Source organism: Aegilops tauschii, chromosome 3 (assembly GCF_002575655.3).
Source record: "Aegilops tauschii subsp. strangulata cultivar AL8/78 chromosome 3, Aet v6.0, whole genome shotgun sequence".
Lineage (NCBI taxonomy): Eukaryota > Viridiplantae > Streptophyta > Magnoliopsida > Poales > Poaceae > Aegilops > Aegilops tauschii.
Genome location: NC_053037.3, coordinates 33,695,859 through 33,767,947, shown reverse-complemented (window position 1 = coordinate 33,767,947; position 72,089 = coordinate 33,695,859). Strand labels below are relative to the sequence as shown.

The following is a 72,089-nucleotide window of genomic DNA, read 5'->3' as shown; positions in this document are numbered from 1 at the left end:
ACATGGGGAGCTGGGGAGTAGTCGCATAGAAGAAAACCCGCACTCAGCGACCTGGGGAGCTGGACCAGTACAAGAAGTTATACCTCAGGTGGGCGAGATGTCGTTTAGGTGGGCGGGCAGGATCTGCCCACACGACGGTAGCGAACAAGGGCGCGGAGGACCTTCGTCCGCGCCAGCGCCGGCTCCGAGAGGATGGTGCGCATCGGCTTCCTCCATCGCAGACAGCGACAAAGTCAGTGCTGCACCTCCCGCAGCGGACGGGATTCGGCCGGATCTGTGACCACCGGTGAGGAGAGAGATAGAGTGGACACTGTCATCTTGTTTTGATATGGAGAGGGTGAGAGAGCGAGACGCGAGAAACTCTATCAAACAAGAGGCTATAATGGAGTAAAAAAATCTCTCCATAGCAGTGGTTTTAAATAGAATACGCGCGTTCCCGGAAAAAAGAAACGAAAACTGGCGGACAATTTCTTAACGTACCAAAAAAAACTTGATCAAAAACACGCCCCCGCTTCTAGGTCGCGAGAGTCGTCGCGCACACACACATAGACATAGACATGTATATCCGTGTTTACGTAAAATTCCATTTCCATCTCCATCTCCAATCATATTTGTCCAACTGGCACATTATTTACGTTGTTAATTATATATGCAGCAATATTAACGTACAACATCTCTTGTTTGCGGGCGTCTGGACCGCTGCCACGGCCGCTCCTGACCAACCCGAACCCTCTTCATCACCCGCGCGTGCTTCCCACCCGAAACGGTCAGTGCCGCATTCATGCCCGGCCAGAGCGGACGCAACCGCTCACTGGCGCCGGCATTGAATCGGCGCGTCGGCCGAGAGAGCGTCGCCCGCGCCGCTTCCTGGTGCACGCGACTGCTCCGCGTTCAAAGGTCGCAATAGTCGGCCACAACATGCATGTAAAAAGTTCTTGGGAGTCCGTGCTATAGCTAGCTGTCCTCCCCCAACTCGTCAATCTCTTCCAGTAGTGCTAGTACTCCATGGCGCGATCCATTGACAAGCAGGCGGGAAAGTTATCGTATACTCGGTTTGCGGTGAGTGGCATGCCAAGCGACCGTGTGGGGTCGAGCCATGGAGGAGGGTGAGACACGAACACGACAGACGTGATTTAAACGTTGGTTTTGCTTGATGGCGCAATCCAACGAAACGAAACGTTGGTTTGTCTCCGTTTCCATTTTTTCTCCGGAAAAACGGAAACTTTCCACTCCACTTTCATTCCTATTCCAAGGTTGCCCCGTTACAACATTCCATCAAATACAAAGGAAAACTAACACGCATGCTGATGCATCTCAATGATTCACAGATCATAGCCAATATTTACTTCACAACTAAAGACAAAAGTTGTGAGAGCGTGTACGAAAGAAAAACTACTGATGGGGTCACTACGACTTAAACCCTAAACCCTAAACAGGATTTAATTTCCTGGCCAGGTAGAACCTGTCGAAGGAAAGACGGCTGGCACCCTCGGATCATACGATGCTTTTGTGTAGTTCCACTAAAATCGAGCTGAGCATCCCTGATGGCAAAGATATTGAAGAAGTGTGATTAGAATAATAGTACTGGCACTAGTTCATGAGACATAAACTCATCACAAGTAGAAGCCGGTAGAAGTAGAGAAAGATCGACATGGAGATGGAGCTACGTGGGGAGCTGCGGCAGTGGAGCAAGCCGGCTCCAAAAGGAAGATGGACTACCTGTGACGTCGGGCTGTAGCTAGAAGGGCGGTTGGGACGCGGCATCGGCCCATACCGCGGTGACCCCCGATTGGACGCACCGACTGTGGGTTTTCTCCCTCGCCGATGTCGATCGCGTCTACGCAGAACATTGTTCCCTTCCCCCACCTGCGGGATCAGGCCGGATATGTGACCAGCGGTGTGGCCACCGTCGTTCTATGCTTGTGAAGAGAGCAACCCAAGCAAGCAGGCATGTAGCTTAGGCTCCTGCTAGTGTATATATAGTGGTTTTCTTTTTCTCTCCATATCAACCATTTTATATTGCGTACGTGTCATTGAAGAGTGAAATGATGGTTGCTTCTTCCGACTAACTTACTTTATGATTTGACTGCTCCTTAGTGGCCCCTACACGTCCTCCCCCTACGTGTATGCAATAGTCACACGTACACATGGATGCAAAAACGCGCGAGACGCCCTGATGCATGCATGCCCGAGCACACGACGGAACACACACGGTCACGCTCAAGTGCTCAACCTACATGTGCATGCACACACATACTCAGCCAGGGTGAGCTAGTGACCGTATAAACACCGGAAAATGTATATATTGAGCGCAATGAGCGTATTATGAAGTCCACTGACCGTATTTTTACAACTATACAGTGACAGACAGTGTATTTATCTCGTTTGAAATTAAACCATATTAACCGGAGAGGAGGCAGTATGGACTAGCATTACTTTGTTGTGTCCCGTCAACTTGCCGAATGAGGAGAAGCTTGCAGAACGGGAGAAGCTTGCGCGCGGTGGCTCGCAGGACAAGGAGAAACTTTTGACTAATGCAAACTCTCCCTCGCTTAGGCGGTGGATGTGCAACAGTTAATTCGGTCTCAGATTGCCAGAAGCATACACTATATTAGTACTATTATTGTTCGACTTCCCGAAGAGGCGAACAGCCAAGGGCAAAGTTTACAAGTACTAGTACTACTACTATAGTCTATAGAGGTATGTACTATACTAGTACTAGGAACCGGATGGAGGAGCATCTGCACTCTTATTATATTTTTAAAATGTGATAAAGCAATCTTCAACACATTTGGTTCTCTTCGAGGGTTCTCGCATGTGATAATGGAAGTTGATTGCATGGAACACTCGCCACAATTCTCGCTTAATTCTGGCTCATATCCTGTTACAAATAGGAGTGCTTGGTAATATTTCCTCTTTTTTTGTTATTCAGCGTGTAAACAGGTCAGCAAACCTTGCGGCGCATCTTTGTGCGAACCGTGCTTGCTGCACTTTGAATGTGGCCGAGAGCTGGCTTGATGAAACACCTTGCTTCCTACTTTTTTTTGCGGGGTACCTCGCTTCCTAGTGACCAGTGTCTTGGATGATTGTCCTAAGAATGCTTATATATGAATAAAGCTCTCTCATTTACCCGAAAAAAGATTAAGCCATATTAACCGGAAAGGAGGGAGTATGTACTAGAACTACTTTTTGGTGTGTCCCGTCAACTCGCAGAACAAGGAGAACCTTGCAGGACAAGGTGAAGCTCGCTTACGCCTTTTGACTAATGCAACCTACCCTCGCCCAGGCGGTGGACATGCATCAGTCCATTCGGTGTCAGATTGTCAGAGGCATACACTGTAGTACCCAACATGCGGAGTACCATCATTGTTCGACTTCACGAAGAGGCGAAGAGCCAAGCGCAAGGTTTAGTAGTACGAGTAGTACTACTACTAGAACCGCATGGTGGAGCGTCTGTACTCTTATTTTTTTAATCTCTGATAAAGTAAACGTTTATTCTGGAGAAGGGCGAAAAAGGCAGCCCCACATGTAATGATGATATCGATCAACCATGCTCGAATATATCTTGGCCTCCGTGCGAGCCCGTCTATGTGTTCTCGCTCCTCGTCCCTCTCAAGGAACGGCGGGTTGGCTATTTTGCCGTCAATTGAGATCGGTTTGCTCACAGTCCGGTCCCGCATGTCAGTGATATGCCAAGAGGAGGTGCGTTGACCGACTGGCCATACGCGTACTTGGTTTTGCACCTTCATACTACTCCTCCCTCCGTCACAGTTTACAGGGCGCGCTTCATTATGATGCATTTCCACCACCAGCGAGACTTTAGATGTGTTTGGTTTAATGCTCAATTAATTAGGGCGTGGTAACCGCAATCAAGTCCACAATTTTCTCTCAATGTACTACTACGGAGTGGAGTAAGTGCATGCATGTGTGTACCCGGGGTGGAAGCACTGCATGCATGTGTGTACGCATTATTTCCTCTAGTAATAGACGCCGTGCTATAACTACCAATGTTATTTTTCAGGCCGATCGCTAGTCGCCTTGGTCCCACAGATTTTTTTCTTTTTTCTGAAGCGCGCTCTATAAACAGTGACGGATGGAGTAGTATGAGCGGATTCAAAGAAGAGCGTATTGATGGTTGCTTCTTCCGAGCAACTTACAGTGGGAAAGGTGAGGCTTATGATTTGACTGCTCATTACTCACTATTAATGCGGTGCAACGACCGGGCTGAGTCTCCCATGCGGTTGTGCACTGCCCCCTCGGTTCTTAAATATACTCCGGAGTATTTGTCTTTCTGGAGATTTCAACGAGTGACTACTCAAACATTTGTCTTTTAGAGATTCAAATGGACTACTACATATATAGACATATTTTAGAGTGTAGATTCACTCATTTTTCTCTGTATGTAGTCACTTGTTGAAATCTCTAGAAAGACAAATATTTAGGAACGGAGGGAGTACACATACGAAGCAAAATGAGTGAATCTACACTCTAAAATATGTCCATTTGAAATTTGTAAAAAGACAAACATTTAGGAACGAAGGAGTATAATTTTGTGCATGGCACATGGACCCGGATGCTGAAGAGGCTTCTGGCAATGCTATCAAGCTTCCAGCATTTGTTTACATAATTGACATACTATACAAATAATTTTCCAGTGACATGAAATTGTACAATGGTGTGAGCTTTCAGCTTTTGTTTCGTGTGTCTTGCCATCGATGATCTTTCAGAAACAATAAAAAACTAACTTCCTTGCTAATGCATCTCAATTATTAGCAGATCAGAGCTAATATTTACATCACAACTGAAGACAAAGTTGTGAGAAGGTGTTAAATTAAAACTGATTCATGCTTTCATTAGCAGCAACGTCCCCCCAGCTCTGTCTAAATCAACAAGGCATGTTGGGAAAAAAAGTAGTTGTCTGGAGCATGCAACATTCTGATCATTTTGTGCAGTTCCACTAAAATAGAGCTGAGCGTCCCTGTTCCAAAGATATTAAGTGTGATTACGATAATAGAGGACTGCTGATGAAACAATAAACACACAAATAGAAGTCGATCACCTTTGCAGTCTCTCTTAAGACTAGCTAGTTGGAGAAGATTAGGCTCGGAGTTGGATGAGGAGGATAGAGCAAAACCAATCTCCCTTTGTGCGGTCGCACTGAAATGTAGAGACGTCGCCCGTGTGACATTTTAGTACAACTGCACAAAACACTCTTAAGAGAAAAGTGATTTGTGCAGTGCACCAAAAGGTCGCAATAGCAACGAGGTGAAATGGATAGCCCTGTTTGCAAAAAAGAGGTAGAAAGTAAACAATTACTGTCCAATAACAGTTGATGACACATGCGACGACAAAAAAGAAGCATATTCCTTGTCCTAAGGGAAGATAACAACACGATTGTGTTTGTCTAAAACGGTGTGAGGACGAGATTGCAATATGGAAAGTACGCCGGACGAGCTACGTTTTGGGCAAAGAACTATGGAAGATCCACATGCAGCGACGTGGGAAGACGGGCAGTGGAGCAAGGCCGGAGGGGATACCTGGAGGTCGTCGGGATGTAACTAGGTGAGCGGCGGCGGGCGGAATCTGCCCATACTGCGGCAGTGAGCAGGTGGCGTAGGCCCTACCGCGCCGGAGCTTGGTCAGAGAGAACGGCGTGTACCGCAGATCGGGACGTGCTGCCTCGGCGCCGTCGAACGGGGAAACGATGCACTTCCTCCCTTTCCGCCGATGGACGAGATGCGGCCGGATTAGTGACCAACGGTGAGAGAGAGAGAGAGAGAGAGAGAGAGAGGCCACCGCAGCCTTGTTTGAGATACTCTGAAGAGAGACAAACCAGGCAGGCAGGCTCCATTGTATATAGTGGAGCGGATTACCTTTTTCTCCATAAAAATCATTTTATATTCTATGTACGTGCCATTGAGCGATATAACTTTATTTAAAAATAACGCGCCAACGCATCAAGTCGAACTTTGTTTCGTGCACGCGTGGTACACGACCTCCGTAGGTAAACAACCGCTACACACGTTCAAATTAGCACGTGGGCTGCCATTTCGTATAGAAATGAGCTCCACCGTGTACCCGCGCGGGTGTGGCTGGGCACGAAGCGTGAGTACGTGCACGGTGCACCTATTCTCTTCTTTTATACGTACACCACCTACGTGGGGTTGTGTGAGAGAGATACAAACATAGAGAGATATAGTGTGTGGGTTCATGAGAGTTTTTTTTGGGGGGGTCAATCAAAAAATGTAACATATGCAATGTGTGTGAAATAGAGTACTGGATATATCATATACATAGAGGGGGCGATCCACGAGAAGAGAGTGGAGGTATCAACGGCTTGAGGTGTCCATAGAATCGAAGAGAGGCATGATGTGTGTGTGTGCGCGCGCGCGATCGATAAAGAGTGCCATCGAATTTGTGTGTGCCCACGTCAAAGATATAGAGTGGCTAGCCTACTGGAACGTGAGAGGGGACATGTGCAGTTTGTCTCTGTAGCATGGATACCTACGTACAGCGCTCGACTATCGGTGTGTGGTGGGGGGAGGGAGGCCTAATTAACTGTAGAGGTACAATGGCTGCTATATGTGTGGAGGAGGAGAGAGGCCTACCTCATGTATTAAGGGAGATCGATCTACCTCATGTATTAGGGGAGATCGATCGGCGTCCATGCATATGTGTAGGAGAGGAATAAGGTTGGGAGAGAGACAGAGGTAGAGTGTTGGAGGGGGTGGTAGTGGAGTTGCTTCTAACAAATGGTGGGATAGGCTTGCTAGACAAACGAAGGGCACGCCTGCAATATCAATAAGAGAGGAGATGGCTGCTTGTCTGTGCACGTGCATGTGAGAGACGGGTCAGGAGGCATGCACGAATGATGAGGGGGGACGATATGGATGTGGTAAGCAGACATAACTACATAGGAAGATCAATCGTCCTTTGTTAGAGAAAGGAGAGACATAACTTATGAGGTACGTCGATCGATGGGGGGATAGTTAAAGTCGACCTAGGTATATGTTGGGAGATCAATCGGTATACACGCATGTGTGTGTTAGAAGCAAATGAGGAACGGGGAGAAGGATAGAGAGAGAGGGATGCATCTAGGAGGTGGTACGAGAGGCATACTATATCGAGGGGGAAGGAGTGTGCGAGTACGAGATCGATGAAAAGAGTGGTGGGAGTGAGGCATGGACGGTGATAAGAGAAGAGGGGAAGCTTGTGTTTGTGCTAGGCACACCTGGCTAGAGAGGCATACCGATCGATGTGTGCCATAAAGAAGGAGATGGGGGGCCTACACACACCGTGGGTGAATGACCTACAGTGAAAAGACGAATTTGCGCGATGGAGCTAGAGAATGCTGAGGGAGGGTGAGAGGGATGCGGGCGTGTGCATGCACGAGAGAAAGTTAGCGCTAGCTACAAAGATAAGAGGATTGTGTGGGTGTAAAAGACGAATAGAGATCATACTTCATTATAAAAAGCGAATTCGGATATTTGAAGAATTTATCATAGTGTTTTAAATCGACGCATGTGTGAATATATATAACGGTGATACACATGGTGTGGTTATGAACATGTTATACTACATGTAATATATTTTATCTCTACTCTTATAAAAAAACGGAGTTGTTGATGATGGTGTGCCTGCCATCCTGCAATATAGGCCGTCCGATTTATATCTGGCGGATAGGAAGGAAACTATGGCAATTTTGAAAAAAGATACCCACACCCCTCTCCATATTTGCAAATTAGGCCTCCCCTTGATCATGTTGATGTTTTGTGGAACGCATGGGCATCTTGCTAGTACTACGTATAATACATAGAACATTGATTATAATTTGGGCTAATGTGTGGCTTTTGCATCTCAGGTCTAAATACTTGTCATAATGTAGGGGGCGGGGCACTATACTTTATGTGATAAACACGGTGTACGTATGGAAGATGGTTTAGATTATGAATATATAGTTAGTACATCAAATGTACTATTATTTGGAATCAACATCAAGTGTATTCAAAAAATAGAATTCGAGTTCATGTACTACACATAGTTCATATCTATCAATCATATGGTGTGTTATTAAGCTAATACACGAATGATGGTTGAAGTTGGCAACAATCATGATTGTAGATTCTTATTGAAATAGAGAAACGAATTCAAATTCAGTTCGAATTGCAGCGGTGGTATAGACATTTGGAATGCACTAAAATGTTGGTATGAGTAGGTTACATGCATTATACAGCAAGCGAAAAAATTTAATTGGACATAGCATGGATTCATACTCCCTCCTTCCATCTATATAGGGCGTAATGGCTTTAAAATATATATATAGGGTGTAATGAGTTTTTTAAGACCGCCTTTGACTATTGACAAGATTAATAGTACATGACATGCACAATATGAAAATTATATCATTGAAAGAACCTTTCACAGACGAATTTAACGGTGTGTCTTTGTGTAAGTTGCATGTCATATATTATTGCTCTAATATTTGGTCAAAGTTAGCATCGAAAAACGCATTAGGCCCTATATAGATGGAAGGAGGGAGTAGCTTTGAATAGCATTTGTATAGTAAAACGGGGCAAGACTCTCTCTTTGTGTGGTGTGAATAGTTTTATTTTTTTCTTTTCTTTTTCGTTGAGGGAAGTGCGAATTGATTTGGTACGTACAAGTACAATATTACTACACGTTAGGCTTATCCCTAAAATTCAACCCGCGCCTTGTTATATCCCGAAAATTCAGATATCGTGCTCCCAAAACCGGCGCCTTCACAACCCGCGCCTTGCTATCCCGAAATTACAACGCGCGCGAAAACTCCCTTTAGCTGCCAAATCCCGACACGTGAAATCCCCCTTCTAACCCTGAGCTGAAAGGGCCGCTAGTTCAAATCAGTGGGGGGTACTTTTGTAACACACCCTACATTTTGGACAAGCGCGTCCCTAAGTCATGGTTCACCCCCTCCCATCGCCCCCTTTTCACCATTCGAAATCCCAGGCCGCCATAACCTCTCCGCTCCAGCCGCAAAACCCCACACTCCTCCGTCCGCCACCTCACCGCTGCTCAGCCGGAGCCTCTTCCCCGACGATGTCGTCCACCGCAACAGCTCGACGTCCCTCGTCCACCTCCCCGGATGAGGATCCGTCGTCCATCTCGTCGTCCCGCCGGTTCAGCCGCCCCGTCCTCCACCTCCAAGGAGCTGCTCCAATGATCGCCTCGTCTATCGCGGCTACTCCATCCCCACAGCGCCGCCTTAACCTGCTCCACTGGAACCGCAGCATCCTCACCGACTCCTTGGACGAAGCTGAGGCCTACTCGGCGCCACCAAAGAGGTTGTACACTCATCGCGTCGCACCTTCTCCTTAACTCGACCTCCCGGCGCCGACGGTGCTCCATCCAGCACCCCCATGGAGCGGCTACCTTGAAGCCGGCGCCGCGGGCGACATCTCCATGGCGGCTCTCCCCCAGTGCGAAGCCCCTTCGGCGGCGGTGTCCATACCAGCCTGATCTGCTACTGCTGCTCCGGCTCTCGCTCGCTCGCTCGTGCTGCTGTTGCTGCTCTCCCCCTCGCTCGTGCTGCTGCTCTGCTTCGATTTAGCTACACTTCAGTCGACTGAATTGACTTTTGGGTCAGTCGATTTTCAGGAGGTGGGGGGGCTCGCCGGAGTTAAGGAAGAACCACCCGCAGCGGGGACGTGGGCTCGCCGGAGAGGTACCCCACTATCTATCTTAGGGTTCAGGATGGGGGGCGGGGGGCCTAGAGGGCTGGCCGGGGCAGCGGCGGACCGGCGGCGGGGAGTTGTTTCGGGGCGGCGAGGCGGCGCTGGGGCCGGCGGTTCAGCCGGTGGTAGCTGGCAGCTCAGGGGGGTGCAGGTTGAAGATGAACTGCAGGCCCTCCCTAAACTACATGTCAAGTGCCTCTCTGCTACCATTGCGTTCAGTTTCGACAGTAACATTCAGATTCCACAGTAAATTTCAGTTTCGACAGTTAAGTTCAGAGTCAACAGTTTTTACCTCATCTATTGTAGTTAGGTGGTTTTTGGTGATGTAAATTTTACATCTATTTTACATCATCTATTGGAGATGCTATTAGAATCCCTCTTGAGATTGACGATGTCTGTCTTGTGCTGCTTCAGCCTTGACGTCTTACGGCTCACCGGAGCTGCTCCAACGACAGAACGATCCATCACAACAGAGCAGTGCCCTGCACGCCATCTACAGATTCCTCAGATCTTCCTCCACACCTCCGACAGCCACCTCTGCCTCAACTGCTTCAGCGACCAACCCAATGATGCTGAGGTCGACACGGCTACGGCAAAGAGGTTGTACACTTGTTGCATCACTTATTACTATACATTCATGTCAATCCATTAGGGCTATTTTGGCTCAACGGAAAAACATAGCAATAGGGAATTTTCCAATGGCACTCTACTATTCAATTATTCGTGCATTTTGTTGAAAGGAATGAAGCAAAACATCCACCTGGACTTACTTTTCAAAATCCTATGCATGAAAACAAGACCAAGTGCATTAGTGGCAGAATAACATTCTAACTGTACACGCTTTCATATGGTTTCACTTTATTTTGGCCATGTTTCTTTGCATTCATCTGCTCTTCCAATTCCAGTAAACCAAACACCCAAGTTGACAGAAATCCTCTGTTTACAAATGCTCTGTTTACCATGTGCATTCCTGTCCTATTCCGGTGTTTTTCCTATCCCTGCGTTTTTAGAATCATGCAAGCCAAATGAGCCCTTACAGAATTACTTCAGTTACAGGTAGGTGTCGAAGGGAACTTTGTGTGGTTTGTCCGGCTCCTGCCGCGACGTCGTCCACCTCACCTGAGCTGCTTCATCGACAGACATCACGACTCCTGACCGTCTTTCGCCGCCTCAGATCTCCTTCCCTACCGCCGGCACCCACCGCAACGGCATCACCATCATCGACTCAGCAGATGAACCTGAGGAGTACATGGGTCCACAAGAGAGGTCGCACTCTTTTGTTTCTGCTTATGTTATGCATTGCTTAAAATTACCTGCTACTTTATCGTCCTGTTCACCTCTTGGACTCCAAGTCAGGTCCAAATTAATGATCAAACTTGAGTTCTAAATTAGTTGTGGGGCACATATCGAGGAAGCAATGAATAGTATCTCTGTCTAATATCTGGTTCACCTAGGGTATGCCTATGTTGTTCATCTTGGGTGGGAAACAAATAGTAAAGCAATCAGCATCTGTCTTTTTATTAAATTAAAGCAATCATCAGCCTGCTATCATTTTTTTGGATCCATCCACTTGTTGTTACCATCACGCTAAATTTCTGCATGCTCTCCTTACATAATCTCACCATATTTTTTTCGTATGCATGTCAGATATTGTACACAGTCATGCTGAACATGTAGAGAAAAAGAGAAGAGTTTTGCACGGCAATACAATGTCAGTCGCTCGATGGTGGGTTCAATGGCAAACCCTCCCCAACCCTCTCCAGATTGTAATCCAGAGGAAGATATCTGTTCTGAGGCGGATTCAGACGCCACTGACCACTCCTATTTACCCCTCAAGGTGTTTGCTCTACCTTGGCATGATGATGTTAGTCATATCATGCATATGTTGCCTTGCAGTGCCTACTTTTGACATCATATATGTCATCTGCTTAGTTTAGACATGTTCTGTAATGCCACATGTTTAGTTTCTATATCATATATGGGAATTATGCTGTCTCATGTCTTTTAGCCAGCCATAATATATGTGAAATGTGCAATGCCATCCTGTTTAACCAGGCATCATATATTTGAATGATATCTTGCCCATCCTTTTCTTCATTGCATTTCCATTTGTCGACAATGTTTGTACATTAAACTACTCTTCCTATGAATCAGCCATTTGGGTGGGAGATGGAAAAATCTGGAGTGAAAATAAGGCCTCCAGAGCAGACAGTGCTACCTGTCGAAGCAGATCTCTTGTTGGGTCCCGATAGCTCCTCAGAGATGGATTTAGAGACAGATGACCACTCCTATTCCCCCACCGAGGTGTATGCTCTAACTTGGCACAGTTATACTGCTCATATCATGCATATGGTGTCTTGCATTGCATAGTTTAGACATCATATACACAATATTCAACACCATGTTCTCAGTTCAGACATCATATCGAATGCCCTCCGTTTAGCATATAAATCACATATGTGAATTAAATGATGTGATCTTGATTACTTAGATAACATGTAGGTGAATTATGTCATGCGATCCTGTTTACTTATTCATCATATCTTTGAATTATGTTATGCTATGCTATCAAGTTTAGATAGACATTACATGAAATTATGTCATGTTATCCGTTTTAGTTAAACAATATACATGTCAACTATTTCATGCCCTCTTTTTTCACACTATCTATTGCATCTGTCTCTCATACAATGTCTGTACATTCAACTATGTTTCCTGTTTATCAGCCATTTGAATTGGAGCGGGTGATGCCAGTATCTAGCGGACTAAAAACACGGTCTTCAAATAAAACAGTGCTACCTCTTGGTGGAGATAGCACCCCGGTTGTACATGCACGAGAACCAGCCCTACCACACATGACCCAAACTCTCGCAGATTGTACCCCTACTGCCATGGACAGAGAACCAGCTTCACCCAATCTAACCCCAACCCCAGCAGATAGTAACCCAGTTCCTGTTGACACAGCACCATCTCCATCACAGAGCTCCCAAACAAGAGCAGTTAGTAAGGCAGCTCCAATGCCCAAAGGGCCAGTACTACAACGGCGAACCCCAACTCCACCAGTTAGTACGCCTATTCCTGTGGAGGAAGCACAACCAGCTAGTCGTAGTTTAACATCTATCGCATTTGATGTTGTTAAATCGTATGTGCGTATCTTCCCATCTTGGAAATATTATACTGAAGATGAAGGAAAATGCCAGTTGCAGGTGTTTGTCCAGGAGTTATGTGTAAGTAATGTTATTCATGGCAATTATTTTGCTTTGTCCCATACATCCTACCTCCATGATGGTTATAATACAGCAAATTTTCCCATTTTTCTCTATAGAGAAGGACCGATTTGGAAACTCAGGATGAGGTAACCAGTGCTAATACCTCTGCTATCTTCAAGAATGCTTGGTGGCAGTATCGGAATTACCTGAAGAAAACGTACTTCACCGGCAAAGAAACTCATCAAATTCCCTTACGTTCTCCTGAGACACATTTACTGGACGATGACTGGGAACGCCTTGTTCTGTACTTGTCCCGAACAAAGAATGTGGTAAGGTCTATGAGCTCATTTTCTATTTTTAAGTACTATATTCTTGCGTCTTACTGTACTCTGTTCATGTAGAACAAGTGCCTAAACCTGAAGAGCAACTATTCTAATTTAAGATTCCATTGCTATCATAGTTCAAAAAAGCGCTAGGCGTTAATTGTGCGTTTTGCCACCGCCTTGCGCTTTACTGACCAAAGTGCATGCTTATGCACAGTTATGCACAGATTAAGCATAGTTATGCGCAACGCGTTTTGCCAATGCCTAGAGCCTATGCGCGCTTAAGCGCTCGCTTAGGCGCGCCTTTTTTAACTATGATTGGTATCGTGCATACTTCTTTGCTCTTGTATCACTGTATTTACTCATACAAACTTATTTTTAAATTGAAGGATCCAATCAAAACTCCAATGACACAGCAGGTATGTTCATGCATGTTTCTTTAACAGGTTTGCTCTTATCAATAGCTCTGTTGATTTCAATTTCAATTGTGTATACAGTTGACTTCTCATATCATGCACATTACTAGCATCACAACAGAGCCAATAGTGTTGTTGTACATGTAGACCCATGGTACCCATCTGAAATCTTGTTGTGCCGCACGCTTTGTATTCTTTCACTGCTGCTTTGTCTTGAACTGATATGATTTGAACCGCGTCTCTATTTTGATTTGGCAAGACAATGTTGTGACCATAGGACATAGATATATGTTTGTTTGATGCTTTTATTATGTACCAGTACTTGGCAATAGAATACTTGGTAGTTTAATCTTGTCCACCTTACTAACGAACTGGTTCACCGAAATGAGTTTCATATACTAGTACATGCTAAACCTGTTATGTGTCTGCTTGTTTCTTCTTTTAGAATGCTGACAGAATATTGGGGAAGAGTGCCTTATTAAGCAATGATAAAGGAAGTAATGCAGATAAGGTTCAGGATAGTGACACATCCTTGTTGGTCTCCAACAAAGCTGATAAAACAGCTAAGGAAGACTATCTTGAAGACAGTGAGACAACCCCAAAGTCCTGTCTTGGTTTAGTGTTCGAGTTACTAGCCACTACGGCTTGCAGAAGCTATTCAAACTCACCGTCTGAATCAGTTCGGTTTCTTGAGTCTCAACTACAAGTTGGAAGACATCGATCAGCTGTGCTGCGATAAGAAGCGGAAGGACTGCGGAAGTCCTGGAGCATTCAGATGCATACTTTCTGGTGCAACAGCAAGCGTTGGAGGATTTTAGCACCAAATAGGACAAAGCTAATAAGCTTGCTAAGCTTATTGCCAGCATGGTGGATACCCAAGATAACGTTTCTTGAGCTCTTCTGAAGTTGTTTCAGTTATGCTCTTGTTTTGCTGCCGCGTTTATTTGCACTGGTGGCCAATTTTGACGGCCAGTGTATGTAATATGCTGCTTTGTTCCCTATATTTGCACTGGTGGCGAACTTTGATGCCCGGTGGATGTAATATGTGTAATAGCGGTAATAGGCTAGCGTTAATTGCTTGCTTATTTATTTCCTTATTGTCTTGTTTAGTTGTTTGCTTGTAGTCACTGCAGTTCTTTTTCTGTGTTTTTCTAGTGGCCACAATAACCTATTTTTGGTAACTAGGCCAAACTAATCATGGCAACACACGGACTGTTGTAACCATGGGCCTCCTGCGGGCCGTATCATCCATGGGCCTTCTACGGGCCGTAGGATCCATTGGCCTTCTATACGGGCTGTAGGATCCATGGGCCTTCTACGGGCTGTAGGATCCATGGGCCTTCTACGGGTCATACGATCCATGGGCCTTCTACCGGCCGTACGATCCATGGGCCTTCTACCGGGCGTATCATCATTTCGCCAATCATGGGTCGTACTATTCGTGGACCATAACGGGCCGTTAATAGGCCGTATTTGATAACTTATGAAAACAGCCCAACGAGTTTTTTTTGACATGAAAATGGCCCAACGTATTGACGGGCCACAAATGGGCCGACTGTAACGACGGGCTGAATTTGGCCCACAAGCAGAAAATGACAGTAACGGGCCGTAAGTAACCAAATGCTGGAAATGAGCCCAAAAATAAATGGGCCCTGAGAAGGCCGAAAGATAACTTGGGCTAGAAACGGCCCAATGGAATAATGGGTCGTTAATGGGTATAAAGTGATACACTGTTCATTACGGGCCAGTTTCACGACGGGTCGTTAATGGGCCAAGAGTTACAAAGGGCCTCATATGGGCCGAAAGACGTCATGGGCCATACATGGGCCGGAAGTTAAAATGGGCTGGAATCATATTGGACGGCCCAGATGAAGCTACTGGGCCTAATTCGGAGAGGTCGTAACAGGCCCTGGGTTAGCGGGCTGTAAATGGGCTATATGCGAACATGCCGTTAACATGATTTCCGTGGGCCGGCCCGCCACCTTTTGACCAAGTCAAACGGGCCGGCCTTTTCACAGGAATGGGCCTCTGTTGGGCCGTGCCACGTGTCGACGTATCATAGGCGCCTTGGGTCCAATGAGTGGATGACATCTGTCCCAACGGTGAGCCGACACGTGTTTCCTCCAGCCAATGATGATTTTACACGTGGAAAATCCCCATTGGTCGGGACTGTTAACGGGTTATCGGATCCAAAACCGGACCCGATAGCTTAACGGCGTTCCGTTAGGGTGGATGCCACGTGTCGGTCACCCTTGACGAAAGCACTTCTGTGACGCGTGATTTATCGTCATGGAAGTGGACACTTTCGTGATGATAATTTTGGTAATGTCATGGAACACTTCTACGACAGCACAGGTATGAGAGTAAATTGCATAAAACCACCACTTTGAGGGCTAGGTTTGCGAAAAACACTAGGATATAGTTTCTTTGCAGAAAGCACCACGTCTTGCGTAATTCTTTTGCAAAAACCACTGATTGGCGGATCGGGCCGCGTTAAGTGAGTTTATGACAGTTGGGGCCCATTTTTCGCCTACGTGGCATAACATTTCGTGCCAGATCAGTGTTATTCCAAATTTACAACGAGTCCTTAGATTTTACGCAGACACCCCTAAATAAAAAACATAAATGCAATCCCCTCCCCAGGTGCATCAACCCCGACGCCGGCCCTCCCCCCCTCCTGTGCCTTCTCGCGCTCGCCGGCGAGCGACGACGACCATGCCTCACCGCCATCCCCTCCACAGGCGCATCAACCCCGACGCCGGCCCTCCATCCCGCCTCCCTGCTTCCTCGCGCTCGATCGCGAGTGCCTCACCACCGGAGCTTCAGCGAGCCAACGACGATGACCACCAGGACCCCGACGCCACCAGATCCGGCCGTCCTCCGCCGCCCTTGCTCGTTCCTGGCCGGATCCCGCTGGTAGAGCCCCGTCCCTACTGCCTCCTCTACATCGGCCGCCGCCTGTGGCCTCCTCTGCCTCGTCCTGTTCTGGATCGAGGAGAGCGATGACCCGATCCATCGTCCTGTTCTGGGGCCGCGCCCATGGAGGCTTGGGGCGGCAGATGAACCTCGCCAGCGTCGAGGTCGAACTGCTCCTCGGCCAGCAGGCGGCGAGGGGAGGGCCACGGGAGGTGTCCTCTGCCTCGTCCTCTACCTCGGTGCAGCAACGGCGACGGCGGCCTCTGCCTCGTCTGGGGTCGGGATGGGGGCTGCCAAGGTTGGAACGAGTGGTGGCCGTGGTTGGGAGGGGCGACGGCGGTCGGGGTCGGGATGGGGGCCGCCAAGGTTGGAACGGGTGGTGGCCGGGGTTGGGAGGGGTGGCCGGGGTCGGGAGGGGCGACGGTGGTCGTGGTCGGGATGGGCCTGCGACAAATTTTTTGGTAAGGAGAGAAATTTGGGGGGCTTTTTTGCATGAAACCTAAACTGTTATGCCACGTAGGCAAAAAATGGGCCCCAACTGTCATAAACTCACTTAACGCTGCCCGATCCGCCGATCAGTGGTTTTTGCAAAAGAATTACGCAAGACGTGGTGCTTTCTGCAGAGAAACTGTATCCTAGTGTTTTTCGCAAACCTAGCCCTCAAAGTGGTGGTTTTATGCAATTTACTCCAGGTATGACTATCTTGATTCTGTCATAAAATCGTCATGAATGTACATGCATGACAAAAAACATGACCTACTGTGACAAACACGTATCATCATGGAAGTGTATTTTTTTTTTGTAGTGTGTACATGTTAGCTTCAGCGACAAAAGCTATCACATATGAAAAAACATATACCTTGCGAGATGGAAGTTGAAGGGTAAGCTTTTCTAGAATTGGTGTGTGCTGAAGAAAGTAAAGTAGTCCAGTGTAGTTTGCAGTCAAACACCATTCATTAAGCAACACCGTTTTTAGCTTGCTAAACATAGGACACCATTTCCACTGGTAGAAAAAAGCCCTTTAGTCCCGGTTCGCAACAGCCTTTAGTCCCGGCTGTGCAACCGGGACTAAATATGCGCGACTAAAGACCCCCCCCCCTTTAGTCGCGCCTCTTACGGACCGCGACTAAAGGCTTTAGTCCCGGTTCTTGTGGCTGACCGGGACTAAAGGCCCGTCCACGTGGGCGTCGGTGGTCCGTCGGGGCGGAGGACCTTTAGTCCCGGTTCTCGTGGCCAACCGGGACTAAAGGCCTCCTCCGCAGGTTTAGGGTTTTAGCCCCCCTAAACCTGGTTTCTTTTTAGTTTGGAGTTTTTTATTTTTTTTATATTTTATTTTGTGTTTTATTTTAATTTTGATAAAGTTTCAGTACACATATTCTATGCTACTATATACATGCATATGAAATTTCAAACAAGAAGAATTCAAGAGGAATATATAATATATATTCAATCTCGGGTGACCATATACAACTTCGAACAAGTTTCCATACACAATTAGGATGGATGACCATATACAACTTCGAACAAGTTTCAATCTCGGGTATGCATATAAATTTCTTCATCCTCGGTATAGTGTTCTCCTTTAGAATTGATGACTTCCCTCATGAAAAATCCTGCTAATTCTTCTTGAATTGGTCGGAAGCGAGCTTCTGGACTAAGCCTCCTCCGCAAGTTATCCGTCACGTTCCGCACGCTATCCGATGCCTTCCGCTCAGAGGTGTGTCTCCGGATGTTCTCACAAACATAGTATCCACATAGATTGGTCCCCGGTGGCTGCTTATCCACATTAACTAACCTTCTGAAATCTAGCTCATGTTTGAATTCACCGACAATTTCTTCTGAGAACCGTCTCCAAACCCTACAGGGCAAAGAAAATTAAATGAACAAGGGAATTATTAGTTACTTGATATTAGGAAATGAACGAAAGAGACCGATCGATATAGAGCTCAAATGATTGAAAATAATTACTTTTGCAGCATTTTTCTCATGTCGGCCCAACGCTTTGGATCCGAATCCATAGAGTCCATGATTAGAACTCTGGAGGTGTGAAGTTCAATATTTAGCAGAATCCAGTGGAACCTGCGGACATGTTACATGCACAGTCATGCATAACTCATCAATTAGACATACCATGCATGGAGTAAACAAAAGAGAATGGGCACAAGAGAGAAACACTCACCCAAAATGGTAAGGAAATAGAATATGACTTTTGAGTTGATGCTTTCTAAGAAACTTGTACAAGTCTTTCTCCATGTCTTCGGGGTGATGTTGTAACACATGTCCATTAACGATATGTGGGTCAATGAACCCAACATCATGGATGTTTCTTATTTTGCATTTCCAAATCTTCAATCTGCATAATAGCGTACGCAACAATATAGTTAGGACAATATATATATAGTGCAGGCAATGAAGAACGAGATGAGGTAGAAATAAATCACTTACAGAACGTAGCAACTCAGCATAGATTTGTCGAGGTCGCGCAGATTGAACAGCTGGAACAATTCACTCATATGAACTTCTACAGAGTACCGTTTGGTGTGATGCTCATCTGTAACATCCGCATAAACATATTATTTGTCGGCCCATGTTATGAATTGCTTGTACCAACGTAGCAGATTTCGCATTTGTGGTGGTAGACTCTTTTCCCGCGCAGGCTCGACGAGAGGCCCATTCCGCACATATTGTAATGCTATCTCACATACTGGCGCATCCTCAAGGCCTAAGAAGGCACGAAGAGTCAAACCCATCTCGGACGCTTGTTTCATGGCACTCGCTACAGTCAATCCAAGTGATGCCGCAGCTGCTATGATCTCGGGGTCCTCTTCCGGACCGGCTTTCACTATGAGCGGGGGGATCGATTGTTTCTTCTGCATCCCGAGCTGGTCAACTTGTTTCCCGCTTTTTTTACTTTCTTCTTTCTCCTCCTTCAATATTTTTGCTTGCCTACGAAGTTCATGTCCATAGTCGTCAGGCATATTCAGCTCGGCTTGGGACGGTGTCGTCAAAAAATCCTTAGCCCACTTCTTTTGCTTCTCAGTGAATACTTGCTTGGGCTCAGGCTCTTTTTTCGCCTTCATATCCGCCTTCCATTTCTCATAATCAGCAGACGCGGCCAATTTGGTTTCAGCTTCACTAAGTTCCCCAGGCCTTGGGAGGAGAGGCTTCAGTGATGGCTCCGATACCCTTGTGGTCTTAGGTACATAAGGGTTCGGGTTAATAGTCCAGGAGCGGGTTTCCTTGCTGTCCGCCTGCTTCTGCTTCTTCGCCGGAGGTGGATTGGGGGGCGTCGTACCCGCCGGAGGAGGATTGGGGGGCGTCGTACCCGCCGGAGGTTGTGGATCGGGGGACGGCGTCGAATGGCGTGAAGGAGGTGTAGGTGAACCACCACGACCACCACCACCGCCACCACCACCACCACCACCATCGGAGGGGGGTGGACTTGCTAGCCTTGGCGCCTCGCCTGGAAACACTGTGTACTTCTTTTTCCATAGAATGAACTGGCGCTTGGCATCTCCAAGTCTTCTCTCCCCTTCGAGTGTAGGTTTGTCAATCTCCAGGTCCTCAAACCCTTGGACTATGTCTTCCACCGTGACACGAGCATAGCCATATGCAATGGGGTTGTTGTGGTGGAGTGCTCCAGGTGTACAGGGTAAAGCACTGCCGCTAGCTACCTTCGTGGAAACGTTCCCCACGGGATAATGCAGATCACATTCTTTCATCTCCTTTACATCATCCACGGGGTAGTGAGGCTCCGGTGCACAAATCTCGATCATCGGTGCACTAGCACCAGGCGGGGCATCCGTGGAAGCCACGCTGCTTCTCCGCTGCTGGCTTCCGCGATCCGCTTCATGATCTTCATGCGGCCCTGCAGCCGATTTTTCTTTCACTAGTTCATGCACGGTCTGCTTCAACTCATGGAGTTCCGATGCAAACTTCGTCATAAGATCTGCATCCCGGTCCGTCTTTCTCTTACGACTTCTGTAACAGTACGGGTCATTGTCCTGGGAAAACCCTACTTTCCACGGAACTTTGCCTTTGCCTCGTACACGTCCTCCGTGTTCATCATTCCCGAGGGCTGTTGTCAGTGCGTCTTTCTCTCTGTTGAACTTGATCAAGCCCTCTTGAGCTTGGGTCATTGCGTCAATAAGGGCTTGGGTGGGAGCAAACTGTCTCTGCCGGAGAACACACATCCCTGTCTCCGGGTCTAGCGATCCCCCATGCCCGTACCACCAGCTTTTGGCCCTTGGGTCCCATCCCTCTGTACCTAGAGGGATTCCTCACACCCTCAGGTCCTCCTCCATCTTCTGCCACCTAGGCTCCGAAAGGCGGTATCCTCCTGGCCCCATAATATGATGGAACTTTTTCTTACTCGCATTATCCTTATTTTTTTCGATATTTCCTTGAAATGCTCCGATTGCTTTTGCCTCACAAATTCTGGCCAATCATCTTTCAGTTTCTCATGTTGTCCATTGAAATCCGGGGTCTTGCCCTTGTTGACATAGTCACGGGTTAAATTTTTCTTGAAGTTCCAGAATGCTTCGCCCATCTTCTAAAGAGCGAACTCTTTAACTAGCCTCCTCCTCTGACGTCCACCCGGAACCTCATTACCGAATTCATCGACTTTGTTGTATTCCGGAGGTAGAATGAAATGTTCCATAAGCTTTCTCCAGCAATCCTTTTTCGTTCTCTTGTCGACAAAACTGAAACCAAGACGTGCCTTCTTTGGCTCCTTCCATTCCTGGACGGTGATCGGGACGTTGTCTCTAACAACGACTCCGCATTGGTTGATAAACTTTGAGGTGTGCTGTAGGGGCTTGCCGGTTTCACTGACAAACTCAATGGCATATGTTTCTCCTGTTTTCATCGCCTTGGATTTGCCACGCTTTGTCGTACTCGATCCGGAGGGCTAAAAAAAGAAAGAGAGTCGCGCGCGTTAATACATATGTATTCACATTTCAGTAAGTTTGTATCACGAGAGGCTCAATGTATATATATACCTCGCCGGAGGTGGTTGCTACTTGCAATTCGAGATCGTCGGTTGTTGACGGTTGACCTCCGTCGACAATGTCCGTTCCTTCACCTTCTTGATCATCGACAATCTCTGTTCCACCGTCAAGGTTCAGAAAAGAAGAGACTACATCCTCTTGTTGCTCATATTCTGAGCCCGGCACATAAGGAATCTCGTTGTTGATGATGCCCATTAGATAACGTTCAGCCTCCGGATCCCTAAGCAGCTCGGCTCTATCGTCCGCCATATGTCACTCCTGCATGTAGTAAAAATTCTTTAAGTATAAAGGAATTAAAAAATAAGATTAAGGGGACATAGAGGAGGAGGAATTAAAAAATAAGATTCTTTAAGTAAAAATTCTTTTTTTCTTCTTCTTCCTTTCTTCTTCCTCTTTCTTCTTTCTTTCTTCTTCTTCCTTTTTCTTTTTTCTTTCTTTCTTCTTCTTCCTTTCTTCTTCCTTTCTTCTTCTTTTTTTCTTCTTCCTTTTTCTTTCTTCTTTCTTTTGGTTCTCATTTGGTTTTCATTTGGTTTTCATTTTTTTCTTCTTCCTTTTTCTTTCTTCTTTTTTTCTTCTTCCTTTTTCTTTCTTCTTTCTTTCTTCTTTCTTTTTTTCTTCTTCCTTTTTTTCTTCTTCCTTTTTCTTCTTTCTTTCTTCTTTCTTTTTTTCTTCTTCCTTTTTTTCTTCCTCCTTTGTTTTTCTTCTTTCTTTTTTTCTTCTTCCTTTGTTTTTCTTCTTCCTTTGTTTTTCTTCTTCCTTTTTTTTTCTTCCTCCTTTGTTTTTCTTCTTTCTTTTTTTCTTCTTCCTTTTTTTTCTTCTTTCTTTTTTTCTTCTTCCTTTGTTTTTCTTCTTCCTTTTTTTTTCTTCTTCCTTTGTTTTTCTTCTTTCTTTTTTTCTTCTTCCTTTTTTTTCTTCTTTCTTTTTTTCTTCTTCCTTTGTTTTTCTTCTGTTTTTTTCTTCCTTTTTTCCTTTTTCCTTTTTTCTTCTGTTTTTTCTTCTGTTTTTTTCTTCTGTTTGTTTTTCTTGTGTTTTCTTTTGTTTTCTTTTTTCTTTCTTCTTCCTTTTTCTTTTGTTTTCTTTTTTTTCTTCCTTTTTCCTTTTTTCTTCCTTTTTCTTGTTTTTCTTCTGTTTTTCTTTTGTTTTCTTCTTCCTTCTTTCTTCTTCTTCCTTTTTCCTTTTTCTTTCTTCTTCTTCTTCCTTTTTCTTCTTCCTTCTTCTTCTTCTGCCGGCGCGCGGAGGACAGCAGGCAGGGGCAGCGGGCGGCGGGCGGCAGGGCGTCGGGCGGCGGGCAAGGGCAAGGGCAGGGCACGGGCGGCGGTGGCGCTCACTGGGGACGGGGGCGGCGGCGCGCAGGGCTTTGGCGTCGGCGTCGGCGTCGGGGCAGGGCTTCGGCGTCGATCGGCGTCGGGGCAGGGCTTCGGCGTCGAGAGAGGAAGAATGGGAAGTGGCGGAAACTGCTAAGTGCAGTATTTATAGACGTACCTTTAGTCCCGGTTGGGGAGGCGGACCGTGACTAAAGGTACCCTTTAGTCGCGGTTGGCCACACCAACCGCGACTAAAGGGCACCTTTAGTCGCGGTCCGCCTCCCCAACTGGGACTAAAGGGTTTTGGCGCCGCTTTCGTTCCCGCGCAGAAAGACCCTTTAGTCGCGGTTGGGGACAACAACCGCGACTAAAGGGTACCCTTTAGTCGTGGTCCGCCTCCCCAACCGGGACTAAAGGCATTGTGCTGGAACTGGCGCGGTGCGGTGGGATGTTTAGTCCCACCTCGCTAGCCGAGAGGCTTCGACACTGGTTTATAAGCGCGGCTGCGCTCACCACTTCGAGCTCCTCTCAAATGCAGGCTTACGGGCCTATTCTGTCACTATGTGCTTGTGGGCCTACTGGGCCTTCTGCGGGCCTGAATCCTGGCCCATTGATGGGTTTCTAGTCGTATTCAGGCCGTGGTGACCCAGTAGGAGGCATATTTTTTATTTTTTGCCTGTTTTTTGTTTTCTTTTTTGCTTTATTTATTTTGTTTTGTTTCTACTTATAACAAAAAACTTATTTATTTTATTTTATTTTGTTTCTAATTACTTATTTATTTTACTTTATGATAATTATTTTTGCTTTCAATGATTTTGAACAGAAAATACTTCGATAATTTTAGTTGAATCAATTTTATTTATGTTATTAAAATTTATTTTATTTTGTTTGTACTTATATATTTTATTAAAGTTTATATTATTTTGTTTCTAATTCATTTTAAAATCTTAAAAATATAATTATATATCAAAAAATCAGAAAAATAAAACTAATTCATTTTAAAATCCCTTGAAGGTTTGACAAAAGGTTTGATACATCATTCAATTCATCGACCAAATACAAAGTTTGGTACAATAAATTATTACACATCAATTCTTCCCTTGTGTCCCTGCTTGCTTACGATTGTGCCGTATCCATGGAGCATCCTCATCATTTAACTTAATGCTTGGGTCAGTGTTCACTTTGAAGGGCGGAATTTCACCAAACATATTATAATCTTCTGACATGTCTGTCTTGTCCTCCACTCCCACGATGTTTCTTTTCCCTCAAAGAACAATGTGGCGCTTTGGATCATCGCATGATGTACTGATCGTTTTCTTATCTTTCCGTTTCCTCGGTTTGCTACTCATGTCCTTCAAGTAAAAAACCTGAGCGACATCTTTGGCAAGGACGAATGGTTCGTCAAGGTAACCAAGATTGTTGAAATCCACCATTGTCATTCCGTATTGCTCGTCCACCTTTACCCCACCTCCTGTTAGCTTGAACCATTTGCACCGGAACAAAGGGACCTTAAAGGAGGGTCCATGTACCTATGAATACAATGCATATATGTCTCTCGTTCCCCACTCTGTCTACCACCCTCCATCTCTATCCCTACCTTTCTCGTTCCCACCCTTGCTCCCTCTTTCTTTCTAGACCCCTCTATTTCTCTAGGATACAATCCCCTAATGACGAAAGGTTCCCTCCCCCCACCCCCGCTTTATATTATAAAGCAACAACAATCACTGCATGCATCCGATAAGCCCGATACAAACACACGCCATCACCGCACTCAACACACACCCAAAGCAAGATACAAAGGTGCCGACAAACCACCCAAACGACTACCAAGCATGCCACGAATGAGCAAAGAAGAACCGCTTCTAGCCGATAGACCACCACATGAGTGATCCACCGAGGAGAGGTGAGACAGCCAACGCCGGAGCGGGGACTCCAAAACGGTGCCTCCAAGAAGGGCAGGACCATGGATAGCCGCCATCATCTAATCCCTTGGATCAAGTTTTCATCCGAGCGGCCTTGTCTGCTCTCCCGCACCCGAGCCACGCAAATCCTCCCAAGATCAATGCGCCTCCCACTGCCAGGGCCGCCGCCCTATCCCCAGACAGCCCTGAGAACATCAAAGGGGGTGGCTTTGAATAGCTCCTCCAAATCCAACCACCGCCGGAACCAGCAACGACCGTCCAACCTCAAGCATCGCTAGAAAGCACCAGGCTGGGGAAAAGGGGAGGGGGGAGAAGCGGCACACGACCATGACTGACACCCCCTATGCCGGCGACGAGCGACTCAACGACGGCAGAGCCCCCATTCCTCCTACCGACCTCCCCCTTCCCTCGAAGCACCCCTGCTTCGCCCTACCACGGCTAGTGGCGCGGACTAGCGAGAGGCCACCAACAGCCGCATATCCGCCGAAGAGGGGGGTAGATCCACCGCTACCACCACCAAGGATGGGCACATGAGAATCCCGCCCGCGCTGTATGTCGTCGTCCAGAAGCCGGGGAGGAAGACCCGACCGGACTCCAGGACACGCACGCACCTCCACCACCTCAGCCACGCCACCAGCATTGCCCATCGATCCACGACAGCGCCAGCCGCCCACGGCCCCTGCTGGGCTCAGCCCTCGCCGCCGGGCGGGCCGCCAGCGCCAGATCTGGCCGGATCGGATATGGACCATGTTGCATGATCTGCCCAAAGGACGAAGCACCGCCTCCACCGCATAGCCACCACGGCACCGATACAGCATCGACTGAGAGTCTCAGTCGTGAGACTGCGCAAGACTGTATCACAATCCCCTAATTACTGCCATGAAAGAGAAAGAAGAAATCAGCACGCAATCCCCTAATGTCATCGATTTGATTTGGTTGAAGCATGGAACCCAAAGAGAATCGCGCTGGAGAGAGGAAAGAAATAGAGCACATTACAGTAGAAGAAAACAGAGATATCAGCGACGAGCAGTACAAAAATGCTTGTGCAACTTATACACACAGGCACACAGCACATACGTATCTAGAAGAATATTGTGATCCGCTGCGGCACGCCACGCCGAGACACACATGCTGACATGCATTGCTCTCTTTTTTGACAGGAACACATATGTAATTTGGTTACAGTTACGAATTTTAATGCTGGTTACTCAATTCTAGCAGAATAAAAGAATAGGTTTCATGCTATCCTAAGAATAACTGAACCAATATCGATATATGAGCAGGCTCACACAACTTGTAAATTAAGCCAAGGGGTAGGTTCTGAATATAATGCTTTTTTATTTTTTGCTTTAGCACATGTGTCTTTCTGTCCTCTTCACCTCTTGAGGAATATGGTACGCATGGTTTGCTTAAGCACATGACAAAATCAGCGTCGACCGAGAGAATTTGGCTGCCGCATATTCCCTTCTGATAATTATTGTACGCAAACCAGCATAGGATGTACAACAAATATAAACATGCAGAAATGTGGGCTCTTGAAAAGACGATAGTACCGAATTCCCCAGTGGCTTTATATTTTCAAGATACTCTTAACAACAAACTGACATAATACATGTTGGTTCAAACCAGCAAGCATAATACCATCAGGAACTCATCATTTTCTTGCCACCCCATGTCTATCTCCAGCGCATCCTCGTATTTCCAACAAAGGAAAACATCCTTGTAAGTGTCAGCGGAGCCTTCTCCAAATTGTCGTCATTGAAGTAACTCAGACAACCATTAATGGTTTCAACCAAATAAAACCAACACATCATAATTCCTGAAACTCCTCGGGGTGCATGCTATGTAACCAGATCATCCATTCAAGTGTATATACCCAGCCAATGTTTATTGTTGCGAAATTGTGCACATTGTAAGAAAATAATTGTGAGGAAATCCATAAGATAAGAGAAATAAAGATGGTACCTTCCAACATGTGCCATCAAGAAAATACTAAACCCCCTTCTCTTGAAGTCTGACATAAACTTGGAAACTTGGTTGTTGCTTCACCTGCAAAAATAGTACTGTCACTGCAGGAGCCCTCCAAGAAAGATATGTTAAAAATATCCATTATTAGGTGTGATCATCATTACCAAAATTCATTTGAATTGTACAAAGAAGATAGAAAATCACATACTTATGCTTTTCAGTGCCTCTGTTCCAATTCTCGTGTAGTCCCTGCTTTACTTCCCATGAAATTGTTCAAGTTTTCCTTTAATCGACAAATTTCAAGGAAATTTGAGAAGTCATCACATAGAAATTTAATTGATAAGAAATAAACAAATCAAGGCAGCCATTTTTTTACCCAAAGTCTGTCGGTTAATGTTCTCTTCATCCACCATGACCTGCTCTGTTTTCCTGTGAAATCCACAACAACAAAACTAATCTTTGTTTCTTTTAAAAAGATTTAACAGGTAGCATATGTTTTTAGATGCCCTAGTTGTATATGTAACATAATGCTTGTCAAATTTTACATGTATAGAAAGGATGGGCAATGAGACAAAAAATAATTTAAATCCACTTTAACTGCAATGATTTTGATAAAGCAGATTGCAATTAGACATGTATACATAGAAAAACATATTAGATCCGATGCACAAAAAAAAAGTGGTACAAAAACATAAAACTCTTTATTGTGCACTACGTAACAAATGATAGATAGAACTTGGACGGCTTTTTATGCTTAACGCCAATCGTCTCACGAAGCGCCTCCATTGTTATTATTAGTTAATAAAAACAACACATGGAGGATTTTGTTCCCTTTAAACAAATGTTCCAATCAAACAATCAATCAAATAAAAAATGCGGACATGGTTTTTTCAATCAAACAAAGATGTAATTTATCAATATCAATATACAAATAATTCTTACCCGTTGTTGGATGTTCTCCCTATTTTTCAAACCGTCTTCTATCTTTCCATTCGCTTCAACTTCTGAAATCTTCATGTTGCACAAGTAAAATGCAGATACACCTTCAATCCGATCTGATTGCCATAAGAAAAAAACTAAGTAAATAAGAAATGATAATCACATTCCAAACTTATTAACCACATGTGTCACATATGAAGAAATCATATAGGAAATGCATGGTGCATAAAGTGCATGTGTGCTACCACAGAATAGCTTGTTTCATGAATAACTACCCAAAAGAACTATTCAATTTTGTGGAATATTAGCATATTTTTCAGATAGTGTTTGAATAAATCTAAAAGAAGGAATATAACATAGAAGATGCAACTCAATATTTTCTGTGGTTAGAATTTAGAGCAAAAAAATATACCATTCAGTTGTTATGATGCAAAGGAAATATGAAATTATTAAAAAAGAGGAGCACTAAGGAGATAGTACAAGACGGTCTTCTTCACTAAAACAAACGGCTATAATTTCTTGTTTATTGTCATCTGAGGTTAAAACATATGTCATCTAAGAAAGAAAAACATCTAAGAAAAAACGCAAAAAATCTAAGAAAGAAAAAAAGGATACTAATTGCACATGAATCAACAGCCTTAGCTTCCACGATCTTGCTCAACAGCCCAAAATTACTAAATCCCATCAAAAACTACATGTTGAACTGTTCCAAAGCACCATTAATCAGAACATGTACAAAGAAACAAAGGAGTGATCAACAGCCAAAAATAGGCTAAATTACGAACCTGAGAATCAGGTCATGGGGTTCAAGGGGAAACTCCTTCGCGCCCTCCTGGCGGGAGTTGAGCACGACCGTGGACTCACCAGGGTCGTGAAGCTGCAGAACCTGCTGCTGATGCTGCTGCTTGACATCGCGCTGCTGTCCCTTGCAAAGTATTATTCTGAACACTCTGCGAAACGCCCGTCTGAATTTCCATGATGGCACGAAACTAAATGTAAGTAATATTGCTCTAGGAAATACAGGAGTACTCCAAGAGTGCTATTTCCAAGATGCACATTTAGTATGCATAGGACCCAGATTTGTCACAGGGTGACAAAGACTGCAAGCTGTATATATATATATATATATATATATATATATATATATATATATATATATATATCTATATATATATATATATATATATATATATCTATATATCTATATATATATATGTATGTATGTATATATATATATATATATATATATACACACACACACATATATATATATATAACATTGTTCTGTCCGAAGATTAGAGTCAAGATCTGGATCAAAATTACATTGTCATATTTTTCTCTAACTGAAGGTAGATCAAGTACACTACTTGCTACCACAGAAAATTCAAAAGGGGGAATCAAGCAGAGGAGAGGGAGCCATGCAACCTTGATGGAGGATGAGGTCAGCCTCTCTGCGTGGCCTTGCGCAGCTAGAGCAGGTGATGGTCTCCTCATCCTCGCACAGCTCTAGCAAGGCCATCGGGGGAACTCGGTCCTGTCCGGACCAGATCTAATGAAAGAGGGAGGGTGCAGCCTTGGGGATCAGCCGGGAGTGGGTAAGGGGTAAGGAGGGCACTGATGGGGGGAGAGACAGGAGCCATGACAGGGGGGCGAAGAGGTCGCCGCACCTTGTGCCATTGGCCATGGAGGGGGAGGGCGGGGGAGAAGGATCACCCTGATCCAAGCCCGCAACCGCCGCCTTGGGAGAGCCAAGGCTCGATCCGGCGGAACCAGCCCGCACCGAGCCCCGCCGCCTCAACAGGAGCTCGTCTCCCTACCCGCCGGTCGGTCACCGGAGCCGCCACCGCCTTGCTCGCCTTGTGCCCCTTCTCCTTCTCCTTTCTTCCTCTCTTTCCTCTCTCCCTTACGCCCTATCTCTTCCTTTCTCTGGATCAGCAGGATGTCGTCGCCATTGGAGCAAGACGCTGCACCCGCCGCCAGATCGGCGCGACACCGGATCGAGCGTCGCGCGGGGTGGGGCGCCTCCTGGCGGCTGGGATCGGGAGGCCAGGGAGAGAGAGGCGTTGGATGGTGGAGGGTGGATTGAATGGAGGAGGCTGCGGTCGGCGGAGGCGCGGGATCGAGTGGATCCACGGTGCTTCCCTCGCCGCGAGCCCTCGCCTTACCGCCACCGACGTCCGTGCCTTCGACGTGGACGACCGTGATGATGGAGAGGATGACGAGGCCGGCGGAGTTGAGTCCTGCGGGGCGAGATCGATGTCCGGTGAGGCGTCGTGCGGAGGGGGCAGCGGGAAGGCCGAGGAGGTGACGGGGGCGGGAGCAGAGGCGGCGGCGCGGATCTGTGCGGGTTTTTTTTCTCTGGTTATTTTTTGTCGTTTTTCTTATCGCTGGTTAATCGTCGTAGATTATTTCGAGCGAGGGGGCTGGTGGAGGACTCGGTACGTGATTTTTCCGGTTAATGGCGGGTCAGCGTGAGGTCGGAGGAGGTACCAAAATAGGTACCCAAAAAAACCAGGCGAGGTGGGACGAAAATAAACCTGGAACGGAGACTACCAACTGAGACATTAGGAGTAGAGATATTACACGCAGCAACTACCATAAATTAGACATGGCAACTATAATTAACCAACACAGAGAGAGTTGCCATACTTTTACAGCTACATTTGCCATCTCGGATAACTACATCTGTCATCCAGGATGGCAACTAAATCGTTATCCTGCGGGTACCTAACGGATCTGCGTCAGGACGTGTGGGCATATTTGCTTTGCGCCACATGCGTGTGGTGAGGATGAGTAGTACTTGTTGGGCGTACAACACGAAGTAGCCGCGCCCACACACAGTCTGTGTGGGCTGCCTCATGCTCACACCACACACGATATGTGGGCGAATGTCTAGTATGCCACACGGGTGGGCGTTATCAGGACTTTTTTTTTAGAGAGAGTCCGAGGAACGTTTTTTCAGGCAAAAGAAAAGTGATCATCGTCTCCGACCGTCCCGTTCCGTCCTTCTTTTCCTCCTTTTCCTTTCCCGAGCCCCCTCCCTTCCTGAGATACCACCGCGTGCCCTAGGTCTGACGCCTCCACTCCCCACCCCAGGCGCTTCGCCGCCGCCGCCACCGCCACCGCCACCATCGCCGTTCCTCACCGCTGTCCCAACCCAGCCGCGGTTTCTGGGCATTTGATTTTGTGGTACGAGCTTCTTTCACCCAGTGATTAGCTGAACCCCCTCCCCTCCCCTCAATTCGCGGTTGAGCGATGCGTTGCGTTGCGGATGGCGTTCGCAATTTCTCGCATTTTAGATCCACGTTTGCTAGAGCCAACAACTTTTCTGAAGTTTGGCTCGGCCACGCTCCACCTTTTATTTCCTCTATTACGGTGTTGGAATTGGATGATTGGAACCAAAACACTGCTTTGATGCAATAAAACTCTGCTTTGATCGTAATTTTTTTCTTAATTACGATGGAGGAAATATGCTCTCTTAATTTGTTCTTTCTGCTCTAGGCTGGAGATATGAAGCGAGAAGGAGTTCGCACCAGAAGCCAGACTAAAAAACAAAAAGCTTCCACAAGTAGCCAAGGTGAGCCACTGGTTTCAATCTCGCTATTTATCCCTCCTTCCGCACGTACGATGTATACAGCTTCATCCAGATTGTGTTGTATGCTTCCCTAACTAGGTAATTCGCTTCCGGACAATCCTTTTGAAGAGGAATTTGGCAGCTTAAGTGATTCTGGTCAAGGTGTGTGGACGGAACTCAGTAAAGAAGTCGCCTTGAACTTAGCAGGCACTGTTGTATCGATTGCTTCATTCGATGATGGTGATTACAAACATTAGCTTTGTGTCTTTTTATCCACATCTCTTCGTTGGTAGTTCATGATTGAGAATTTGGAAATACAATCTTGTGCAGGAAATAATAAACTGTTTTTTGCATGCACCGGCATAATTACCGTGAACACTCCAAAAACTACAAGTTTTCTGACTTCATTAAGTTTGGTTAGATCTATTGATGACAACAGCAAGATCTTTCACGACATGAGGGTTGGTACTCCAATTTGTTTTTGTTTTACACTATTGCTTGCTTATTTAACATCATGGTAACCATTCTGCTAACCAGGGCGTATACTTGTTGTCTTGCTTTATCATTTCAGATTGAAGTGCGCCTTCCAGATAACAAAATTGAATCGGGATGGTTGCAATTCTATGATTTGAAACACAATGTCGCTGTTATCAACATCATTCGCTATCATTCTCTTCAAGTAGCATGTCTAGATCATCAGCGGCAAATTGAGTCTCAGAGTAAAGTAGTTGCTGTAGGGCGTTGCTTCAACTCAGGAAAATTAATGGCCACAGCTGGGATGTTGACTGACAATCCAAGAGGAGCTTACCGCGAGGAGCTTGCCATCTCCACATGTGAAATTACTATGGTGCACTGTTGATTCCTCACTTTCTGTACATAGCGGAAATAAATAAATGAAATTGTGTCATTATATGGGCGGTTTAATTTTGTCATTATATGCACTTGAACAATTTTTTGAGGGCACAAAAGATCAGTCCTGTTTTTCAATTATACAAACTTTGTTCAGCATCCCTAAATTCTTGTGCTTGGCTGAGTGTCACATTATTCTTTTCATAGACTGGAGTTGGAGGGCCCCTTGTTGATTTTAATGGGAATTTCGTTGGGATGAACTTTTATGATGAGAAAGAGACTCCATTCCTACCAAGGAATACAATTCTTGAACTCCTGTCGCAGTTCAGCAAAATAATTCCATGGTGGTATGTCCTCCATACTTATGAGCCAAAGATTCTCTGTCTGGCTTATATATCTCTTCCTCTTTTTTACCCTTGATTACTCTCTCCTGCTTGATCTTATTAGTTTTTGTGCACATGGGTTACACATGCTTAGGAAAAATAATAATGGTGGAAAGCTTAACCAAGATTGCACTTAATACAATAGTGGCTTACGTCATACTGCAGCTAACAACAGGCATTATACAAATCTCTCACGTCGTTGAGCTGTTAATTTTTTATTGACAAAGCATTGTTTAAGGCTATTTGCATTCTCAAAAAACGTGCAGGCATTTTGCATTGACTATGAAATCACATTGTTTAATTTACAACATGTGTTGTACAAGGCTAAGAGCAGTTAAAGCATGGTCATAAATTGGTATGTAGTGAGGAGTCTAAAATGCTCAATTACTGTAATACTGAGCGAATGAGAACTATTAGAAGAGAAATTAGTGCTATACACTCAACGCCTGGCCTGGTTTGCCAATAAACTTCGCTGAGCACACTCTATTCTGGATAATGATTAACAACAAACAACTAGTCTCAAAGGACAGACACAGTGCTAGAAGCTCCCACACCAGGTGGGGTCTGGGGAAGGATTATACAAGGCAAGCCTTGCCCCTGCACAGTGCAATGTAGAGAGTTCGTGTTGAACCAGGACCTCTTGCCACAAGTGGGGGAGTACTCACTATTGCATCAGGCCTGTCCTTCGGCAAACAACTAGTCTAACTGAAACAATTCCTGGATGACCGTAGGCCATCTGTTCCGCTTGTTGTGAATTTATTGTTCAATCTGGAATTTCCAGGAAGCTGACCACGCATCATCAGTAGAGATACAAAATGAATGAAAAGTACCTAACAACAATTCCTTACATCAGTAGCCGAGGTTGGGTGGTAGCATATTTGAAATTGAAACATGAGTATCAATCATGTTGAATGTCAAACCATTTTTGAAATGCGTTAGCTTGTGCCAGTCATGAGCTGTTTTGATGTTTTTTGTAGCTTCTAGAGTATACTTGCATCTCGTAGCTGACCGGCATTTGAGAACATCCCCCTTGCTATCAAATTGGTTGTTTGTGACATCTGTGGCTGGATAAGTTGCAGTGTGACCTTGACACATATCCATACCACATGTCTTGTCAGCATGTCTTGCAGTTGCCCTGTACTCAATTGGGACTCTGGTGTCCATGTTAAAGTTATTGTACTTGTTTAAATGATAAGGTAGTCAAAGTTCCTGGTAGGTATGGTATAATATTTTCTCCATTTTATCGTTTTTTCGTCGAAATATTTAGGCTTTAGGATTTTCCCCATTGTGTTGTTATTTAGTGCAATCTGACTCCAATCTCTAATTTGCCCCCTTTTGACATTTAAGTGTATGTAGCTGTTTGAGATTCATGCATACATATCATCCATGTTTTACTTTTGCGGATTTCTCTATTACACCGATGAGTTTATCACATTCTGCTGCAGGGCTACAAGTAAAAATACAATCAGAAAATTTCCCAGACCTCACAAGTCTGATTCACAAGGTGAGAAAAGAACTTCACTCCTTCAGATTGCTAAATTGTGCACAGTCATCACTTCGTCAGGCAATTCATCACTACCATGCTATATGAGAATATACTCCCCTTCATACCACTTTTCGGTTTTCTAAACTCTGCTTATTTCCTTTCCCTAATCTTCTCCATTTTAGACAGCTCAAAGGGAGGAGAGAAAACTAAGGATCAGAAACCTTCCATATGTACTCTCTGTGATCCAGAATGTCATCCAGGTTGGGTCACTTTCAGTGTTAATTATTGATCATTGGTCACAGTCATTAATTGTTTCACCCCTGTGGTACCAGGACTCGTGGATAGATTATCAAAGTGGGCGTTCTTATGTACTCGGTGGCCGAGATATCTTGATTCTGGTGAGTCATTGCTTTCAGTTTTCCTGATCATCATTATACATGGGGTCATCAATCACTTTACTATGTTAAAATTCAGCTGAGGCTACAAAAAAAGAGCTGAGGTCCAGTGGTTATCCATTCCCGGTTTGGGACGATAGTGAGTTCGTTTGTGTCTTTTTGATATTTATTACTCATTCCGTTGAACATCTGACATCTGGCTGGTCTCTCCAACACCCCTCACCTACTGAACCTTTATTGCTGTGGTCAGCGGGCATGCGGTTGCTTAATAATTTTGAAGAGGAATTTAGTGAAGATATCTGGAGCGAACTCGAAAGAAGCGTTAATTCAAATATGTCTCAAAGTGTTGTCACATTGGCTTCATTCATTGGTAATTTTATTTTATTCACTATAAGCTCGTTTACTTTCGGTATTCTCTTCTCAATTTCATCACTAAATTATGTGAATCATTACTCTTGTAGGAAGAAAAAGGTGTTTTGCTTGCACGGGCGTATTCATAGACTGCAATGGGTCCACCACAAGAGTTCTAACCTCTGCAAGTTTGGTTAGGACTTCTGATGATGAAAACACTGTTGCTGATAACCTGAAGGTTGTTACTCTGCTAATAATTGTTTAATTACCCTTTTTATTTATTCATTATAACACTGGTTTAGTCTCACCGTATCATTTATTGCAGATTGTAGTGTGCCTTCCAGATAATCGACGTACCACAGGGACATTGCAACATTACAGTTTACATTATAACATTGCTGTCGTCCACATCATGGGTTTCTGCTGTTCTCGGACAGCACAAATCGACGATCAGATGCAAATTAAGCCTCAGATGAAGGTAGTAGCTGTAGGGCGTGGCTACAAATCGGGTAAATTCATGGCCACAAGTGGGATAGTGATCGACAAACCAAGTAAGCTTGATTGCAAAGAGCTTAAGATCTCCACTTGTAAAATCACCAAGGTACGTGTGTTTTTTCGTATGGCGGAAATAAATAGTTGCATCAGAACGAGTAATTAAATCCATCACCACATCTTTTATGGCTTACAAATACTGTCTTTTCCTCTTTGTTACTTATGTGTTTGTGCTAGGCTGGGATTGGAGGGCCTCTTATTGATTTTGATGGAAATTTAATTGGCATGAACTTCTATGGCTTGGAAGAAACTCCATACGTACCAGTGAATATAATTGTAGAAGTCTTGAAGAATTTTGATGCACAAGGGTACGCTTCCTATATTTATGTAATTTTGTGTACAGTATGCAAACGTCTTTCATGTGCATAATATTCAAGCTTGAAAGTTTACTTGCCTCGATAGGACATCTGTTATCATTTTGATCTTCTATAACTGATCACATTAACTAGAACCTGGAATAGAACTCTTGTGCATAAGATAAATAGCATACGGTAAGACCATCCTGTGATTGCGTGACTGTTGAGCATATATGAAAGTATTGTATCCTATGTCTCATAGCATCACTCTAACCTGGAATTATAGTGGCAAAATCTTGGTCAGTTTTGGTTGTTGTTTTCAGGTTACTTTTTATTTTGAACTCGTACCAGTTTTTAAGTCTAATCTTTTGCGGTTGAACCATTTCGCCTCTTAATGTTCAGACATATGTAGCAGTAAACTGATGTTGCAATGGTTTTGATCTCTCTCTCTCTCTCGTGTGTGTGTGTGTTTGTTTAGCTATTTAACATGTTCTTGTATGTTAAAACTATTTTCGGTCTGTTTGTAGGTTTGTTGCTGTCAACGATGATCATAGCCCAAACAGGTATTGTTTATTTATTACGCATTCAATAAGACCTTTTGCTAGATATATACTCCAAACAAGGAGTATTATTTAGCAGCTTATTCATGTGTTGCTCTTAACAGATGGCCCGTGCCTAAGCCATTTTGGTGCTATCCGACATGGCACAAGCTTGAGGAAGAAGTAGATCTGGAGGAAGAACTTAAATACCAGCGGGAACAATACTAATGTGATGAACTGTATCTCGATGAATGCTTTCTATCTTGCCCTCAAGCTGCCGGCCCTGTGTAGCAAGTATGAATTGTTCTGTAACTTAATTTGAACCCTGAAATACTAGTGTACGCATGCCTCTTTATGTAATGGACTTGTACTAAGGCCAAACTAGGTCTATTAAGAGATGGGTTCGGTTCAGGCTGATAAAACTGTGTTTTATGTCTGTAAATTCATTAACACTTGTCATAAGAAATGTCGATACAATTCTGACACAACGACTAGGACATATCGCTCCTGGCAAGATGGTGCCTGCAGATGGCCCTGCATTGTCCTGAAAGTAGTTCCATTCTACTTTTATCAACATGGATGCAGATAGGCTCCATCCAAAGGCACAGCACTTTGGCGCAAACTCAAAAAATCAGTGCCTCTTGCCTTTAATGCGACACCCTGTCGAATAGCTTGTGCCCTGTGTGAGGTTCGATGCCACTTGGATTAGTTCTTTAATCCTACTAGTGTTGCTTCCAATGAGAATGGAACCAGGGGCACCGCCCCTGAAGATCGAAATTAGCGTTTGCTTCGTACTCAGGTCTGATAACATAAGGAGTAACATGCATTTCAGCAATAACATCATCTCAGTTTTCACCACTTATTCAGCATCTATGAGGATGATATCAGATATTGCGACCCAGAGCACTGGTTTAGCACTTGGGCAATGGTTTTTCCCAAGTGAGCTCAACATGCCTACCTAAATATAGACAAGTGTGTCCCATGTGTATGCCTATTTTTGATCTTATTTTTTAATAATATATGGTACCCATCACAAAGATAAAAATTTATCATGTTTTTCCTAGTCTAAAAGGACAATAAAAATCTTGCACAGTAGATTATATCTTAGTGTCCTCTTGCAGCAGCACCAACACAATCTCCACAGAATTCAGATATCCAAGTAAATAGGAAAAGAAACCACCACAAAACCAACAATGAATCAAAAGGAAAAGGAAACCCTGTGGATCACATCAAAACTTGATTGGATTTGGATAATCTCAGTTCACAATAACAAGACATCGCATTGTCACACTACTCATCAGACTGGATCTCAAATGTAAGCTACTTCGTCAGATTGGATCACAACAGGCACAGAGTTACAGACTGAACAGAATGTTCTGTTACGTGCAGGGAAACACCACCAACCAAATGGCACATACAGTGTTTGCACATGTAGACTACTTGGAACAGTCAAGGAGAAGCTAAAGCTAGGTAACAAACCGAGTAAACAACGAAAACAAAACCAATGTTCTAACTTCCTTCCTACAAGTTCACACAAAGGCCCTACAAGATGATGATCAGACAATGTCAAAATAAGTCAATGGGCAGAGATTATGCATACTGGAATGAGAGTGCTATGCCTACCATCAAGTCATATGATCCGCAGGCTGAACAAATTGATGTTCACCAACATCTCTGATACGTTGTAAGATATCTGACATAGGCTGAAACAAAACATAAAAGAAATAAGCATAGAAAGCATAATAACATCACATTAAATTGATACAACAAAATACAATACCCTGTTCTCCATTCCATCATAAAACTCTGAAAGCATGGAAGCTATATTCTCCACATTCAAGGCCTTGGTTATACCAAAATCCGCGTATGATATACCAACGAGCTGTCTTTCCTCATTAAAAATGGGTGACCCACTTAGCGATAACTTTGAAGGAGTACAATCATGTCCGATGTATTCTTGCCCCACACGGTTCCCTATGTGACTATGTACATACATATATTAGGATAAAAACAAAGCAAAAAACATTAGCAACTCAATAACATCGTAAAAAGAACTTACGTCAGATAGCCATTAGTTAGATCCCTTTGTACTTGTCCTGATGCACTAATCTGGTATCCATACATCTTGAGCTTTTGGTTCTGTGCAGTTTGATTGCTGAAATGCACGGCATCTACAGTTCCAGCAGGAACAGGGCAGTAGAAAGCAGCCAACAAGCCATGTCTTTCCACATTGAGGTTGTCAAGGTCTAAGTTCATGTTGGGGAAAGCAATTTCAAATCTATACCTGCCTCGACGACGGGTAAAAAGCAATCTCTTATTTGCTATGATGTGGCAAAATGTCTCACCAGCGACAGTGACTATGCCCGGAACAACAGAAATTGGGTCATTTGGATTTGCCTGTTCCGGTTCCGGTTCCGGCTCTGGTTCCTGTTCCTGTTCCTCTTCTCCTTCATGTTCCTGTTCCTGTTCCTCTTCCCCTTCATGTTCCTGTTCCTCTTCCCCTTCATGTTCCTGTTCCTCTTTCTGTTGACGACGATATATAAGAATCGGTACGACGGACATCCTAAACTGCATATGACTCTCGTAATTCAGTCCATTAAGAGCGACAGCCTCCTAAAACATAACAACCAGGTATTAGACATTAGCTTTGATGTCAAAAAAATTGATTTAAAGCAGAACACACAAAATAAAGAAAAGGATAATATATTCACCTGAGCCATGGCAACACACTTTTAGTTTATATTCTGTAACCCGTCACGTGAATCTGGACAATAAGAAAAACATACAACAACAACAAAAAGACAAGCACATGAGATTTAATTCACCAAGAACTATTCATAAAACTTGCAAGGCAAAGCCAGAAACCAACTATAGCACTCAGTTGTCAGTATTGCTGGACACCCACGGAATCATTAACCTTTTTCAGGAGCAATTTTATTCTACCCATCACTTACAAACTGGTTATATACATTTCGACTTGTAAAAATAACACAAATCATTTGAGCCCGATAGGCAAGATAGAAAGCAGAACTGAACTAGAGAATCTGCTGCAATCCCATCTATACAGCATTACTACCCCCACACCAGGGACGCAGCCCATCTGGGCCAGGATCGGTCTGTATTGCTTCTAGTAAACTTTGTAAACGCTTAGGTTTAGCTCCCCTCCATGGAGCTCACAGGGCTTTAGACTCAGCAGGCAGCAGGTAGTCAGCATCATGATATAGGAAGACTGAAAAACGCAAAAATCAGCTGAAAACAGGATGCGGCAACGGGACAGCTACATCGAGGCAAGCAAAAGCAAATCAACGCAAGCACGCACGGCTTAAAAAACCCAATCGACTTGGCAACCCGTTAACCAATAGTAGAGGGCTCGAGTCTTAAACTGCTTACAAGTGCTTCGGGTCGACGGATCCAGACACTTAGGAGGTCGGCGCAGGAGGCTGGATATGCCGCGGCGGCGGAGGCGGCGCTCGTGAGAGTGCGGTACGAGAGAGGAGGAAGGGGGGGGGGGGGGGGGGGGGGGGACTAGGGATTGCGGCAGTCTTTTTTTTTTAATCAAGAAACTGCGGCCGTCAAGAGGACAGGAGAGGACCGAGCTTTTTCTTTTCGCAAACAACAGGCCTAAGGTGAAACCCAACTAAGCGAGCTGGGCCGGGCTTTGGAAACGCGCCATGAAATCAATGTTTTTTTAAATATTGGTCATATATATGCATGTTATTTCCCCTAAACAAATATATGCATTTTCTAAAACAAAGGTACCATTTTTTCATCAAATAATTTTCATGTATTTTTTTAGTATTGGTCAAGGATTAACATTTTTTGAAATTCCTTCACATATGGAATTGTTTACTCAAAAAATTATTCCTTTTTTCTTTCATGAATAAAAATAACTTGGAATCATGATAAGAATATTATGTCAAAACTCCTCCTATTGACCTACAAACATGACTCTTCACGCAACCGAGTAGATGAACGTACATCGTAACTCTTTTCTTTATAGAAGAAACCAAAGGGCATCTTAAATCTGATAATTACCAAGAAAAAAAACTAGTACAATGGGAAAACAACGGGACATGAATTACCAGTAAAAGATAAGATCTATTATATAATTAAGACAATGGGCAAACAAGCCATTATGTTCATCCACACAGATTAGATTATCTTGACCATTAATTTTTATATACCAAAGGCCGAGATTAAAGATATAAACGTTACATACAAAAATTGGTATCTAGAAGCAATTGAACCTGTCACGTACAAACATAGTTGTGTACAGATGACATATTTTTTTTGAGTATCAGTACAGACACAAGCGCTCATATATACGCGCATACACTCACCCCTATGAACGCACACACGTACATCCTACCCCTATGAGCACCTCCGAGAGACTGAGCCGGCATATCATCTTGAGATTTACGAAGCCATCATAGGCGCCTCGACGTCGACGGGAACGTCTCCTCTCACTGAAAGCGCATCGCCGGAAATCCTAAAATAAATCCAGGAATAATGCGAGCACCAGGATTTGAACCCTGGTGGGTTGGGGATACCACTGTCCACCAAACCATCTCAACCACAGGTTGATTCGCTGTGTACAGATGACATGACACGTACGTTCAGATCGTAAGCAAATAAGGAAAAGTAATTTTTTTTAAACAAGACGCCCTATCCTTTCCACATTCAGGTCGTAGGCAAACAGGGAAAAGTATTTTTTTTAAACAAAGACGCCCTATCCTTTCCTTCGAAAAATAAAAAGGCAATGTCCTATCCTATTAGGACAACTACAGCCGATTGTTGGAATCAGGCAGCTACAATTTTCTCACGGCCTCCCAATAGGAGGTTTCCTATCGGCAAACACCACGACATGGTCTCTCTTTCTCTCTCGGACGCCTTTGTCTCTCCCGCACCAGTCGTCCCTGTAGCTACGTGAGGGCTGACCTGGACCAAGGCTGGAAGAGAAAAAGGTATAAAATACAGCTGGACATGAGCGCGACCACAAGCAGCAGCTGCCGCTCCACGGCTGATCCGCACGCAGCAGCCGTCGGCCGTCGCCATCGGCCACCGGCACACATCAGCCACCGCCACACCCGGACAGCAGCACGACAAGTCGGCCGACCCACCTAGGACGTGCCACTGCATGCAGCTAGCAGCTAGCAGCAGCGACCCAGCCGCACTAGCTCCACTTCTCCAGACCAGGCAAAAGGTAAACGAGGTCCTTCTCTGAATTCACCTCGCAGACGCCATCTATTTTTTGAATCGTTCCGGTTTTTCCTCCCTTAAATTTTCACTTACTAGGTCTTCACCTTTTCATCTCATCACCAATTCAGTAGCATTTGTGGTTTACTCATTGTATTGTATATATGTAGCTACGGTCAAGGCCAGTCACCAAGGAATTGATTCAGAATTAAATACTTTTTGTGTGTTCTTTAGCTTGGCCCATCCATCAATTTGTCCGTAGCTCCATCACTGCTGGATTACCACGCACTCCATCCTCCTCCGATTCATCTCTTTGCTCTGTCTAGAATTTTTTCGTTGCTGCAATCTCAACTTACGTGTATGTGTGTTGCAGCCTGCACTCCAGAGTTTCTTTAAGGCTAATTGCTATAGCAGACTGGTAACTAAGTGCTCCGCTATCCTGGATATGGTTTGAGTTCATCCAAGGCCACTGATTTCCGAACTCAACAGGCAAGTAATCACAAACACAACTTACATAATTTGTTCCTCAATCCATCCAATTTCGTACGGAACCCATCCAGATCACCTTGATTACTAACGGTGGGTCTAGAAAAAGATAGGGTTTTGACATCTGCATCATTCTCTACATTGCAGTTGGCTATGCATTGTATGAAGTGCTTGAGGTCTTTCTTAATTGAATTACTTTGAAAGTATCTGCACCAAAATTGAAATTGTTCAGGTTTGTTTTTCGTATTAACATATAGAAGACGTAGTAACTTTTAGTCTTCTACATTTTTGGAGCGTCAAGATGCATCCATTATTTATATATATGTTAGAAGAGACTATGGTGGTGCATAACATTTGTAAGTTTTCGTACATTCTAAATATATATATTTACCGTTATATTATTTTGCAGGAAACCTTTATGTATATTACTATACTTCGAATATAAAGAAGACATATGTACGCATATGAAATAAAGCTTGGTTCAGTGTATCAATTTCCCAAGAAGACATATGTAATAATATCAGCTGGCGCCAATTCGCCGGATGACTACACCATCTGTACGCATATGAAACAAGTAAACTACACAACGTTGAACTGATCAGTCTCCGGCATCCATGTGTCACAGTAGCGAGCATGGCCATTAGTCCTATGTTTTGGAGTACACTATTGTGCCCCTAGAGGCTGGAGTAAATTGCTTTGACACGTTCATGGTGCTATTCTTGATGTTGTGCCAAATCTATCCACATATTTGAGATTACTCATTTCACTCATTGTTATTACGTATTTATTTTTTCTTTGGCATTTGGTTCTGGTGTATTTTGTACAAGAGCAAATCAATAATTTTGATATTCAAATTATAGTTGTTCGACTAAGACTTCTATAAATTGTGCTATGGACCATACAACTTATATATTTTTTTAGATACAACAGCACCAAATATATCAACCACCTTGAGCCATTTTAGAAAATCAAACTTTGGATCAAAATAATTTCATAGTAAATAAATAGGGATTCACCTTATCTAAAGCAAAAAAAAGTTGCATGATTTATCCACGGACATGAGAAGCCCGAACCACCATACGGGCTGATCTCACCTCAAAATAAAGCAATAACGTTGAATATTGGGTTGCGATTACAAGATGTTTGCACTAAATAAAAAACATATATTAGTACATCAAATATACCTATCTATAAGCTATATTCATGATGTCAAATATTAGCAAGTCATGACATACCATTTTTCATGGAAAAAATATCAGCTATCCAGTTGTGAAGTCCACCTTGCAAATAATAATGCAAATTACCCAACACTTCTGAGTTCTAAGAGAGAACAAGCAGTGAAAACTCAAAAACAAAACATCTACAAAATTATCAAAAACTGAAAACATGGAAATTATTTTCTGTACCATAGGTAGGCCGAATTAACATTGCCAGCTGCCATCGAGTTTAGCCAAGTCCACCATCGCAGTTAAACAATAAAGCCCGCTCGACCTCATAGGTGGGCTACATCCACTCCACAGGAGTTCATAGAACTCATGAGCCTCCGATTTGAGGCAGTGATTTGACCCCATAAAAGCAATCATATCCTTAAAACCCACTAGGGAATTTCTTTTAATCAAACAAGCTCTAAATGATTTTAGAGGGACAGGGCGGAAAATTTAAAATTGACACCTAATAATCTCGAGGCATCTAATTTTTCCAATGGCCAATAGACCATAAAACAATTGATTTTTTGAAATGAATATAATTAATAAATGAATCAAATTTCCTTGGCGCATGATGAGAAATCTTTTACCTATTTCTTTAACATATGTAATTATCAACCAAAATATAATTATAGTGCAAGCAATAGAAATTAACTCTAGCCGCGCAAATGCGCGGGAGACCCCGCTAGTTAAATTGAAATCACACTAGTTTTTTTTTCCTTCTAATGATGACTTTATTTAATTACACAAATTGTTTGTTACAAGCGAGGGGACAAGGTAAGCAGGAGAAAATCATAAGAAAGAAACATCAATTTCATGTGCTCATTGAAAGAAAATCATAAGAAAGGAACATCAATTTCATGTGCTTACTGAAACACTTGACACATTACCAAAACAAAACCATATTCATCACCAAAGTCTTAAGCGCTCCCACTTGTTGGACTTGTGTGACCTCATGCTGCTAATACCGCTCCATCCTTTTTTTGACCATAATACAGTAGGGAAGGCCCCTACCATGTCTCATTTTCTATTAATAATGAGTATTTACAATGGTTGGGGTGTTACAAAGCTGTTACAAAGAGTTTGCAATGTATCAAGCCATTCCTGCATGTCATCCTTTAAACTAGGTTTGGCTCTAACCATGACCATTAATTTGAAAGATATCCTTGAAAGCACGTACGGTTCATACATAGCTGCTGGTTTTCAAAAGTAATCCCATTCCTGCGATTCCATATGCTCCAAATCCAGTGATCAAGATTCCTTTGAAACATATAGGGTTCATTATGATTTTCCCATCAATCAACATATTGATGACATCATAGTCAGTATTCCACTCCATACCAATGGATAACCAAAAGTTTTGGTTAAAGTCACAACTGAAGAACGTATGCTTAGGGTCCTCAGTATGATTATCATCACATAATACACAATTGTACTAATCCAAATGAGAGTTTTTCCTCATTAGCATCTTCCTTGTGTTTATTATGTCTAGTATCAGGAGCCAGAAAAAGATTTTCTAATTAGAAAGACAACAAGATTTCCAAATCAAATGAAATGTTTCAGGTGGCTTTACTGGATTTCCAATCAGCTCATTATATACTTTCCTGTTGTGATTTATAGCAGCTTGGCCATGATATTTCCAAGTATCCATACCATTATTTAGATTCATGTTGGAAATAATGTGTGCAAGCTCCTCACGTTGTTCCATTGCCATTCTAGACAAGAGCAGATGGAACATGTCATGGATGTCTTCTTGAGTTGTTTCATGGGCCTTTTTTAACAATAATCTCATCATCCTTGACAAAAGAATGAAGCTATGGGAATTTGAGTTCTAGCAATCTGTCATACCACTTGTCATGCTATAGTAGGGCAATGTTGTCATGATTTACCAGAGTGATCATGCTCTTGAAATCAGGAAAGAGTCTGCAACCGTCTTTCCACAGAAGGACCCAACATTTGAATTATATTTGGGCACAAAATGGTTATCATAGTAAGGTTTCCAAATTAGTTCTACCCATGGATTGTCCTAACGATTGAAGAATTTGAATACCTTTTTTTGTTAGGAACGCCCTGTTTTGTTGTCTTATGTCCAAGACTCCCATGCCACCAACCTCTTTTGGGAGACACACAATCTCTCATTTGACCAAGCATTTACATTGCTTGTTAATATCTTTCCCATACCATAGGAAATTTTTACACGACTGCAGGATGCTGCTAACGCGACACTACGATCAGAGACCCTTCGATGAAACTGTGTGTGATGCAATAATCGCAAACGGCGGTGTAAAAAACCGTCAAAAAGGTGTAAAACGTTTGTGATGACGGATGCATCAAACACGGTTCAGATTTGGTTGCGTGTGCGATGCAGGGCATACGGTTCAGTTCAATGAACTGTTTGTGATGAGGAAGAAGAACGGAAACGGGCAGCCAGATGAAGGCGTGTGCGATATACGACATACAGTTCACTCGGATTAACTATTTGTGATGAGGCGAAACAGCAGAAACGGGTAGCTACATAAAGGTGTGTGCAATTGAGGGCATACGCTTCAGAAGGATTAACTGTTTGCGATTAGGCAACAGAACAGAAACGGTTCTGCCAGATCAAAGTGTCTGCGATTGATCGCATACACTTCACACGGATGAACTGTTTGCGATTAGCCACAACAAACAGAAACAGTTAGATAGATCAACGTGTGTGCGCTAGACGGGCACACATTCTAATTAAAAGAAGCGTGCGTGATGGTAATAACGAGCGTGCACGGTTCTTGGAACAAGACGTGTGCTGACATTGCCTATTGCGGTGCAACCTATGGTGCTAACGCCACGTAATACGCGGCCGAGAAAGCGTGCCCACGTTACGCCGTCCGGGATAGTGCCGCACTTAGAAATTATAGAACCGTCAATAAATTGTGAGCCTGCGTCCCGTCACATTCGAAATTGCAAACTTATTCACACCGATCAAAACCTAAATAGTTCCCACTTAGGAGCATATTAGTACTCGGTTATAAATACTACTACTCCAAGATGACTGCACATTCCTCCTCAACTCCTCATCCACAAAAACAAACAAGTCATTCATCATCGTCCCCTTGCATCTGCCATGGCTAGTGTGAGTTCTGGGTCGAGAGATTGCCACCAGGGAGATGCGAGCATGGAAGCGGAAGCACGAGAGATGTCCCGCCTCGCCACGAAAGCAGCCAACATGTCCCGCCGCGCGGCCGTAGCAGCACAGAGGTCCCGCCACGCCGCCGAAGAAGCACGGAGGTCCCGCCGCACCGTCGATACAGCAGACTGGTCCGGCCGCGCCGCAGAAGCAGAAGAGATGTCCCGCCGCGCCGCGGAAGCAGCAGAGATGTCCTCCCGCGCCGCGGCGGCCTGGGAAAATGTCTCGCGGGCAGGCGAGGACTCTTACAGGCGCATGCATGCAATCGTCCATAGCCAGATGGATCAGATCTCCGGCTGGGCGAGGTTGCAGGACGACATGAAAGCCTCTTTTGAACAGGCTACCGGCGTCATCCGGCAACTAAGGGAGGGCAATGAGAAGCTCCGGGCCGATGCGACCTGCTGAGGGCGAAGATCGTCGGAAGTGCAGAGCAGCAGGAGGAGACCACTGCCTTGTTGAAGAGGACTGGCGTCATCGTCCAGAAACTTATGGGTGAGAATGTCATGCTCCGCGTCGAGCGCCAAAGGCTGGTGGAGGAATCCGTGGATGCTCTCAAGCAGCATCTTGAGGACAAGAAAGAGCTCATCGCCGCTCGCCGCGGAGACTAGTTCCCGCGGCCTGCAGCAACGCATCAAGAAAGTAGAGATCAGCGAGCCAGATCGTTGTCTTCCTTCTTCTTTTGCCCTTGTCTATTTCGTGCGTTGCCGCATGTGGCTTTTTTAAATTATGTTCCTAAATATGTAAGACAATTATTATCCATTGTCATCGTCCTTATATTCATCTTGCTTGCTATAAGTCGCAGTCGATACTATATAGGTCCGTCGGATCTTACATCAAGTTCCGTGCAAAACTTTCTTTTCAGATTTTCATTTTTCTGTCTTAAATCTCAGTCCAGTGAGACATATAGCCACGCCGTAGAACAGGGGCTCGGGCGCCATTAATGGAGATGTTGGGAGGGAGGTGCGCGTTGGGTAGAGGTCAAAGGGCTCTCCTCCCGATGAGCACGCGCAGGGGTCTGATCGCACGCCTCCCATACTCAAATAACTACCCCCGCACGATGTTGGGGAACGTAGTAATTTCAAAAATTTCCTACGCACATGCAAGATCATGGTGATGCATAGCAACGAGAGGGGAGAGTGTTGTCCACGTACCCTCATAGACCGAAAGCGGAAGCGTTAGCACAACGCGGTTGATGTAGTCGTACGTCTTCACGATCCGACCGATCCAAGTACCGAACGTACGGCACCTCCGAGTTCAGCACACGTTCAGCTCGATGGCGTCCCTCGAACTCTGATCCAGCCGAGCTTTGAGGGAGAGTTCCTTCAGCATGACGGTGTGATGACGGTGATGATGTTTCTACCGACGCAGGGCTTCGCCTAAGCACCGCTATGATATGATCGAGGTGGATTATGGTGGAGGGGGGCACCGCACACGGCTAAGAGATCAAGAGATCAATTGTTGTGTCTATGGGGTGCCCCCTGCCCCCGTATATAAAGGAGCAAGGGGGGAGGCGGCCGGCCAAGGAGGAGGGCGCGCCAAGGGGGGAGTCCTACTCCCACCGGGAGTAGGACTCCTCCTTTCCTTGTTGGAGTAGGAGAGAAGGAAAGAGGGGGAGAGGGAGAAGGAAAAGGGGGCTGCACCCCTTGTCCAATTCGGACCATAGGGGGGTGCGCGCCTCCTTCCTTTCGGCCTCTCTCCTCTATTCCTGTATGGCCCAATAAGGCCCAATACTTCTCCCCGGCGAATTCGCGTAACTCTCCGGTACTCCGATAAATACCCGAATCACTCGGAACCTTTCTGAAGTCCGAATATAGTCGTCCAATATATCGATCTTTACGTCTCGGCCATTTCGAGACTCCTCGTCATGCCCCCGATCTCATCCGGGACTCCGAACTACCTTCGGTACATCAAATTACATAACTCATAATACAAATCGTCACCGAACTTTAAGCGTGCGGACCCTACGGGTTCGATAACTATGTAGACATGACCGAGACACTTCTCCGGTCAATAACCAATAGAGAAACCTGGATGCTCATATTGGCTCCCACATAGTCTACGAAGATCTTTATCGGTTAAACCGCATAACAACATACGTTGTTCCCTTTGTCATCGGTATGTTACTTGCCCGAGATTCGATCGTCGGTATCTCAATACCTAGTTCAATCTCGTTACCCGCAAGTCTCTTTACTCGTTCCGTAATACATCATTCCGCAACTAACTCATTAGTTGCAATGCTTGCAAGGCTTCTAGTGATGTGCATTACCGAGTGGGCCCAGAGATACCTCTCCGACAATTGGAGTGACAAATCCTAGTCTCGAAATACGCCAACCCAACAAGTACCGTCGGAGACACCTGTAGAGCACCTTTATAATCACCCAGTTACGTTGTGACGTTTGGAGCACACAAAGTGTTCCTCCAGTAAACGGGAGTTGCATAATCTCATAGTCATAGGAACATGTATAAGTCATGAAGAAAGCAACAGCAACATACTAAACGATCAAGTGCTAAGCTAACGGAATGGGTCAAGTCAATCACATCATTGTTGGAAATATGCCCTAGAGGCAATAATAAAATGGTTATTATTGTATTTCCTTGTTCATGATAATTGTCTGTTGTTCATGCTATAATTGTATTAACTGGAAACCGTAATACATGTGTGAATACATAGACCACAACATGTCCCTAGTAAGCCTCTAGTTGACTAGCTCGTTGATCAATAGATGGTTATGGTTTCCTGACCATGGACATTGGATGTCATTGATAACGGGATCACATCATTAGGAGAATGATGTGATGGACAAGACCCAATCCTAAGCATAGCACAAGATCGTGTAGTTCGTTTGCTAGAGCTTTTCTAATGTCAAGTATCATTTCCTTAGACCATGAGATTGTGCAACTCCCGGATACCGTAGGAATGCTTTGGGTGTACCAAACGTCACAACGTAACTGGGTGGCTATAAAGGTGCACTACAGGTATCTCCGAAAGTGTCTGTTGGGTTGGCACGAATCGAGACTGGGATTTGTCACTCCGTATGACTGAGAGGTATCTCTGGGCCCACTCGGTAATGCATCATCATAATGAGCTCAGTGTGACTAAGGAGTTAGCCACGGGATCATGCGTTACGGTACGAGTAAAGTGACTTGCCGGTAACGAGATTGAACAAGGTATTGGGATACCGACGATCGAATCTCGGGCAAGTAACGTACCGATTGACAAAGGGAATTGTATACGGGATTGATTGAATCCTCGACATCGTGGTTCATCCGATGAGATCATCGTGGAACATGTGGGAGCCAACATGGGTATCCAGATCCCGCTGTTGGTTATTGACCGGAGAGTCGTCTCGGTCATGTCTGCATGTCTCCCGAACCCGTAGGGTCTACACACTTAAGGTTCGGTGACGCTAGAGTTGTAGAGATATTAGTATGCGGTTAACCGAAAGTTGTTCGGAGTCCCGGATGAGATCCCGGACGTCACGAGGAGTTCCGGAATGGTCCGGAGGTAAAGATTTATATATGGGAAGTCCTATTTTGGCCACCGGAAAATGTTCGGGATTTTTCGGTATTGTACCGGGAAGGTTCTAGAAGGTTCCGAAGTGGGGTCCACCTGCATGGGGGGACCCACATGAACGTGGGTAGTGGGGGCAAGGCCCCACACCCCTAGTCAAGGCGCACCAAGATCCCACCTTAGAAGGAATAAGATCATATCCCGAAGGGATAAGATCAAGATCCCTAAAAAAGGGGGATAACAATCGGTGGGGAAGGGAAATGATGGGATTTCTTTCCCCCACCTTTGCCAACGCCCCAATGGACTTGGAGGGCAAGAAACCAGCCCCCTCCACCCCTATATATAGTGGGGAGGCGCATGGGAGCAGCACCCCAAGCCCTGACGCCTCCCTCTCCCTCCCGTGACACCTCTCCCTCTCGCTGAGCTTGGCGAAGCCCTGCCGAGATTCCCGCTACTTCCAATGCCGTCGTGCTACTGGATCTCCATCAACTTCTCCTCCCCCCTTGCTGGATCAAGAAGGGGGAGACGTCCCCGCTCCGTACGTGTGTTGAACGCGGAGGTGCCGTCCGTTCGGCGCTAGGATCATCGGTGATTTGGATCACGACGAGTACGACTCCATCAACCCCGTTCTCTTGAACGCTTCCGGGCACGATCTACAAGGGTATGTAGATGCACTCCCCTCTCTCTTGTTGCTAGATGAATCCATGATTGATCTTGGTGATACGTAGAAAATTTTAAATTTCTGCTACGTTCCCCAACAGTGGTATCAGAGCCAGGTTTATGCGTAGATTCTATGCACGAGTAGAACACAAAGTAGTTGTGGTCGACGATTTGTTCAATTTGCTTACCGTTACTAGTCTTATCTTGATTCAGCGGCATTGTGGGATGAAGCGGCCCGGACCGACCTTACACGTACTCTTACGTGAGACAGGTTCCACCGACTGACATGCACTTGATGCATAAGGTGGCTAGCGGGTGTCTGTCTCTCCCACTTTAGTCGGATCAGATTCGATGAAAAGGGTCCTTATGAAGGGCAAGTAGCAATTGGCATATCACCGTTGTGGCTTTTGCGTAGGTAAGAAATGTTCTTGCTAGAAACCCATAGCAGCCACGTAAAACATGCAACAACAATTAGAGGACGTCTAACTTGTTTTTGCAGGGTATGCTATGTGATGTGATATGGCCAAAAGGATGTGATGAATGATATATGTGATGTATGAGATTGATCATGTTCTTGTAATAGGAATCACGACTTGCATGTCGATGAGTATGACAACCGGCAGGAGCCATAGGAGTTGTCTTAATTTATTGTATGACTTGCGTGTCAATGAAAAACGCCATGTAATTACTTTACTTTGTTGCTAACCGTTAGCCATAGTAGTAGAAGTAATAGTTGGTGAGACAACTTCATGAAGACACGATGATGGAGATCATGATGATGGAGATCATGGTGTCATGCCGGTGACGAAGGTGATCATGCCGCGCCTCGAAGATGGAGATCAAAAGGCGCAAGATGATATTGGCCATATCATGTCACTTTATGATTTGCATGTGATGTTTGTCATGTTTACATCTTATTTGCTTAGAACGACGGTAGCATAAATAAGATGATCCCTCACTAAAATTTCAAGAGATGTGTTCCCCCTAACTGTGCACCGTTGCGAAGGTTCGTTGTTTCGAAGCACCACGTGATGATCGGGTGTGATAGATTCTAACGTTCGCATACAACGGGTGTTGACGAGCCTAGCGTGTATAGACATGGCTTCGGAACACAAGCAAAACACTTAGGTTGACTTGACGAGCCTAGCATGTACAGACATGGCCTCGGAACACAAGAGACCGAAAGGTCGAACATGAGTCGTATAGTAGATACGATCAACATGGAGATGTTCACCGATGATGACTAGTCCGTCTCACGTGATGATCGGACACGGCCTAGTCGATTCGGATCATGTATCACTTAGATGACTAGAGGGATGTCTATCTAAGTGGGAGTTCATTAAATAATCAGATGAACTTAATTATCATGAACATAGTCAAAAGGTCTTTGCAAATAATGTCGTAGCTTACGCTTTAGTTCTACTAAGATATGTTCCTAGAGAAAATTTAGTTGAAAGTTGATAGTAGCAATTATGCGGACTGGGTCCGTAAACTGAGGATTGTCCTCATTGCTGCACAGAAGGCTTATGTCCTTAATGCACCGCTCGGTGTGCTGAACCTCGAGCGTCGTCTGTAGATGTTACGAAACATCTGACATACACGTTTTGATGACTACGTGATAGTTCAGTGTGTGATGCTAACGGTTTAAAATTGTGGCACCAAAGACGGTTTTGAAACGTCGCGGAACATATGAGATGTTCCAAAGACTGAAATTGGGATTTCAGACTAATGCCCACGTCAAGAGGTATGAGACCTCTGACAAGTTTCTTAAGCCTGCAAACTAAGGGAGAAAAGCTCAATCGTTGAGCATGTGCTCAGATTGTCTGAGTACTACAATCACTTGAATCGAGTGGAATTAATCTTCCAGATGAGATAGTGATGGTTCTCCATAGTCACTGCCACCAAGCTATTAGAGCTTCGTGATGAACTATAACATATCAGGGATAGACATGACGATCCTTGAGCAACTCGCGATGTTTGACACCGCGAAAGTAGAAATCAAGAAGGAGCATCAATTGTTGATGGTTAGTAAAACCACTAGTTTCTAGAAGGGCAAGGGCAAGAAGGGATACTTCATGAAACGGCAAATCAGTTGCTGCTCTAGTGAAGAAACCCAAGGTTGAACCCAAACCCGAGACTAAGTGCTTCTGAAATGAGGGGAACGGTCACTGAAGTAGAACTACCCTAGATACTTCGTAGATGAGAAGGATGGCAAGGTCGACAGAAGTATATTGGATATACATTATATTAATGTGTACTTTACTAGTACTCCTAGTAGCACCAGGGTATTAGATACCGGTTCGGTTGCTAAGTGTTAGTAACTCGAAATAAAATTTGCGGAATAAACGGAGACTAGCTAAAGGTGAGATGACGATATGTGTTGGAAGTGTTTCCAAGGTTGATGTGATCAAGCATCGCATGCTCCCTCTACCATCGAGATTGGGGTTAAACCTGAATAATTATTATTTGGTGTTTGCGTTGAGCATAGACATGATTGGATTATGTTTATCGCAATACGGTTATTCATTAAAGGAGAATAATGGTTACTCTGTCTATTTGAATAATACCTTCAATGGTCTTGCACCTAAAATGAATGGTTTATTGAATCTCGATCGTAGTGATACACATGTTCATGCCAAAAGATATAAGATAGTAATGATAGTACCACATACTTGTGGCACTGCCACTTGAGTCATATTGGTATAAAACGCATGAAGAAGCTCCATGTTGATGGATCTTTGGACTCAATCGTTTTTGAAAAGATTGAGACATGCGAACCATGTCTATTAGTATATATGCATGAAGAAAGTCCATACAGATGGATCATTTGGACTCACTTGATTTTGAATCACTTGAGACATGCAAATCATACCACATGGGCAAGATGACTGAAAGGCCTCGTTTTCAGTAAGATGGAACAAGAGAGCAACTTGTTGGAAGTAATACATTTGATGTGTGCAATCCAATGAGTGCTGACGCACGCAGTGGATATCGTTATGTTCTTACTTCACAGATGATTTGAGTGGATTTACTTATGAAACACAAGTCTGAATTATTGAAAGGTTCAAGTAATTTCAGAGTGAAGTTGAAGATCGTCGTGACAAGAGGATAAAATGTCTGTGATATGATCATAGAGATGAATATCTGAGTTACGAGTTTGGCACACAATTAAGAAATTGTGGAAATTGTTTCACGACTAATACCGCCTGGAACACCATATTGTGATGGTGTGTCCGAACATCATAACTGCACCCTATTGGATATGGTGCATACCATGATGTCTCTTATCGAATTAGAACTATCGTTTATGGGTTAGGCATTAGAGACAACCGCATTCACTTTAAATAGGGCACCACGCAATTCCGTTGAGACGACACCGTATGAACTATGGTTTAGAGAAACCTAAGCTGTCGTTTCTTAAAAGTTTGGGGCTGCGACGCTTATGTGAAAAAGGATCAGGCTGATAAGCTCGAACCCAAAGCGGATAAATGCATCTTCATAGAATACCCAAAACAGTTGGGTATACCTCCTATTTCAGATCTGGAAGCAAAAGTGATTGTTTCTAGAAACAGGTCCTTTCTCGAGGAAAAGTTTCTCTCGAAAGAATTGAGTGGGAGGATGGTGGAGACTTGATGAGGTCATTGAACCGTCACTTCAACTAATGTGTAGCAGGGCACAGGAAGTTGTTCCTGTGGCACCTACACCAATTGAAGTGGAAGCTTATGATAGTGATCATGAAACTTCAGATCAAGTCACTACCAAACCTCATAGGACGACAAGGATGAGTACTACTTCAGAGTGGTACGTAATCCTGTCTTGGAAGTCATGTTGCTAGACAACAATGAACCTACGAGCTATGGAGAAGCGATGGTGGGCCCGGATTCCGACGAATGGCTCGAGGCCATAAAATCCGAGAGGATCCATGTATGAAAACAAAGTATAGACTTTGAAAGAACTACTTGATGGTCGTAAGGCTGTTGGGTACAGATGGATTTTAAAGGGAAGACAGACAATGATGGTAAGTGTCACCATTAAGAAAGCTCGACTTGTCGTTAAGATGTTTTCCAGCAAGTTCAAGGAGTTGACTGCGATGAGACTTTCTCACTCGTAGCGATGCTAAGAGTCTGTTAGAATTATATTAGCAGTTACTGCATTATTTATGAAATCTTGCAGATAGGATGTCAAAACATTGTTTCCTCGACGATTTTCTTGAGGAAAGGTTGTATGTGATACAACCAGAAGGTTTTGTCAATCCTGAAAGATGCTAACAAGTATGCAAAGCTCCAGTAATCCTTCTAAGGATTGGAGTAAGCATCTCGGAGTTGGAATGAACGCTTTGATGAGATGATCAAAGATTTTGGGTTTATACAAAGTTCATGAGAAACTTGTATTTCCAAAGAAGTGAGTGGGGGCACTATAGAATTTTTGATGAGTATATGCTGTTAACATATTGTTGATCAGAAATGATGTAGAATTTCTGGAAAGCATCCAGGGTTATTTGAAAAGTGTTTTTAATGGAAAACCTGGATTAAGCTACTTGAACATTGAGCATCAAGATCTATAAGGATAGATCAAAAACGCTTAATAGTACTTTCAAATGAATACATACCGTGACAAGATTTTGAAGGAGTTCAAAATTGATTAGCAAAGAAGGAGTTCTTGGCTGTGTTACAAGGTGTGAGTATTGAGTAAGACTCAAGACCTGACCACGGCAGAAGAAAGAGAAAGGACGAAGTTCGTCCCCTATGCTTTAGACGTAGGCTCTACAATATGCTATGCTGTGTACCGCACCTGAAGTGTGCCTTGCCATGAGTTAGTCAAGGGGTACAATAGTGATCCAGGAAGGGATCACATGACAGCGGTCGAACTTATCCTTAGTATCTAGTGGACTAAGGAATTTTCTCGATTATGGAGGTGGAAAGGGGGTTTGTCGTAAAGGGTTACGTCGATGCAAACTTTGACACTAATCCGGATGACTCTGAGTAGTGAACCGGATTCGTATAGTAGAGCAGTTATTTGGAATAGCTCCAAGTAGCGCGTGGTAGCTGCATCTACAAGATGACATAGAGATTTGTAAAGCACACACGGATCTGAATGTTGCAGACCCATTGACTAAAACCTCTCTCGTAAGCATAACATGATCAAACCCTAGAACTCATTGAGTGTTAATCACATGGTGATGTGAACTAGATTATTGACTCTAGTAAACTCTTGGGTATTAGTCACATGGCGATGTGAACTTTGAGTGTTAATCACATGGTGATGTGAACTAGATTATTGACTCTAGTGCAAGTGGGAGACTGTTGGAAATATGCCCTAGAGGCAATAATAAAATGGTTATTATTGTATTTCCTTGTTCATGATAATTGTCTGTTGTTCATGCTATAATTGTATTAACTGGAAACCGTAATACATGTGTGAATACATAGACCACAACATGTCCCTAGTAAGCCTCTAGTTGACTAGCTCGTTGATCAATAGATGGTTATGGTTTCCTGACCATGGACATTGGATGTCATTGATAACGGGATCACATCATTAGGAGAATGATGTGATGGACAAGACCCAATCCTAAGCATAGCACAAGATCGTGTAGTTCGTTTGCTAGAGCTTTTCTAATGTCAAGTATCATTTCCTTAGACCATGAGATTGTGCAACTCCCGGATACCGTAGGAATGCTTTGGGTGTACCAAACGTCACAACGTAACTGGGTGGCTATAAAGGTGCACTACAGGTATCTCCGAAAGTGTCTGTTGGGTTGGCACGAATCGAGACTGGGATTTGTCACTCCGTATGACTGAGAGGTATCTCTGGGCCCACTCGGTAATGCATCATCATAATGAGCTCAGTGTGACTAAGGAGTTAGCCATGGGATCATGCGTTACGGTACGAGTAAAGTGACTTGCCGGTAACGAGATTGAACAAGGTATTGGGATACTGACGATCGAATCTCGGGCAAGTAACATACCGATTGACAAAGGGAATTGTATACGGGATTGATTGAATCCTCGACATCGTGGTTCATCCGATGAGATCATCGTGGAACATGTGGGAGCCAACATGGGTATCCATATCCCGCTGTTGGTTATTGACCGGAGAGTCGTCTCGGTCATGTCTGCATGTCTCCCGAACCCGTAGGGTCTACACACTTAAGGTTCGGTGACGCTAGAGTTGTAGAGATATTAGTATGCGGTTAACCGAAAGTTGTTTGGAGTCCCGGATGAGATCCCAGACGTCACGAGGAGTTCCGGAATGGTCTGGAGGTAAAGATTTATATATGGGAAGTCCTATTTTGGCCACCGGAAAATGTTCGGGATTTTTCGGTATTGTACCGGGAAGGTTCTAGAAGGTTCCAAAGTGGGGTCCACCTGCATGGGGGGACCCACATGAACGTGGGTAGTGGGGGCAAGGCCCCACACCCCTAGTCAAGGCGCACCAAGATCCCACCTTAGAAGGAATAAGATCATATCCCGAAGGGATAAGATCAAGATCCCTAAAAAAGGGGGATAACAATCGGTGGGGAAGGGAAATGATGGGATTTCTTTCCCCCACCTTTGCCAACGCCCCAATGGACTTGGAGGGCAAGAAACCAGCCCCCTCCACCCCTATATATAGTGGGGAGGCGCATGGGAGCAGCACCCCAAGCCCTGGCGCCTCCCTCTCCCTCCCGTGACACCTCTCCCTCTCGCTGAGCTTGGCGAAGCCCTGCCGAGATTCCCGCTACTTCCACCACCACGCCGTCGTGCTGCTGGATCTCCATCAACTTCTCCTCCCCCCTTGCTGGATCAAGAAGGAGGAGACGTCCCCACTCCGTACGTTTGTTGAACGCGGAGGTGCCGTCCGTTCGGCGCTAGGATCATTGGTGATTTGGATCACGACGAGTACGACTCCATCAACCCCGTTCTCTTGAACGCTTCCGCGCGCGATCTACAAGGGTATGTAGATGCACTCCCTTCTCTCTCGTTGCTAGATGAATCCATGATTGATCTTGGTGATACATAGAAAATTTTAAATTTCTGCTACGTTCCCCAACAATCATTCTCCTAATGATGTGATCCCGTTAATCAAATGACAACTCATGTCTATGGCTAGGAAACTTAACCATCTTTGATTCAACGAGCCAGTCAAGTAGAGGCATACTAGTGACACTCTGTTTTGTCTATGTATTCACACATGTATCAAGTTTCCGGTTAATACAATTCTAGCATGAACAATAAACATTTATCATGAAATAAGGAAATAAATAATAACTTTATTATTGCCTCTAGGGCATATTTCCTTCAGTCTCCCACTTGCACTAGAGTCAATAATCTAGTTCACATCGTCATGTGATTTAACACCAATAGTTCACATCACCATGTGATTAACACCCATAGTTCACATCGTCATGTGACCAACACCCAAAGGGTTTACTAGAGTCAGTAATCTAGTTCACATCGCTATGTGATTAACACCCAAAGAGTAGTAAGGTGTGATCATGTTTTGCTTTTGAGATAATTTAGTCAACGGGTCTGTCACATTCAGATCCGTAAGTATTTTGCAAATTTCTATGTCTACAATGCTCTGCACGGAGCTACTCTAGCTAACAGCTCCCACTTTCAATATGTATCTAGATCGAGACTTAGAGTCATCCAGATCGGTGTCAAAGCTTGCATCGACATAACTCTTTATGATGAACTCTTTATCACCTCCATAACCGAGAAATATTTCCTTATTCCACTAAGGATAATTTTGACCGCTGTCTAGTGATCTACTCCCAGATCACTATTGTACCCTCTTGCCAAACTCTTGGTGAGGTACACAACAGATCTGGTACACAGCATGGCATACTTCATAGAACCTATGGCTGAGGCATAGTGAATGACTTTCATTCTCTTTCTATCTTCTGCCTTGGTCAGGCTTTGAGTCTTACTCAATTTCACACCTTGTAACACAGGTAAGAACTCTTTCTTTGACTGTTCCATTTTGAACTATTTCAAAATCTTGTCAAGGTATGTACTCATTGAAAAACTTATCAAGCGTCTTGATCTATCTCTATAGATCTTGATGCTCAATATGTAAGTAGCTTCACCGAGGTCTTTCTTTGAAAAACTCCTTTCAAATACTCCTTTATGCTTTACAGAAAATTCTACATTATTTCTGATCAACAATATGTCATTCACATATACTTATCAGAAATGTTGTAGTGCTCCCACTCACTTTCTTGTAAATACAGGCTTCATCGCAAGTCTATATAAACTATATGCTTTGATCAACTCATCAAAGCGTATATTCCAACTCCGAGATGCTTGCACTAGTCCATAGATGGATCGCTGGAGCTTTGCATACTTTGTTAGCACCTTTAGGATTGACAAAACCTTCTGGTTGCATCACATACAACTCTTCTTTAAGAAATCCATTAAGGAAAGCAGGTTTGACATCTATTTGCCAAATTTCATAAAATGCGGCAATTGCTAACATGATTCGGACAGACTTAAGCATCGATACGAGTGAGAAAATCTCATCGTAGTAAACACCTTGAACTTGTCGAAAACATTTTTGCGACAATTCGAGCTTTGTAGATAGTAACACTACTATCATCGTCCGTCTTCCTCTTGAAGATCCATTTATTCTCGATGGCTTGCCGATCATCGGGCAAGTCAACCAAAGTCCATACTTTGTTATCATATATGGATCCCATCTCAGATTTCATGGCTTCAAGCCATTTCGTGGAATCTAGGCTCATCATCGCTTCCTCATAGTTCGTAGGTTCGTCATGGTCAAGTAACATGAACTCCAGAATAGGATTACCGTACCACTCTGGTGCGGAACATACTCTGGTTGACCTACGAGGTTCGGTAGTAACTTGATCTGAAGCTTCATGATCATCATTATTAACTTCCTCACTAATTGGTGTAAGCATCACTGGAACTGATTTCTGTGATGAACTACTTTCCAATTCGGGAGAAGGTACAATTACCTTATCAAGTTTTACTTTCCTCCCACTCACTTCTTTCGAGAGAAACTCCTTCTCTAGAAAGGATCCATTCTTAGCAACAAAGATCTTGCCTTCGGATCTGTGATAGAAGGTGTACCCAACATTTTGGGTATCCTATGAAGACGCACTTCTCCGATTTGGGTTTGAGCTTATCAGGATGAAACCTTTTTCACATAAGCATTGCAACCCCAAACTTTAAGAAACGACAGCTTAGGTTTCTTGCTAAACCATAGTTCATACGGTGTCGTCTCAACGGATTAGACAGTGCCCTATTTAACGTGAATGCAGCTGTCTCTAATGCATAACCCCAAAACGATAGTGGTAAATCGGTAAGAGACATCATAGATTGCACTATATCCAATAAAGTACAGTTATGACGTTCGGACACACCATTATGTTGTGGTGTTCCAGGTGGCATGAGTTTGTGAAACTATTCCACATTGTTTTAATTGAAGGCCAAACTCGTAACTCAAATATTTGTCCCCGCGATCAAATCGTGGAAAAACTTTATTTTCTTGTTTACAATGATTCTTCACTTCACTCTGAAATTCTTTGAACTTTTCAACTGTTTCAGTTTCATTAAGTAGATATACCCATATCTGCTCAAATCATCTGTGAAGGTAAGGAAATAACGATACCTGCCGCGAGCCTCAACACTCATCGGACTGCATACATCAGTATGTATTATTTCCAACAAGTCTGTTGCTCGCTCCATTGTTCCGAAGAACGGAGTCTTAGTCATCTTGCCCATGAGGCATGGTTCGCAAGCATCAACTGATTCATAATCAAGTGATTCCAAAAGCCCATCAGCATGGATTTTCTTCATGCGCTTTACACCAATATGACCTAAATGGCAGTGCCACAAATAAGTTGCACTATCATTATTAACTTTGCATCTTTTGGCTTCAATATTATGAATATGTGTATCACTGCAATCGAGATCCAACAAACCATTTTCATTGGGTGTATGACCATAGAAGGTTTTATTCATGTAAACAGAACAACAATTATTCTCTAACTTAAATGAATAACCGTATTGCAATAAACATGATCAAATCATATTCATGCTCAAGCAAACACCAAATAACATTTATTTAGGTTCAACACTAATCCCGAAAGTATAGGGAGTGTGCGATGATGATCATATCAATCTTGGAACTACTTCCAACACACATCGTCACTTCACCCTTAACTAGTTTATGTTCATTCTGCAACTCCCGTTTTGAGTTACTACTTATAGTAACTGAACCATTATCAAATACCGAGGGGTTGCTATAAACACTAGTAAAGTATACATCAATAACATGTATATCAAATATACCTTTGTTCACTTTGCCATCCTTCTTATCCACCAATTACTTGGGGTAGTTCTGCTTCCAGTGACCAGTTCCTTTGCAGTAGAAGCACTTAGTCCCAGGCTTAGTTCCAGACTTGGGCTTCTTCACTTGAGCAGCAACTTTCTTGCCGTTCTTCTTGAAGTTCCCCTTCTTCCCTTTGCCCCTTTTCTTGAAACTAGTGGTCTTGTCAACCATCAACACTTGATGTTTTTCTTGATTTGTACCTTCGCCGATTTTAGCATTGCGAAGAGCTTGGGAATTGTTTTCGTCATCCCTTCATATTATAGTTCATCACTAAGTTCTAGTAACTTGGTGATAGTGACTAGAGAACTTTGTCAATTACTATCTTATCTGGAAGATTAACTCCCACTTGATTCAAGCAATTGTAGTACCCAGACAATCTGAGCACATGCTCACTGGTTGAGCTATTCTCCTCCATCTTGTAGGCAAAGTACTGTCAGAGGTCTCATACCTCTCGACACGGGCATGAGTATGAAATACCAATTTCAACTCTTGGAACATCTCATATGCTCCGTGGCGTTTCAAAAACGTCTTTGAAGCCCCGATTCTAAGCCGTAAAGCATGGTGCACTAAACTATCAAGTAGTCATCATACCGAGCTTTTGTCAAACGTTCATAACGTCTGCATCTGCTCCTGCAATAGTTCTGTCACCTAGCGGTGCATTAAGGACATAATACTTCTGTGCAGCAATGAGGTTAATCCTCAGATCATGGACCAAGTCCGCATCATTGCTACTAACATCTTTCAACTTAGTTTTCTCTAGGAACATATTAAAATAAAACAGGGGAGCTAAACGCGAGCTATTGATCTACAACATAGATATGCTAATACTACCAGGACTAAGTTCATGATACATTTAAGTTCAATTTATCATATTACTTAAGAACTCCCACTTAGATAGACATCCCTCTAATCATCTAAGTGATTACGTGATCCAAATCAATTAAACCATGTCCGATCATCACGTGAGATGGAGTAGTTTTCAATGGTGAACATCACTATGTTGATCATATCTACTATATGATTCACGCTCGACCTTTCGGTCTCAGTGTTCCGAGGCCATATCTGTTATATGCTAGGCTCGTCAAGTTTAACCTGAGTATTCCGCGTGTGCAACTATTTTGCACCCGTTGTATTTGAACGTAGAGCCTATCACACCCGATCATCACGTGGTGTCACATCACGAAGAACTTTCGCAACGGTGCATACTCAGGGAGAACACTTATACCTTGATAATTTAGTGAGAGATCATCTTATAATGCTACCGTCAATCAAAGCAAAATAAGATGCATAAAAGATAAACATCACATGCAATCAATATAAGTGATATGATATGGCCATCATCATCTTGTGCTTGTGATCTCCATCTCCGAAGCACCGTCATGATCACCATCGTCACCGGCATGACACCATGATCTCCATCATCTTGATCTATATCAATGTGTCATCACGTGGTCGTCTCGCCAACTATTGCTATCGCATAGCAATAAAGTAAATCAATTATTTGGCGCTTGCATCTTATGCAATAAAGAGACAACCATAAGGCTTCTGCCAGTTGCCGATAACTTTCAACAAAACATGATCATCTCATACAACAACTTATATTTCATCACGTCTTGACCATATCACATCACAACATGCCCTGCAAAAACAAGTTAGACGTCCTCTACTTTGTTGTTGCAAGTTTTACGTGGCTGTTATGGGCTGAGCAAGAACCGTTCTTACCTACGCATCAAAACCACAACGATAGTTCGTCAAGTTAGTGTTGTTTTAACCTTCTCAAGGACCGGGCGTAGTCACACTCGGTTCAACTAAAGTTGGACAAACTGACACCCGCTAGCCACCTGTGTGCAAAGCACGTCGGTAGAACCAGTCTCGCGTAAGCGTACGCGTAATGTCGGTCCAGGCCGCTTCATCCAACAATACTGCCGAACCAAAGTATGACATGCTGGTAAGAAGTATGACTTGTATCGCCCACAACTCACTTGTGTTCTACTCGTGCATATAACATCTATGCATAAAACCTGGCTTTGATACCACTGTTGGGGAACGTAGTAATTTAAAAAATTTCCTACGCACACGCAAGATCATGGTGATGCATAGCAACAAGAGGGGAGAGTGTTGTCCACGTACCCTCATAGACCGAAAGCGGAAGCGTTAGCACAACGCGGTTGATGTAGTCGTACGTCTTCACGATCCGACCGATCCAAGTACCGAACGTACGGCACCTCCGAGTTCAGCACACGTTCAGCTCGATGACGTCCCTCGAAGTCCGATCCAGCCGAGCTTTGAGGGAGAGTTCCGTCAGCACGACGGTGTGATGACAGTGATGATGTTTCTACCGACGCAGGGCTTCGCCTAAGCACCGCTACGATATGATCGAGGTGGATTATGGTGGAGGGGGGCACCGCACACGGCTAAGAGATCAATTTTTGTGTCTATGGGGTGTCCCCTGCCCCCGTATATAAAGGAGCAAGGGGGGAGGCGGCCGGCCAAGGAGGAGGGCGCGCCAAGGGGGGAGTCCTACTCCCACCGGGAGTAGGACTCCTCCTTTCCTTGTTGGAGTAGGAGAGAAGGAAAGAGGGGGAGAGGGAGAAGGAAAAGGGGGCTGCACCCCTTGTCCAATTCGGACCAGAGGGGGGGTGCGCGCCTCCTTCCTTTTGGCCTCTCTCCTCTATTCCCGTATGGCCCAATAAGGCCCAATACTTCTCCCCGGCGAATTCCCGTAACTCTCCGGTACTCCGATAAATATCCGAATCACTTGGAACCTTTCCGAAGTCCGAATATAGTCGTCAAATATATCGATCTTTACGTCTCAGCTATTTCGAGACTCCTCGTCATGTCCCCGATCTCATCCGGGACTCCGAACTACGTTCGGTACATCAAATTACATAACTCATAATACAAATCGTCACCGAACTTTAAGCGTGCGGATCCTACGGGTTCGAGAACTATGTAGACATGACCGAGACACTTCTCCGGCCAATAACCAATAGCGGAACCTGGATGCTCATATTGGCTCCCACATATTCTACGAAGATCTTTATCGGTCAAACCGCATAACAACATACGTTGTTCCCTTTGTCATCGGTATGTTACTTGCCCGAGATTCGATCGTGTTTTGGATTTACAGGAATTAAAAAACCAAGTTTCTCAATCTTTTCGGCCGAGCCACGACGCCCAGATGTTTGAACTTCATTCCCATTTCTTGCATAGGACCTAGAAATTCACCCAAGGACACACATGTGATTCTTCAACCAACTTTGGTGCATTGGAGCATGTGCTTGTAGTTCAAATTTGAATTATGCACATTAAATGCCCAGAAACTCAATTAATGTATAAAAAAGGCCAAACAAACCCGGAATAATTCCAAAATTTAGCACGTTACTTCTATTTGGTGTAATCTGCCTGTGTAAAAAAATTAAGGCGGGAGAAGGCAGCATACGTATGTTGTTTCGCACACGGAGATGACACGTTCCCTCTCGGAACCACGAGCCTTCTTGAGGGAAGCTCCGGTTTGCAAGAAGGTTACACCAAAGCTTGTCCCAATTCGGCCAAAAAAATAACCGCAACATGTTTGTGCCATGTCATGACACCGTGCAAGTTTCATGATTTTCAAGCGTGTTTTGGATTTACAGGAATTAAAAAACCAAGTTTCATATCTTTACGGCCGAGCACGACGCCCAGATGTTTGAATTTCATTCTCATTTCTTGCATGGGACCTAGAAATTCACCCAAGGACACACACGTGATTTTTCAACCAACTTTGGTGCACTGGAGCATGTGCTTGTAGTTCAAATTTAAATTATGCACATTAAATGCCCAGAAACTCAATTAATTTATAAAAAGGCCTAACGAATCCGGAATAATTCCAAAATTTAGCACGATACTTCTATTTGGTCTAATCTGCCTGTGTAAAAAAATTAAGGCGGCAGAAGGCAGTGTACATATGTCGTTTCGCACACGGAGGTGACACGTTCCCTCTCGGAACCACGAGCCTTCTTAAGGGAAGCTCCGGTTTGCAAGAAGCTTACACCAAAGCTTGTCCCAATTCGTCCAACAAATTTACCGCAGCATGTTGATGCCATGTTATGAGACCATGCCAAGTTTCATGATTTTCAGGCGTCGATTTACAGGAATTAAAAAACCAAGTTTCTCAATCTTTCCGGCCGAGCCACGACGCCCAGATGTTTGAATTTTATTCCCATTTCTTGCATGGGACCTAGAAATTCACCCAAGGACACACATGTGATTTTTCAACCAATTTTGATGCACTGGAGCATGTGCTTTTAGTTCAAATTTGAATTATGCACATTAAATGCCCAGAAACTCAACTAATGTATAAAAAGGCCAAACGAACCCGGAATAATTCCAAATTTAAACACGACACTCATGTACTAGTTGCATGTTCACTATACGTAAATGCTCTAGCAATTCAAACACCATCCTTTCCCTTCATAACACCATTTTGTCTTTCAAAACATAATGAAAAAATCAGGTATACCACAAACAGTTTACTAGAAAGAATCGTGTGGGATGCGATATAAAATATCTTGGCGCACCGTGTTGTCTGGCTTACGCAGGAAGCTTCGTCGTCTACAGTCCACCGCCCCCGCTTGAACCACACTTGCGCGCCAGTTTCTCGCGGCACCGAGCGTAATTTTTTTGCCACCACGAAAATATCTATCTCCCCACCCCCTCCCTCCCACCAAAAGCCACATTTCCACTGTTCCTCATTGCTTTCCAAGTTCAAACCTTCACTGCTGCTTACTGGCAGCTCAGCCTCCTCGCCGGTGACCCTTCTTCTTGCAGCGCCGCCTCCTCGCCGGCTACCCTTCTTCTTGCAGCGTCGCCTCCTCGCCGGCGACCCTTCTTCTTGCAGCGCCGCCTCCTCGCCGGCGACCCTTCTTCTTGCTGCGCGGCCTCCTCGTCGCCGACCCTTTTTCTTGCTGCGCGGCTTCGTCGATATGGTCAGGTAATCCACACCCCACCCGCACCATCCTCCTACTTTCCCGTCCCACATGCCTCGACCGACGGCGCTACACCTTCCGCCGAAATCACTGTCCCCCTCCTCCAATTAAGCGCCGCCCACAGCCATTTTGCATGCAGTATAACGTGGAGCTCAGTAGCATGCGGCCGCACGCGCGCACGAGGTCGCTATGGCTGCCATGCGTGCCGACCGCCAGATTTTGGAGGAGCACCTCGTCTTCGAGGCCACCGTCGACACCGCCACGCGGTTGTCTACTTTAAAATACAATTCGTGTTGTTTTCTCGAGGCCACCGCCAGTGCCTTCTAGTGATTTGTCCTCTGTAATGTTAATATGCAATCTGATGTTCAGTTAACAGTTTGGTCCTCTGAAATGTAATGTTCAGTTAACACTTTGGTCCAACAATTGCTACATTTCGTAGTACTGTTCTCAAGCATTCTTTGTTTTGTTAACTGTCTTATCTTCTAGTACATGTTTCTATTCTGCAATGTCGTGCTCAGTTAACTATTTTGGTTCATTTGGTCTACTGTCCATTTAACTGTTTGGTTCAGTCCTGCAGATTTTCATTTGTTGTGGGTACAATTTTGTATTGTTGTGCATGTGAAATAAATCGAATTTGGCTGTACTCAATACATATTCTACTGATAGTATGACAACTCTCAGTTAACCTGATCAAGATCTTCCTTATGTGTGTTGCAGGGAAACAATGGGAGACACTGCGGTTTACCATCGAGGTTTGTTCAAGCATGGTCCTTTGGCTAATAGCACATTATTGTGCAGTTGCAGGAATCATCCTAATATTTAGGTTTCTTACAATTTGGTCTTGCACATGTAGGTCATGCTGTCAGAGGCTTAGACCCACTGTTCGACCCATTTTGCATATGGAGAAATGAGATGTCCATGAATATCAGTCAAGTCAAGAAACTCAGAAAGATTGTTAAGATGAAGAAACTTGCGACGAATAACATCAAGATCTTTGTTTGCACAATGAAGAAGACATTAGTCAACTATAGGATGGTACTAACTCTTTTACCTTGTTTTTACCTCTTGCGTCATTTCAAAATTTATAACAGCGATTTATGCATATCTTTGTTTTTAGTACTTTTCAAAGAAGTTCATCGATGATTACCTCTCAAACCACCTCAATGGTCAAGAGGCGAGGAAGGTAATCATTGAACACCCACGGTACAATATTGAAGTCTTGCTGAAGAGGACGAAGGTTGGGCGGGAAATTATCCATGGCCACTGGTCTAAAGTTGCAAGGACATTCAACATCACTAAAGGCTTAATATTTGCCTTCCGCTTCTGCAGTTTCCCAGATGAGATTCATTTGTCTATTTACCGTGTATGATGCTAATTTTCAAAGGTTTTTGATGTTGCGTGTGAAACTTAGTGTTGTTGTGTAATGGCGTAACTGATTGCCGAAGCTATCTGATGTAATTCGATTATGAAATCATGATTGCTGTTATACGGATATGAAATATCTAGTGTGTTTTATAAGAAATATCAATTTGATTAGTACATGGATTATCAATAATAGGCTAATTACCCTGCTTATTGGGGTTTTCTATTGCAGGCGGTTACTCAGACAGCACCGTGGGCGATGAACTCAAACAACCCGCACGGTTTTTAGAAAGTAGGCGTGTTCGATCAACTAACAATCACACAAGGCTTCCGGCAGTGAACTGTTTGCGTTAGGCCACCTTGCACAAACGTTTCCACACAAAGAACTGTGTGTGATATACATACGAACGGAAATAACTTTCTGGGATTCACCGTGTGGGATGTACATATGAACGGAAATAATTGGGTTTCGATGCCCCGCTAGATCGCACACGAGCTCATTTTGCCCCAGCCAGTGAGCCAAGAGGGCCTATCCCCGACATTTTCTGGGTCGTGTGGGAAGGACCCCCCTATTGTCCACACTCACTTGGCGACGGTTCCAAATGCCGTCGCGGAAAAGGGTTAAAAACCGTTTGTATAGCACGTCGCTGTACCAGTGCTACCTGCCTTGACTATACACGAAGAACTCATTGAAGAACACAACATGAAGATTGATTGATTGATAATATGTCTTATAATAGATGTCGAACGTGATACACGATTACAAGTATGTGTCGGCCCAACAGGAACTAGGGTACATCGGGCCTATTGGCCTAGGGCTTGACGGTGGCTCCCGAGTGTAACGTCCGGATAATTAAGCTACGGTAACCCTCTATTAATGATGCCACGTCACCACGATTACTGTTTTTGATCTCACAATGAGTCAAATCATGTTTGAATTCAAATTCAAAATCGAGTCAAACAATAAAAGTTTTCAAGTATTAAAACTAAAATGTTCAGGAGGTGACAAATAATTCATAAGATATATTGGTGGAGAAACCAAGTCTTTATAAAATGTTTAAATGCACTAAACTAATTAAAACAGTAGCTAAAACCATTAATTAAATGTCTTTTATATTTTGCAAAATACTAAACTATATTATTTTGGGATGAAACTTTTTGTGGCTGTGACATAATTTGTAACATCAATTTAGTTGCCACTTTGGTATTTTATTAAAACTAAAATAAAAAAGAAAAGAAAAATAAAATAAACAAAAAAAGAGAAAGCTAAAAGCAAAAGGATTTCCCCGGCCCAACTGGGCCACGGCCCAGCCAGGCCGGCCCACCTACTGGCCTACTTAGGCCCTTGTAGCCGTCTCCCTCCCAGCCGGGTACCACGGCCGGCGTTGAAGCACCCACGGGTTCCGCAGCTTGCAGCTAGCCATTTGTTGGCCTGGTAGCAGGGCCGCCCTTGCCGTTGCGCGTGGCCACCCTCAAATCATGGGTCAACCGCTTCCAGCAGCACGCGGCAAGCGGCTGCCGATCTGCAGTCGCGGTGGCTGACCCTTCGAAGCAACAGCCGCCGTGTCGTGCAGCAGCGGCGTGTTGTGCTCCACCGGAGGGAGCGGGAGATGGCGAGGAGGGGATTGGGTGGGGAAGGAAGTTGCAGGAAGAGCGGAGCTGAAGGAAATCGCCCCTCCCAGTGCTCCACCTTGTAAGGTGCTAATGTTGCCAGCTAAGCAAAAAAATTGATGTGGCATGCTAGTTAAGAAGAGAGAGAGAGTAGTATGATGACCCCAGGAAAAAAACGGTGTTCTTCTTTGTGGTTGCTCTTACCCTTAAAGTTCTTGTTTTGGCCTTTGAAAGAACCATTGAACTTGGTGTTTTTCTGAAAATTTGCATGTACTTTAGGCAGAGGAGCGGCCCCAACTGGTCATTGATTACTATTCTTTAGCAGAAGTTCATTGTGTTTCTCAGCCTGAAGGAGTACATGTATAAGTTCAGAGTAAACTGTATAATTGCGGGCACGATATTGTTGTTGTAGGATCCTATCAACCGGGAGCATAGTGGATAGAGTTTTTTCTATCTTATCTGCTTCTGTAGGCTCCTTCTCGCAAAACCGCAACTTTCAACAAATTTTATGAACCTCATGATTATAGGCTCCGATCGATTTGAAACCTTGAAGTCTTAAATGGGTCCACTCATGACTAGCTTCAGGTAGTATAACTGCCTTTTACTGTTCATATATAGTCTTAAGTGATTGCCACATATTGCTTGGAGATTCCTCCATCAAATATTCAGATTTCAGATCTGGATGGATATGGTGCCTTATTATGTATAAAGCAGCATAATGTTGTTGTTCGGTTAATTGTGCAATTCCCTCTTGGGGAGGGTCTGCAGGAGGTATGAGTGCAGCTGTAATTCCACGGGATGAAAGACTGATTTTAACATCCATAGCCCATGTAGGATAGTTGTGTCCATCGAGCGCAAGCTCTTCAAATTCTTTGACGGTCATTTTGTCCTACAAGATTGAGAACCAGAAAATCGATCAATTTACTTGTATGTAAATTAAAATCATCATGGTCATGTTGTAATAAATTTTGCAATTGTTGTGAATTCAAGTAAAGACTTGAACTTTGTTTAGTTTATACTTTTTTGCATATTAATTCTATTCGAATTAAGTCTATTTTGTGCTACATAGGCATTTTTGGACTTAATTGATGGCGAATTAATATTTGAGTTGCAAAAATAAATGATTTTCAGTTGCAAAATAATATTATTGTACCATTTGTACATGTTATAGGGATTGCAAATTGCAAACACATTGAACATATAATGATTTATAGACATAATATGGTCTACACATCAATACACAATTTAATTGAGTACAATATAATCACATCGAGATACAAGGTCTAAAACATGACAAGTACTTAATTACAGCACTAATAGTTGAACCTATCTGCGAATTCCCAAATTTACGGGGTTAAAACATGACAAGAACTAAATTAGTACTAGTAGTTGGACTAATGCATGAAATCCCGATAATATGAGGATTTTTCTGCAATCTAGCCTATAACCCGTTGTTTTTTTTCGTGCTAGTCGTTGCAACGTGGGCCACAGCCCACGAGGCCTTTCGGCCCAGGCCCATGGCGACGCCGCTGAAGGAGCGGATAAGGGGACTGGGAGGTGGGGCGGTTGGGGTCAATTTCCCCCATTCTAACTGCCACCCCCACGGGATCCCGCCGGCCGCCGCCGATGGCGCCCAGTGCCAGCGATCTTCAGGAGGAGGAGCCCCCCCCCCCCCCCCCGCAGCATAGCCGGGGAGGTGGAGGCCTGCAGGGGCCCAGGAGCCGGAGCGGAGGCCGGGGCGGTGCTGCTCCAGCGCCGCCGTGAAACGACGAAGGATCCGGCGAGCTGCCGGTGGAGGCGTTCACGGGCTTGCCGGGGGCGGAGGCGACGGAGATGCTGGGGCCGTGGAAGACGACGCCGCGTCCTCGATCTTCACACCGGTGGTTGTGTTGAGGTCGGGGATGGTGGCGCCGGGCTCATCGATCTCCGCCGGTGAGGTTGGCTCCTGCTTCACAACGGAGTTGAGCCAGTGCTCCTCCTCTTCGTTCGGCGTCACCTCCCACTCCATCATGGCGGGCACAGGGCCATAGCCTGGAGGGGCGAAGTGCTCCTCATCTTCGTCGGCGGTCGTCGGCGTTGGGAGGTCGTCGATGACCTCCGGTTCCGGTGGTGGAGTGGCCGGTGGTGGCGGGCACGGCCCGTACCATGCACGGGACAGAAGTCGCGGGTAGGGCAAGGTCCGTATCCATGCACCGGACATAAGGACACGCCTACGTCCATGCCGTTGCTGAAGAAGATCCCTGGCGGTGGCGGGGCCTGGGTGGCGTCGAAGAAGTCCTCCTCGCCCAGGAACGGGCTGCTGCCTCGGTGGGAGCCCAGTCCATTGGCGGAGCGACGAAGGCCGGCATCGGAGGTGCCTGCTAGGCTTGGTGGACGGCCGCGGGCGGGTTGCTTGGTCCTGCCTGATTTGCCGCGGCAGGGCCAGGGTAATCCTGACCACCATGACGACCACGGCGGTGCTACCTCTTGAGCATGCGTTGGTTTTCCCTTGAAGAGGAAAGGGTGATGCAGCAAAGTAGCGTAAGTATTTCCATCAGTTTTTGAGAACCAAGGTATCAATCCAGTAGGAGACAACTCACAAGTCACCTAGTACCTGCACAAAAAATCAAGAACCTTGCAACCAATGCGATAAAGGGGTTGTCAATCCCTTCACGGTCACTCACAAAAGTGAGATCTAATAGAGATAATAAAGTAAATATTTTTGGTATTTTTGTTGTATAGATTGGAAAGTAAAGATTGCAAAATAGTAAACGAGATGCAATGTAAATAAAACAGATGCAATATAATAAGAAAGAGACCCGGGGGCCATAGGTTTCACTAGTGGCTTCTCTCAAGATAGCAAGTATTACGGTGGGTGATCAAATTACTGCCGAGCAATTGATAGAAAAGCGCATAGTTATATCTAAGGCAATGATCATGAATATAGGCATCACGTCCGTGTTAAGTAGACCGAAACGATTCTGCATCTACTACTATTACTCCACACATCGACCGCTATCCAGCATGCATCTAGAGTATTAAGTTCATAAGAACGGAGTAACGCATTAAGCAAGATGACATGATTAGAGGGATAAACTCAAGCAATATGATATAAACCCCATCTTTTTACCCTCGATGGCAACAATACAGTACATGCCTTGATGCCCCTACTGTCACTGGGAAAGGACACTGCAAGATTGAACCCAAAGCTAAGAACTTCTCCCATTGCAAGAAGATCAATCTAGTAGACCAAACTAAACCGATAATTCAAAGAGACTTGCATTGTCCCTTCTCTCTTTTTCTCTTTTTTTGTTTGGCTTCTTTGGCCTTTTTTTCTCACACGGGACAATGCTCTAATAATGATGATCATCACACTTCTATTTACTTACAACTCAAGAATTACAACTCAATACTTAGAACAAAATATGACTCTATATGAATGCCTCCGGCGGTGTACCGGGATGTGCAAT

At 44.4% G+C, this 72,089-nt stretch overlaps 2 protein-coding genes across 5 annotated transcripts; one reads left to right on the top strand and one right to left on the bottom strand.

Annotated features, from left to right (window-relative positions):
• The first annotated feature begins 30,651 nt into the window (after positions 1-30,651).
• Positions 30,652-36,563, top strand: LOC109777360 (uncharacterized). Of its 2 annotated transcripts, none has more exons than XM_020336003.4 (16): positions 30,652-30,905; positions 31,218-31,293; positions 31,390-31,530; positions 31,621-31,751; positions 31,862-32,137; positions 32,347-32,486; positions 33,968-34,026; positions 34,191-34,268; positions 34,341-34,406; positions 34,483-34,542; positions 34,654-34,773; positions 34,865-34,992; positions 35,080-35,355; positions 35,484-35,614; positions 36,130-36,165; positions 36,267-36,563. In XM_020336003.4, the coding sequence occupies exons 2-16, from the start codon at positions 31,227-31,229 to the stop codon at positions 36,367-36,369; spliced, it is 1,812 nt and encodes a 603-aa protein (XP_020191592.1). In that variant the 5' UTR covers positions 30,652-30,905; positions 31,218-31,226; the 3' UTR covers positions 36,370-36,563. The 2 variants fall into 2 exon arrangements, with proteins under 2 accessions (XP_020191592.1, XP_073366049.1); XM_073509948.1 differs by having other exon boundaries at positions 30,714-30,905; positions 31,364-31,530.
• An 802-nt stretch (positions 36,564-37,365) lies between these two features.
• LOC109777359 (uncharacterized) lies at positions 37,366-39,715 on the bottom strand. 3 transcript variants are annotated; one of them, XM_020336002.4, is made up of 7 exons: positions 39,532-39,649; positions 38,853-38,905; positions 38,487-38,754; positions 38,201-38,387; positions 37,922-38,123; positions 37,765-37,844; positions 37,366-37,683 (listed from the first exon to the last, which is right to left on the bottom strand). In XM_020336002.4, the coding sequence occupies exons 2-6, from the start codon at positions 38,859-38,861 to the stop codon at positions 37,767-37,769; spliced, it is 744 nt and encodes a 247-aa protein (XP_020191591.1). In that variant the 5' UTR covers positions 38,862-38,905; positions 39,532-39,649; the 3' UTR covers positions 37,366-37,683; positions 37,765-37,766. The 3 variants fall into 3 exon arrangements, with proteins under 3 accessions (XP_020191591.1, XP_020191590.1, XP_040259294.1); XM_020336001.4 differs by having other exon boundaries at positions 38,201-38,754; positions 39,532-39,715; XM_040403360.2 differs by having other exon boundaries at positions 38,201-38,751; positions 39,532-39,646.
• Between the last annotated feature and the right edge of the window lie 32,374 nt (positions 39,716-72,089).

Coding starts and splice junctions, on each gene's coding strand:
- LOC109777360 (XM_020336003.4), top strand. CDS start 31,227: ATGAAGCGAGAAGGAGTTCGCACCAGAAGCCAGACTAAAAAACAAAAA. Junction 32,487..33,967: donor AGCAAAATAATTCCATGGTG/GTATGTCCTCCA, acceptor ATTCTGCTGCAG/GGCTACAAGTAAAAATACAA. Junction 34,407..34,482: donor GCCGAGATATCTTGATTCTG/GTGAGTCATTGC, acceptor GTTAAAATTCAG/CTGAGGCTACAAAAAAAGAG.
- LOC109777359 (XM_020336001.4), bottom strand. Junction 38,124..38,200: donor CTAACTAATGGCTATCTGAC/GTAAGTTCTTTT, acceptor GTATGTACATAG/TCACATAGGGAACCGTGTGG. Junction 37,845..37,921: donor ATGATGGAATGGAGAACAGG/GTATTGTATTTT, acceptor GTTTTGTTTCAG/CCTATGTCAGATATCTTACA.